The sequence below is a fragment of the Erpetoichthys calabaricus genome, chromosome 14 (genome assembly GCF_900747795.2).
Source record: "Erpetoichthys calabaricus chromosome 14, fErpCal1.3, whole genome shotgun sequence".
NCBI lineage: Eukaryota > Metazoa > Chordata > Cladistia > Polypteriformes > Polypteridae > Erpetoichthys > Erpetoichthys calabaricus.
In genome coordinates, this window is record NC_041407.2 from 54,147,715 (window position 1) to 54,219,803 (window position 72,089).

The following is a 72,089-nucleotide window of genomic DNA, read 5'->3' on the forward strand; positions in this document are numbered from 1 at the left end:
ACATTTTTTAGGCATAAGGAATAAATTGTATGCCTAAAGTATTGCCTCAACAATAAGTAAAAATGTGGGATCGCATGTATAGGTTGCAAGCCCTCTGTAAGGTGAAGGGAGCCACAGTGCTAGATACATTTGTTTCAACTCGTGTTCAGGGAAAATTTGCAAAATATTAAGATGAAAAATAAGGTAATGGTGTTTAAAAGACAATTTAGTTTTTATTCATTAAATGTATGTAAGAGCGCTCAAGAGACAACCCTATAGAAAATGTACTGATTTTCTTGTATCTGGATTTCTTTAATAATGTAAAAATATTATAAAGCACATACTATTGCACTTGATATAAAGGCAAAATTTATTATAGTGACTGAACATTATGGATATCTGGTAAATGGGGCACTCTGATGGTAAATTATAAGGTGACCAGATTTTCAAAGTCCTAAACTGGGACACACGTGTAGCATGTATGCCCACACATAAAGCTCATCCTAGTTTGTTTAATGGCTGCTTTATCTCATCATCATCATTAGAGAGGGATCAGGGTACAGAATAAAAGAATACTTTCACAAATTAACACATATGAAATTATACAGTGCTTGTATTTGAAACAAATAAATGGCAGTGCTGTCTGTCTTTGTCTACTTTTTAGTCATCCTCGCAATGCTGTTCAAATACAAAACAAGTTCTTATCTGTACTTTCCCCCCTTTGAGTTTTTATCGTGTTTTTATTTGTATATTACATGGTGTGGCAATAGAGTTTTGTGCCCTTCAAGTTTCATGAATATATTCTAAATGGACTTCCAATACAACTCGGAGTCCTGCCGCGTGCAAAGGTTCGCTGATGACACTGCTATCGTGTGCTGCATCAGGAGTGGGCAGGAGTAGGAGTATAGGAACCTAATCAAGGACTTTGTTAAATGGTGCGACTCAAACCACTTACACCTGAACACCAGCAAAACCAAAGAGCTGGTGGTGGATTTTAGGAGGCCCAGGCCCCTCCTGGACCCCGTGATTATCAGAGGTGACTGTGGGCAGAGGGTGCAGGCCTATAAATACCTGGGAGTGCAGCTGGATGATAAATTGGACTGGAATGCCAATACTGATGCTTTGTGCATCAGGCACAAAGGCTGGCATCCTTCAACATCTGCAATAAGATGCTGCAGATGTTCTATCAGATGGTTGTGGCAAGTGCCATCTTCTACGTGGTGGTGTGCTGGGGAGGCAGCATAAAGAAGGACGCCTCATGCCTGGACAAACTGGTGAGGAAAGCAAGCTCTGTTGTAGGCATGGAGCTGGAAAGTTTGACATCTGTGGCAGAGCGACGGGAGCTCAGCAGGCTCCTGTCAATTATGGAGAATCCACTGCATCCACTAAACAGTGTCATCTCCAGACAGAGGAGCAGCTTCAGTGACAGACTGCTCTCACTTCCCTGCTCCACTGACAGACTGAGGAGATCGTTCCTCTCCCACACTATGCGACTCTTCAATTCCACCCAGGGTGGTAAATGTTAACATTATACAAAATTATTGTCTGTTATACCTGCATTTTTATCACTCTTTAATTTATTGTTTTTTATCAGTATGCTGCTGCTGGAGTATGTGAATTTCCCCTTGTCTATCTATACAGCGGATGCCTGTATCAGCAGAGCAATGTTTTATTAGATGGGCTGCCTGTTAAATCCAAGACATTTTCATATTATTCAGTTATTTATTAAGACACATTGTCTGAAATTGGGACTGTCTCTGTCATCGGGATGTGTAGTCCCCCTAGTAAATTATAGTGTCAGTGAAATAAGGAATCATTATACCTGTAAACTGCAGATAATGGAACCGTGAGTTTGGTTTAGTATAAGGTAAATGCAAAGTAAATGTTTATTTTCTCTGTGCACTGCAGCTTATGCACCACGGGGTGGGTAGTTCATTCAAATCTGTAATCGTTTGTTTTCCATGCTTGCATCCTATACCTTTATGGTTAGGAAAATTATTTAAATTACCTGTTACAATGTAAAACATCTGCTCAAGAAGACTTCATTAAACAGAAACAACTTGGTGCACTCATTTTGCCTTGCCAATAGTAGATTGCTGGCCCACGCACACACAAGTGACCAATGACAGTGACGTCCTACCTGTGCTATGGTGGTGCAAAAAAGGAAGATATTGAAAACATGCAAGTTGGTCTAACCACAGTCAGAGTAATATTGAAACAGTAAACTAATTTGTAGTTGAATCCACACAGAATGTTTCTCTGTCTTAAGATAGATGAGGTTGTAAATTCATAAATGCACCATCTTTTCACGATATCTCCATGAAATCTGACATGACAAATTTCCTTGAAGTATAAAAGTGTGCCACATTTCAGCAAAATTTGTCCATGCAGTGCTGAGATGTTTTAGACAGACAGTCAGTCAGACAGACAGACAGACATACAGACAGGGGCCATTGCAATAGGTGATTCGTGCAAATATACCTGAAAAAGCCTGCGACTTTGTTGATCTCCATTTAAGCTTTAATTTGTGGCTTTCTTCTTCTTTTTCTCCTTCTTCTTGTCTCGGCTGCTCCCGTTAGGGGTTACCACAGCGGATCATCTTCTTCCATATCTTTCTGTCCTCTGCATCTTGCTCTGTTACATCCATCACCTGCATGTCCTCTCTCACCACATCCATAAACCTTCGCTTAGGCCTTCCTCTTCCCTGACAGCTCTATCCTTATAATCCTTCTCCCAATATACCCAGCATCCTCTGCACATGTCCAAACCAACGCAATCTCGCCTCTCTGACTTTGTCTCCCAACTTGAGCTGACCCTGTAATGTACTCATTTCTAATCCTATCCATTCTCGTTACACCCAGTGTAAATCTTAGCATCTTTAATTCTGCTACTTCCAGCTCTGTCTCTTGCTTTCTGGTCAGTGCCATCGTCTCCAACCCATATAACATAGCTGGTCTCACGACCGTCCTGTAGACCTTCCCATTCACTCTTGCTGATATCCGTCTGTCAAAAATTACTCCTGACACTTTTCTCCTCCCATTCCACCCTGCCTGCACTCTTTTTCACCTCTCTTCCACAATCCCCATTACTCTGTACTGTTGATCCCAAGTATTTAAACTCATCCATCTTCACCACCTCTACTCCCCGCATCCTCACCATTCCACTGACCTCCCTCTCATTTACACACATGTATTCTGTCTGTTCCTACTGACCTTCATTCCTCTGCTCTCTAGAGCATACCTCCACCTCTCCAGGGTCTCCTCAACCTGCTCCCTACTATCGCTACAGATCACAATGTCATCAGCAAACATCATAATCCACGGGGACTCCTGTCTAATCTCGTCTGTCAACCTGTCCATCACCATTGCAAATAAGAAAGGGCTCGGAGCCGATTCCTGATGTAATCCCACTTCCAACTTGAATGCATCCGTCACTCCTACCGCAGACCTCACCACTGTCACACTTCCCTCGTACATATCCTGTACAACTCTTACGTACTTCTCTGCCACTCCCGACTTCCTCATACAATATCACAGCTCCTCTCAAGGCACCCTGTCATATGCTTTCTCCAGGTCCACAAAGACGCATATGCAACTCCTTCTGGCCTTCTTCATCAACATCCTCAGAGTAAACATTTGATCTGTGGTGCTCTTTCTTGGCATGAAACCATACTGCTGCTCACTAGTCATCACCTCACTTCTTAATCTAGCTTCCACTACTCTTTCCCATAACTTCATGCTGTGGCTCATCAATTTTATTCCCCTGTACTTACTGCAGTCTTTCACATCCCCATTATTTTTAAATATCAACACCAGTACACTTCTTCTCTACTTTTCAGGCATCCTCTCACTTTCCAAGATTCCATTAATCAATCTGGTCAAAAACTCCATTGCCATCTCTCCTAAACAACTCCTTCCCGCTTCCATAGGTATGTCATCTGGGCTAATGGCCTTTCCATTTTTCATCCACTTCATAGCTGTCCTTACATGCTCCTTGCTAATCCATTGCACTTCCTGATTCACTATCTCCATATCATCAACCTCTTCTCTCTTGTTCTCTTCATTCATCAGCCTCTCAAAGTACTCTTTCCATCTGCTCAACACACTCTCCTTGCTTGTGAGTACGTTTCCATCTTTATCCTTTTCTCCCTCCTTAGTGTCCAACCTCTCATACAACTCATCATACGCTTTTTCTTTAGCCTTCGCCACCTCTCTCTTCACCTTGCACCTTATCTCCTTGTACTCTTGTCTACTTTCTGCAACTCTGAATATCCCACTTCTTCTTTGCCATCCTCTTCCTCTGTATACTCTCCTGTATTTCCTCATTCCACCACCAGGTTTCCTTTTCCTCCTTCCTCCTTCCTCTTTCCAGATGTCACATCAAGCACCCTTCTTGCTGTCACCCTTACTACATCTGCTGTAGTTTCCCAGCTGTCTGGTAACTCTTCACTGCCACCCAACGCCTGTGTCACCTCCTCCCTAAACTCAACCTTGCAGTCTTCCTTTTTCAACTTCCACCATTTGATCCTCGGCACTGCCCTCACTCTCTTCCTCTTCTTGATCTGCAGCATCATCCTACAGACCACCATCCTATGCTGCTTAACTACACTTTCCCCTGCCGCCACTTTGCAGTCTTCAATCTCCTTCAGATCAACTCTTCTGCATAGGATGTAATCTACCTGTGTGCATCTTCCTCCACTCTTGTTCGTAACCCTATGTTCCTCCCTCTTCTTAAAATACGTATTCACCACAGCCACGTCCATCCTTTTGGCAAACTCCACTATCCTCTGACCTTTTTCAATTCCTCTCCTTGACACCATACCTACCCATCACCTCCTTGTCTCCTCTGTTCCCTTCACCAACATGCCCATTGAAATCCGCTCCAATCACCACTTTCTGTCCCTTGGGCACACTGTTCAGCACTTCATCCAACTCACTCCAGAAATCTTATTTCTCATCCATTGCACACCCAACTTGTGGTGCAAATGCACTAACAATATTCATCATCACACCTCCAATTTCCAGCTTCACAATCATTACTCTGCCTGACACTCTTTTCGCCTCCAAAACACTCTTGACATACTGCTCCTTCAGAATAACTCCTACCCCATTTCTCCTCCTATCCACACCATAATAGAACAATTTGAATCCACCTCCAATCCACCTGCCCTTACTCCCTTTCCATTTAGTCTCTTGCACGCACAATATATCAACCTTCCTTCTCTCCATCATATCGGCTAACTCTCTCCCCTTACCAGTCATACTGCCAACATTCAAAGTTCCAACCCTCAGTTCCACTCTCTTTACTTTCCTCCTCTCCTCCTGCCTCCGGACACGTCTCCCCCCCCCCTTCTCCTTCTTCTTCTTCGGCCAACAGTAGCCCAATTTCCGCCAGCACCCTGTTGGCTTAAAGTACTGGTGGCGGTCGTTGTTAACCCGGGGCTCAACCGATCTGATATGGAAATTTGTAATGTTCTCTGCATATTGATTTGGCAAAATTTTACACCGGATGCCCTTAATGATGTAACCCTCCCCATTTATCCGGGCTTGGGACCGGCACGAACAAACACACTGGTTTGTGCATCCCCTGTGGCTGGGTTTGTGGCTTTCTAATTTAATATATTAAGCAAAGCATGTTTATGTGAAAATAAGTACAGTGACCAGGGGAAAATTCTGGAGTTAATAAATATGTACGCTGTATACAGAGGGCACATGTTGTACTTCATTCATTTAGTAACAAGTAATAACTAGCATATTTTAATTTAAATGGCAATATAATGCAGTTATTTAATTGTCTATTTTTCAGCTCAGTAAAACAGTAAAACATTTATATTACAATACTACAAACTGTCACACAAGGTAACATATGAGACATATGAAAAAGGAAAGTCAAAGAAATTCTAAATATTTGTAATATATTTGTAAGAGAAACTGACTGCAGTAATTATTTACTTTGCATATGACTTTGGAAAAACATTGAGAAGTGACTATTTTCCTGTGAAAAGATGTAATCTTTATATATGAATAATATTATGGTTATTGTTGCCAATGATGTTGAGAAAAAATAGAATATAGTTGTTCTCAAAAAGTAGTAAGATGTTAAGACATTGTCATATCACACTATCGGGCAATGTGAATCATTATGAAAAAGGAAGATAAGAATAATTGTAACTGAATAATACTGCAATGAAACTGTGTTGATAGGTTGAGAAGTCATTGGTGATAAAGTGGAGATTATTTACATTGCTTTCAACGGTGTCATGTACTGTCATTTTCTATCCTGGTCAATGCTGAATACATACCTAAAGCAGAAACTTTTTCCTACGATATACTAATAATGACATGAAATGTATAATGTGTGAAGACTTTAGCCCAAATATCAAATAAACGTGCGCTTTTATTCAAGAATATAACCAAAGGGGAAAAAAAAGCATTCAATTTACATGTGGCTATCAATTAGTTGAAAACTCAAGCTCAAATGTCAATCGACAGGAAGTTTACACGTATTCTTGAATGGTGCAGAGGTAAGAACTGCTACCTTATAACCCGAAGGTCCCGGGTTCAAGATCTTGCATCTCCGTTCATCTTACACTTACCCAGATCATTGTAGACATGGAACACACAATGCATGTATTCCAAATAACAATATACTGTATTGTTTACCCTATACAACTTCAGATCTCACACGCAGATAAGGAGCTGGGAGAACTTTTTACCTAAGCTGAGCTCCATCAAGTCGGGGGATGGGACAGCAGGCTGCTTGTGCTGACTGACACATTTACAAAACAAAAGACACTGATGGATAGGTGCAAAGGGATTTAAGGTGGGACGGAGTTTTTTTTTTTTTTTTTTTGTAGGCTTCAGGAATTCTAGTGTTAATGTCATTTGTTTCCCTCATCAAACAACATTTAATACACCAGAATGACAAAGCAAAAAAGATTTTTGGAAAATTTTTTCAAATTGATTTAAAAAAAAAAATAATGAAATATCAGTTTGACAAGTATTTACACTCTTTACTCAGTACATAGTTGAAGCACTTTTGGGAAGGATTACAGTCTGGAGACTTCTTTGGTATGATGCAACAAGCTTTTTACACATGGATTTTAGAATTTTTTGCTATTCTTTTCTACATATCCTCTCAAGTTTGGTCAGGTTGGATGGAGACTGTCGATGGACAGCTCTTTTCAGGTCTATCCAGAGATGTTCAATTGAGTTCAGGTCTGATTTCTGGCTGGACATCTCAAGGACAGAGTTGTCCCTGTGCCACTCCTGTGTTGTCATAACCTTGTGCTTTGGGCCATTGTCCTATTAGAATCTGACCCTTCAACTCAGTCTGAGGTCCAGAGTGCACTGGAGCAGGTTTTTATTAAGGATATTGCTGTAGTTTGCTCCATTCAACTTTCTCTGAACTATAACTAGTCTCCTAGTCCCTTCCTCTGAAAAACAACCTTACAGCATGATACTGCCACCACCATGCTTCACAGCTGTAATTGAATTATGTAGGTGATGAGCGTTGGTTTCATCAGTCCAGGGAATCTTGTTTCTCCTAGTCTGAATGTCTCTTATTTGGCTTTTTGCAAACTCCAAGCAGGCTTTCATGTAACACCTGGGCACTCTGCTATAAAGTCCACATTAGTGAAGTGTTGCATTGGAAGTTGTAGTTCTGGAAGTTTCTCCCATCTCCACACAATTTCTCTGAAGCTCAGCAAGAATGACCATTGCATTCTTGGTCACCTCTCTTACCAAGGCCCTTCTCTCTCAATTCTACTTAAGAATTACAGGGGCCGCTATGCTCTTGGGAACCTTCAGTGCCATAGATTTTTTACAGTCTTCCTCACATCTGTGCCTGAAGGCAATCCTTTCTGTAAGCTCTGTAGGCAGTTCCGTTGACCTTATGTCTTGGTTTTTGCTCTGATACACGTTAACTTTGGGACCTTCTATAGTCAGGTATACGCATTTCTAATCATGTTCAATCAATTGAATTGCCCACAGACAGACTCCAAGCAAGGTGTAAAAACATATGTGATGATCAATAGAATGGGATACACCTGAGCCAATTTGCAGGGTCTTAGAAAGAGTTTGAATACTTGTTTCAGTGAAATCTTTTTTATTATTTTCAACACTTTCTAAATCCTTTTTTTGCCTTCTCATTCTGGAGAATTGAGTATAGTTTGATAAGGGAAAAATGAGTTTAAGTGATTTTAGCATACGGCTTCAACATAATAAAATGTGAAAAAAGTGAAGGGGTCTAAATACTTTGGGCAGGTGCTCTATGACTTCTCCCTGTTATCCTCTAAAAGGTGTGTCAACCTGTTACACATCAACATTCCTTCACTCAACCCCACTATCCTTCCTACTCCTATTTTTTGGTATTTTGATTTGCCTGTCCTTGAACACCATGTGCCTTGTGACTCAGCTTTGAAAGATTTTGTCACTACAAACAAATACAATAGTGTTACTTAGCATGCTGTCTTTGATAATCAATGTCATGTCACAGCTATACATTTTAGAACTGTGATTGGCTTCTGCGGTGCTTTGGAGTGATACAAGTGGTGCTTTGATTATCATCTCTGAGACTTTGAACATATGTCTGCTGTCAGTGGTTCTGGATGCCAGTCACGGTCAGTAAAATCTTTGACAGCATGCTCTTCTCTCACCTACAGTAAGTTAGACCCATTTCACTGTACAATTAATTAAATGTGCTGCTAAGCACAGAAAAGCTTGCAGCTCTGGGTGTCTGCTATTTACAGTTGTCTGCAGATTTTTGCTGCCAAAATAAAGGTTATACACAAAATATGTGGGTCATTCTGTTATAGTTTTGTCCAAAACAAATGAGCTGTAAGCTTATGACCATTTATATTTATGAAATAAGGGTAACAACATTAATATCAAGACCTGCCAACTTCTTCTACTATTTTCTGAAAAATAAAAAAACCTTTTTTTTCTATAATTTCAACATAGAGCATTGGTAACAAAAATAAAAAAAAAAAAAATAATGATGATAATAATAGTAATTCATTTTATTTATATAGTGCTTTTCCCATTCTCGTGAAAAAGCTGCTCATTTCTTTAGGGAAAATTGGGATTTTTCAGAATGTAATGACCTCTTAGAAAATGTTTAAAAATAAGTAAATTACTGTATGTTGTAGGTCTATTTATTAGAGTCTAGCTTAGGTTCCTGGGAGACTACCAACGTCTACTTACAGTGATGACATAAAATGAGATATTTTGGATTCAGGATTCTCTGATTAGGAATACCCTAATTCTGATTCCAAGAGGAGTCTGGATGAGACAAAACTATTGAATCTGTTATTGTACACTGGCTTGTATTTGACATCACTCAGGGTTCCCCCTCTCCTCCTGAACCAGAAATAGACTAGGCAAGTTTAAGAGTGTTGCTACAAAACAGAACACAGATTCAAGTGACAGGTATTTTTTGCAAGCGTTTATAAACATTAAAGTGCTGACACAACATGATTGCAATAGGACAACTGTAAATACCTCAGGACAACTTAGCCAAACTAGGAAAGATGGCTTTTAACACACCATTTGCTCAGTATGAATGACTACTTGTGCCAAACTGGTTATCCAATACACTAGTAGTTTTCCAGTCATTCATAAATTGCACTTTCTTGTAGGGATGCACCGATATGGGAATTTTGGGCTGATATCCGATAATGTCTATGTACTTATCTGCCGAAGCCGATACCGATTATACATATTTATAAGATACAGAGAAAAATGAGACTTGATCTGTCTGGACAAGAATTACAAAGTGAACATTTATTTGTATAACAATTTTGCACACCACATTCAATCATTAAAAACAAATGATATCTGCCACATTTGGTTGGCTACCTGTTGGTTATATGGGACACAGTTTTGCAGGTTGTTGCTTTAAATAACACTTTTCTTTTTGATGGAACAAATACAACAAATTCAAGAATAATCGAAAAAATTAAATCTGAAAAAAATGGTAAAATGTACAATGACAATGAAATAAGCAATACCACTAAGAATAACAACTTTTGCAGATTTGCAATCATTAAAATGGCTTCTGCTCAACCACATTTGGCTGACTATTTGATCCTTTGTTTTACAGTCTGCAGTATTAAATACTACATAATACTTTTTTTCTTTCTTTGGTTAGATTTATTCCAGCAAAATCTATAATTTTAAAAAACAGTAAAGAAATAACTTTTTTTTTCTGCAGGCTTATCATTTTTTTCTATTTTTTAAGCATGATGGAGAGGTTTTTCTTAATGAACAAGAGCATCTCTTCCTTGCCGCAGGAAATTCTGTCTCTGTTTTCGTTGATCACATTAGAAGCCAAACTGAAGAATCTCTCGCTGTCCACGCTAGTACATGGGGCTGACAGAAACTTCCGTGCTACTTTGGCAATGGTAGGAAACCGACTCCAGTTGTTGTTCCAGTCTTTCAGTGGATTTTCATTCCTTGGAATAAATGCTTCAGAAGGAAATCCCTGCACCATATGTAGCATACATACACATACTGCATTATATTTTGTGTCATCTTTCATATCTAAAAGATAGATCTGCATTTTGGCTTTTACCAGGGCTGTCAGATTAAGATTAGAATCCTTACAATAAAAATAAGTATATGGCATTTGAATTGAATGCATGTCTGCATTCTATTTGCTGTTTTTGAAACATTTCATTATTAATATTTTTGCTTTTTACTCTAGATCATGATCTGCTTACAAGTTGCTCATTATTGCTTAAGAGACTTGGGTGAAAACCGTGGCTTCCATGAATGTGATTGGCTCTCCCACAAAAAGCAACGCAAAGAGAAATAAGACACGCATCACACTAGCACTTTCTAATGACAATGTTCAAAAGAAAAACGAACAAAATTGTCAGTGATTGCTCAAACAAAGTAAATGCAGTCATTTTTTTATTTTTTTCCTAGAGGCCAGCCAAAGGACCTTATATCCCTGTGTCTATTTTTTACAGTAAAAACCTGAAGCATTATGACCCTTTACATGTTTTACAAACGAAACAAGTGTATTAAATGTTACTTTGTGGTGGTCTTAAGTATTTTGTGTATTATAATTAATTATTTAGCAGACAGCATTTTTCAAAGTAACAAAAAATATGTAAAATAAATTTAAGTGCTTATTTACGAAGCTAGTTAACACCCACCGAACAAAAATATGAAGCAAAGAAGCATAGGCTATAGTTGGTTCAGTCGTTTGATGAAAACTAGCGATCTTTAAAATGGGTGTGTTTAACACAGAAGATGCTGACCGTTTAATGACTAATAACAATATGGGTTAACAATTCAGGGACACGTATGGGCTGATCCTAAAAAGTTATGTGCAAAAACAGATCTGTAAAATCCCACAATAGTGTCAGTCATGTCTTAAGTAACATGAAGCCAAAGTTAGTGCGAGGTAAAACCAACAACCGCTCTTTTACATTTGAGTGTCGTTTTTCTTTCTTGCCTTCCAAGATTTTTATACATTTGAATTATGTTAGAATAGTGATATTCAATCCGACAACCCTAGTTATTTAATTAAACCAATGTTGTAAAGATCTCCACAGAGCTTTTTTAATTTTTTTATATAAACTCACCTCTGTTGTCATCTGGCTGTTTTCCCAAGGCATCAATGTGTTCTCTTCAAGAATTTCGTTGTACATTTCGAAAAGCGTGCATGCCACTTCATCATTTATCTTGGCCCTTTTCTGTTGTGGATAACCTATCTGTGATTCACTTGTTTGCATTTTGTTCGATTCAAGTTCCATCTGAGCTTGCAACATTTTGAATGCTAGTGATTTTACATCTGCATCAAAATAGCGGTCTTTGTATCTCGGGTCTACAATAGTGGCAATAGTACATGGGTTCTGTGTAAATCTCAATGAAACAATTATTTACAGCCTCCAAGAGAGCGCTTTTACTGGTTTTGACTCCGAAGTCAGTATGAGCACTTTTAGTCAAGTCGTTTTAAAGCATTAACTGAGGGAATAATATTGGAAGCCAAGGCTTCAGGCTGGCAAATTTCTTTTGTCAGTTGTTCAAATGGAGCAAGGAGTGTGATTATGTTCTTGATCAAACCCCACTGATTAGACGTTAGTTGCAGGTAACTCAAAATCAGAGGCATAAGCCCCAAGGGCTCATTTCTGCTCCAGCAAGCTTTGCAGCATATAGAATGTGCTGTTCCATCTGGTCGAAATGTCGTGTTGAAGCATTTTCAGCTGCATACCAAGTTCAGTTTGTATAGTTTTGAGACACGAGTTGGCTAATTGTGAATGCTTAAAGTGACCGACTATTTTTCTGCTGATCGCTGTTGTATCCGAGACGTTGTGCTGGGATAGTACGCCGTTGTTCGTGGCAAGCTGTAAAGTATGAGCCATTCATGGCAAACTTGGGATCCCGCATTCCTCCATAGCCTTTGCAACACTGTGTGCATTGTCTCGTGATACTACATGAACATTCTCTTTGGGTATTTTCCATGTTTCAAACATTCTTTTAAACACCACAGAGAGTACAGCACCTGTGTGTGATCCAGAGCATTCTTGGGCGTGCAAGACTGCATTCTGCAATTCAAACTTGCAATTAAACTAAGCGTACTAATAGCACTAATATCAGATATCCATATATCAGTGGTAAAGCTTATGGCTGCGACATCTTCAGCAAGGAGTTTGTGCACATGACTTTCCACAATCTTATGTAACTCTGGAAGTGCTATGTCAGAAAAATAATGGCGACTGGGTATCTGGTAAGGGGGCTCAAGATGCTGAAGCAGCCTTTGAAATCCCGTATCTTCTACAACAGAAAATGGCTGATCGTCCAGAGCAATAAATCCCATCACCTTTGCAGTAATTGTTTGAGCTTTAGGATTATATTTATCAAATTTCTTTGATTTTTTTCAAGTAACTGATCAACACATTGAGCAACTGCAGTTTTTGATTTTGTGTGTGGTGACGGAGGATTCTCCTCTTTTGCTCTGAGGAATTCTGTATATTTGTCAGGATGGTGTGTCTTTAAGTGTGTAATTAAGTTGGTGGTATTGAAATATCGCACTTTGGTCCCGCACAAAACATTAGTCAAACAAGTGTTGCAAATGCCATATTTTATGTCGCTCTCACTCACTTTGAAAAACTTCCACACCGCAGACATTTTTGCCCAGTAGCCCAGCGTCGCCTAAACTACTGGCACATCCAGAACACAGTGAATGCGTCATCAACATCGGTTCAAATTATCGGTCAAATTTAGTCATCGGTCCGAGGCCAATAAAATTATTTTAACCCATTTTCTGCCGATACAGATATAAATCCGATATAACCGTGCATCCCTACTTTCTTGGCATTTTAGCAGTATGTTTTTTTCATTTCTGTATACACATCTAGAAAAAAGAAAAAGCTGAGACAACCTCTAAAATTAGTCAATATTTGCTGAAATACTAAATTAATAGGACTACATATGCTAGATGGCAGCAACAGATCAATAGTATGCCTTATTGAAATTGTTCAGAACAAATGGCACTATTTATTTAAATCTGTTTTGTGTGTGTATTTATACAGTATATATAGTCACATGGGTGACAGCTTAAGAGGTTTGAATTTTTAAATACTGTATTTTAATGTTTAAGTGTGTTAAAAAAGAACAGGATTTTTTCTGTTTGACACCCCATAAAATAAGTTAAAAATAAGCTAGAAAATGACACATTTATGATGTAATTGATGCTTGAGCTGAAATAAGTCTTCTAAGGAGGTTGTAGTCAGAGGGGGCAGACACTTTAGGGGGGATCCGGCAGGACTGCTGCTCAGGGAGGTGAGTGCATGTTGCTTGATCCTCGCTTGTCTCTCAGTGATTGCATTGTACATTGTGATGCTCAATAATTCAGTATCATTCCTGAACTATTGACATAATATGTCGAACATCCATCCATCCATTATCCAACCTGCTATATACAAATACAGGGTCACAGGGGGTTTACTGGAGCCAATCCCAGCCAACACAGGGCGCAAGGCAGGAACAAACCCCGGGCAGGGCGCCAGCCCACCGCAAATATGTAGAACAGTATTAATAAATGTTCTTTGATACTAAATCACTCCTATTTATGTGAATGTTGCACTTAAATTTTCAGTAAAATTTTGCAAGGTGTTAAGCTCAGAAGTAGTAGATGCTAAATACTTTTTTTTTTTTTAGTATGTCTTTCTACATAGTGACTAGTTCATAAGTGTCATATCTGATTTTTATTTATTTCATCACTTGTCTGGACAAAGCAAAGTAGAACAGCTAGTACTGAATATATTCTTGTCTTGGCTCCTGATTTACATTCCCATGTATTGCCTGTTAGAAAAGGTGTAAGTTGTTCAGAGAAAACAAACTGGATAAATTATAAAAGTGTAATTTCCATCAATCAATTTTATTTAAAAAAAAACAAAAAACTTTAGTATGGATGTTGTATCGATTTCACACAAAATGATACAATTATTTACTGGCTAGCTTCAAAAGCTGTCAAACAAGTTGAGTGTTTCATGGTTTTGCTAATTATTATAAGCAATTTATTAAAATGTCAGCAAAGTTGTTACAACAGTAATTGGTGAAACTAAAGTTAACAAGTTAGTGTTAACACAACAAACTTTTAATACAGCTTTTGATCATTGGAAGGAGGTTTTCCCTTCATCACCTGTCTATTTGCAACAAGATTTAATATAACTTGAAATACATTTCTAGAAACCTGAAGCAGATGTACTTCCAAATGTTTATAATTTTGCCTGAGATTCTGCCACAGAGAGATACAGGTTGCCCCATGTAGATCACAAAAAACACACTGATGCTCTTATTTAGACAATGTAATCACAATAACAATAGGTCAGTGCTGCAGTCCATCCATCCATCCATTATCCAACCCGCTGAATCCGAACACAGGGTCACGGGGTCAGTGCTGCAGTATAAATATATTACAATGTAGGCTGTTGATTAGCACCAAAGGGGCTCTTTGTAGCTTTAATCCTTGCAGACAACTTCAGTACATAAGTTAACTAATCAACTCACTATGTAATCCTACACATCTTTACAGTTGGAAAGTGAAATGCCCTTCAGTACCAAGAACAATGATTTCAGCAGTGGCAACAATATCAGCTACCCAAAGAATTGTGCAACTCAACTAGAAATGCTGTTTAAGATAGTGTCATCCAAGAAGCAAAATTGCAGGTCTAAATGCTCTTTTGTGGGCAAACATGAACCCATTGAACCATCACAGAAATCAACAAATAATAGAGAAAAACAAACTTGCCATGGGTGTCATTATAACTCTTTGATCTAGTGGTGAGGATGCAAAAAGTAGAGTTGGTGAAGGTGGATGAGTTTAAATACTTGGGATCAACAGTACAGAGTAATGGGGATTGCGGAAGAGAGGTGAAAAAGAGAGTGCAGGCAGGGTGGAATCGGTGGAGAAGAGTGTCAAGAGTAATCTGTGACAAATGGATATCAGCAAGAGTGAAAGGGAAGGTCTACAGGACGGTAGTGAGACCAGCTGTGTTATATGGGTTGGAGACGGCGGCACTGACCAGAAAGCAGGAGACAGAGCTGGAGATAGCAGAGTTAAAGATGCTAAGATCTGCATTGGGTGTGACAAAGATGGACAGGATTAGAAATGAGTACATTATAGCAAAGGTGTCGAACTCCAGTCCTGGAGGGCCGCAGTGGCTGCAGGTTTTCATTCTATCCTTCTTCTTCATTTGTGACATGTTTTTGCTGCTAATTAACTTCTTTTGCCTTAGTTTTAATTAACTTGACTCAGACCCCTTAGTTGTCTCTTTTTCCTTAATTAGCAACCAAACAATAATGGGACACAAACAAGCCGCCACATGACCAGCTCACCTGTGTGCCTGTCACACAATATCGGAAAATAACGAAAGGTGAATGTCTCAGTAAGGCTGATCTCTCAGGTCACCAAAACATTTTGGTGATGTTCTTAGAAAAAACAGAAAATCAACAGTGTTGGAAATGTCTGCCGTGGCAGAATGAGAGCAGCAACAAGCTGTGGAATTAAATAATGAGTTTAATTAATAGCAAGAATCAGCTTTTCATTAAGAGACTGGTTGGAGTGAAAATTGGTTGGAGTTTGAAATCCCAATTTAGCTAGTCATCTGTCGGCTTGTTTCACATCTCATTTCTGTTTGGCTCACATTTAATGAAGAAAGGAATAAATTCAGAGGACTGAATTCTTATAAATAGGGCAATTAAAATGAAGGGAAAATGAGTTAATTAGCAGCGAAAACTGGTCAGTGATTAGGAAAAGGGTTAGAATGAAAACCTGCAGCCACTGCGGCCTTCCAGGCTTGGAGTTCGACACACCTGCATTAGAGGGTCAGCTCAAGTTGGACATGCGATTGCATTGGTTTGGACATGTGCAGAGGAGAGATGCTGAGTATATTGGGAGAAGGATATTAAGGATAGAGCTGCCAGGAAAGAGAAAAAGAGGAAGGCCTAAGAGAGGGTTTATGGATGTGGTGAGAGAGGACATACAGGTGATGGATGCAGAGAACAGAAAGATATGGAAGAAGATGATCCGCTGTGGCAACCCCGAACGGGAGCAGCCAGAAGAAGAAGAAGAATGTCACTTTGCTCTATGCAAATATTTTAAGTCTACTTTTTACTCACAAAGCCAGATTTAGCACACAGGAGTTTATCATATAAAAACTGCTAGGCAAACATTTTAAGACAAGACACGTTAAGGAGAACTGCAAAATGGGCAATGTGCACTATTTCTGTGTGTCAGACTCAGCATGAAATGTCATCCTCTTTACCTTATTTGCAATTGTATTATCTACCTAAGTGGGGGCCTGCACATGGAGAAAGAGTATAAAGCCTTGGAACATTGCCCAGCATACCTTTGAAGCTGACGGCCGGATGGAAGACTCTATACATCGGGCCCCCACTTTGATGAAGGTCTTGTCATGTCCTCCTTCATCTGTAATTCTGCGTAAACCGTCATTAAAGAAAGAAGTTATTTCTTCTAGGCGATTTCTTACCACCGTATCACTAAGGGAGGGGGTATCGCCTTTTTGTATTATATCTATACCAGTAACAGCGCTAACCAGTAACAGTGTGACACTTCTCTGGTCATGGGCGACTTCAATGCAGCCACTGGCACTGATAGGGCTGGCTGTGAAGATTGTCTCGGTCTCCATAGGTCTGGTGACCATGGTGAAAGTGGCTCCATGTTCCTTGACTTTGCAAAAGGTCAGGGGCTGTGAATCGCTGGATCCTGGTTCCAGCGCCCTAAACCGCATCGTTGGACTTCGTACTCCAATACTGGTGGTGCAGTTAAGGAGATCGATCACATCCTTGTGGAGGCTCTTGCAAAACTGCAGGGTCTACAGAAGTGTCCAGTTTGTGAATTCTGACCATAGACTTGTCGTTGCTACTCTTAGGATCTAGCTTAGGTCCAGTAGGTTACCACCTGCTAGGAAAATGAGCCTGGACTTGGCCAGACTCCAAGACCAGGCTGTTTCTAATGAGTTTGCACGTAGTTTGAGTGAGGAACTTTCAGATTTGGGTACGACTGCCGATCCTAATGTGATGTGGGAGACCTTCTGTGACAAGACCCTGAAGGTTGCTGAGGGTTGTGTTGGTGTTACCGGTGTTCCCAGAAGGAGGTGTTTCATCTCGCAGGGCACCCTGGATATCATCGAGAGGAGTCGCAGCACATGGCTCAATGGCAACTCTCATCTGTACCGGGAACTGAGAAGGACGGCTGCGAGGGCTCTGAGGGCAGATAAAGAGGCTTTTGTTAGAGGAATCTGTGAGCAAGTGACACACCATCTGTGGTCTAGCAACACATGTCCTGCTTACAGAGGAATCGAAGCATTATGCACATCAGAATCTGTTCCTCGGAGAGTTGCAGTCAGGGCAGCTGATGGAACGGTCCTTACGGATGACACTGTAGTTGTGACCTGCTGGGCTGGCTACTTTGAGCAGTTGTTCAAAGCTGATCCTCTGGCTAGGACGTTGGATATCTTTGGGTCCACGGTTCTTGAGGCTGATCCTCCAATTAGCTGTGAACCACCCAATCTCACTGAGATTGCACAGGTGGTGAACCAGCTGTTGGGGGAAGGCTGCAGGGATTTGTGGTATCTGGGGTGAACTTCTCCAGGCTGGTGGTAAGGCTGTCCTCCTGGCATTGCAAGCAATCTTTGTCCCAACTGACTGGAAAACGTGACTTGTCGTCCCTATCTGGAATGGGAATGGTGATCGCCTGGATTGCAGCAACTACAGAGGTATAACACTGCTCTCGGTGCTGGGTAAGGTCCTTGCTAGGATCATCCTCAATAGGATCCGTGATCACTTGCTCACATACCAGCAACCGGAACAGTCTGAGTTTACGCCTAAGAAGTCTACCATCAACCGCATCCTGGCACCGAGGGTTCTCATAGAGCGCAAATGCGAATATGGGCAGAGTTTCTTTGCAGCCTTTGTCGATTTTCACAAAGTGTTCGACTCAGTTGATCGAGCTGCCCTGTGGGACATCCTGAGGGTTCGCTGGATCCCCCCGAGGTTGCTGGATATCATGGCTGGCCTGTACACTGGTACTGTGAGTGCTGTGCAGAGTGGAGGCAGGACCTCTGCGTTTTTCCCAGTTGATTCTGGAGTTCATCAGGGGTGTGTTCTTGCTCCTACTCTGTTCAATGCTTGTATAGACTGGATGTTGGGCAAGGTCGTGGGGTCCAGTGGCTGTGGGGCATCTGTTGGTGAAGAAAGATTCACGGATCATGACTTTGATGATGATGCTGTGATCCTCGCGGAGTCAATGGAGGCTCTGATCGGGGTGCTCGAGAGACTATGCGAGGAGTCTGAGTGTCTGGGCTTGTGAGTGTCTTGGACTAAAACCAAGATCCTGGCCTTTAATGACCTCTTGGGCACAGCCATCAGCAGTGTGTCTGTTTGCAGAGAGTGTGTTGACCTTATTGAGAGGTTTACTTACCTTGGCAGTGACATTCATGTCTCTGGTGACTCTTTCTGTGAAGTCAGTAGACTGATTGGGAGAGCATGGGGGGTCAGGAGGTCGCTGGAAAGGGGTGTGTGGTGCTCCCGATATCTATGCAAAAGGACGAAGGTCCAAGTCTTTACAGTCCTGGTGCTTCATGTCTTACTGTATGGTTGTCAGACATGGACGCTATCCAGTGACCTGAGATGAAGACTGGACTTCTTTGGTACTGTGTCTCTCCGGAAAATCCTTGGGTACCATTGGTTTGACTTTGTGTCGAATGAGCAGTTGCTCATGGAGTCCCGAATGAGGCGCATTACCTGCATTGTGAGGGAGGGTCAGTTACGGCACTACGGCCATGTGGCGTGTTTCCCCGAGGGTGATCCGGATCATAAGATCCTCATTGTTAGGGACCCAAGTGGCTGGACCAAGCCAAGGGGTCGCCCACATAACACCTGGCTGCGGCAGATAAAGGGTCATTTCTGGAGGGAAGGACTGGACCGCGTGTCTGCCTGGGGGACTGCTAAGCAGGATCCCGAGCTGTTTCGACGTGTAGTGGGTGCGGCAACGCACTGTACCGGTGCATGCTCCCCAACTTGACTTGAGTAACAGCGCACTGCATGATAACGTGCCGTGAATCCACTTGACTTGAGCATTCCTAGTTTTCATCCTCCTTCTCTGTACATTTACCATTCATTTGCTCAGAGGTTGATACGCTTGCTGCTTCCTGAGCAGCTCTTCTTTTCTAGACCTTAGCGGCCTGCTTCTTCTCTTCTCTCGTCAGCATCTTTTCACATTAAAACTGATTAAGTCAGAGTTTGTGTTGCAATTACTTAGTACATTTTCTTTAATTTTTCACTTAAGCTGGCACTTAAGTCTTCGATCTGCCTCAAGAATGATTTAAGACATGAAGAGGTAGGGAACATGATGGCGGAGGTGGTAGGGATGAGAACGGCGCCCATATGCATGTGCCGCCCTGCTGGCCGCTGCTGAGAGTTGATTCTAAAATAAAATAAAATAAAAAGAGGAATAACCTTGGAGGTCAATCATCACCCCGAAAGCAGACAGTAGACGTAAAGTAGTATATGTGTACCAAATTTCAAGTCAATAGGTCAAACTGTTTGCGAGCTACAGGTGATTTAAAATCTGTGACAGACAAACGAACAGCCACGGTAGCGTATTATATATAAAGATAGTTTCGGGTTATGTAACATGCCGCAATTACAAAAGAACTTATTCCAACAAGGGAGCTAGCGTCCCCTACTGGATACAGCTGTGTATTTCACCATGCAAACACAAAGCCCTGAGGTTGTGTTCAAATCTCACTACTAACACTGTGTGACCTTAAGCAGTCACTTCACCTGCTTGTGCTTTAACTGGAAAAACAAAAGAAATGAAACCAATTTTATCTCAAATGTTGTAATTAAGTAAATGATAATAATAATAAACAATGCTTTGCATGACACTAAAACTGTTTTTCATGTCATTGCAGGAATACCTGGTATTGTAAGTGTGTTGGAAGCAAGGTTATTATAGTTAACGAAAACTAAAATCAAAACTGAAACTATTATTAAAAAAACATTTTCGTAAACTGAAATAAAATAATTAACAAAACCAAAATGAAAAACTAAAACTAAACAAAACTATTAAAGTAGCTGGAAAGACTAACTGAAATAAAATAATAATTTACTAAAATATTTTTAGTTTTCGTTTTTGAATTAATATTCTTGCCGTTAGTCTTTAACCCTTGTAAGTTTTAACTCTAAAACAGAAAGTCATCCACCACGTGCCGCCCGCATATATTCATCCAGTGAACGGCGGCTGGTGACTGAGGGCGGCTGTTCACACAGCATTTGCGGTGACAGAGCAAGCTGAGTGCGGGTGCGTAAAGCGTGAGAAATAGAATGCGATTTCCATGGCGCCTTTCTTTGTGCTTGTTGTATCATCAAGATGTAATTCAAATGGCTGAAATCAGAATGTGCTGGTCAACAAAACGTTTACCATATGGACAGAAAAATCACGAGTGAGTAATGTTTCAGTTTATTTCTCAGGTGTCTGCTTTTTGTTAACAGCAATTCACCTGCCACTTTGCACAGGAGAAATCGTTTTTACTTTCTCATATACGAAGTATGGTAATCATGAAAAAATTCGACTTCGATATTTTGATGAGTCTTGACGTTATAGACTAACCAGTGTCCAACAATACTGTTTTTTGGAATTGTGTGTGTACGCACACGCATGTATGTCTGTGTCTGCCTGTGTGTATAAACACAATAACTCAAAAACTCAACTAGACAGATGGATGAAATTCGGCATGTGGATGTTACACCACAATTATAGATCTGTATTAACTTTTGGGCCAAATCCATCACCCGGAAGTGGTACTTTACCTGAACACAGACTCTGCAGCTGTATGAAAAAAAAAAACGAGTATGATTTTTTCAACTTTACTTTTATAATAATTGTTCAATATATAATTAATTTGATTTGTTGTTGATGGTTCCTTAATGTACATAATATAAAAATAATCATTGTCTTGCGGTTTACCCCTCAAATATCCATCCCCATATCTGAGCATACAAGAAAGCTGAGGGGAGTCCACTCCCGGTTTTTGATAATAAAACGACACTGATCGAGAGACTGACTGGGTCATCGTACAAGATCAGCATATTGTTGCTGACCAATTACTTTTGCTTTAAAAACATTGTTTAACAACGAAGCGATACAAACAAAGGTAGAGAGTCTGACAAGTGATGAAAAACTAAACATACTAATGGGTTTTTGTATTTATTCCATATTTATTAATTTATCTTTTTTAGTTCATATTCACAACTCAAAATACCTGATATTGTGAATCTAATCCATTAGCAGAATTATATTTTAAAATATTTGTCTCCCTTTTTTCAATGTTTTTCTCTCTCAAAATAGATAGTTGAAATATCATATTCTTTTTGTTCTTAACATCAGCCATATCATACATATTGCATACCAGGGATTTATCCTGCCTTCAATCCAAACCTGCTGCAGTAGGCTCCAGATTTCCTGCAATCCTACTCTGGATAAACAGGTTTAGGTAATGTATATGTTGTTCTTAATCTCAGACGCTGTCTCTGTTGCTTTATGCCTGTCCGTACTCCTATTACCTGCTCTTACTCTGCTCATTATCGGTTTACTGTCCTTTATGGTGGTCTGTTCACGACTCGCTGTCCCTAACCTTGACACTAATGCTTGTTGTTCTTTGTTTCCCTCAATACAGCTAGGTGGAGTCTGCACACTCATTCAAGTCTAAGAGCCCTGTTCTTCCTAAGCCCCTGTGATTTTCATGAGAAAATATTTTAAAAATTATAAAATTGTGTAAAATTGTTCATATTCAGTGTCTAGTTTGATTATGCTTGTTTTTATCAGACAAAAACAAAGCCAGATAGTAAACCAGGCAGTGTAGTAAGCTTCCACTAGCATTAAACTCGTATCCAAATCTGTTAAGTGTACAGTTCTGTCTGATTGTGACACAAAACTAACTCCGTAGGCGCTCCATGCCATAATTACTAAAACTAAAACTGAAACTAATATATATAAAAATAAAATAGAAATGTCTTTGTGAAATAAAAACTAAACTAAAACTAAAAATACACGACGAAGGAAAACTAAAACTAAACTGAATTTCCAAGTAAGATCAGAAAAAATATAGAAATAAAAACTAATATAAAAAGGCAAAACTATAATAACCTTGGTTGGAAGGAGCTCTCATTCCTGTTCACCCTCCAACCATTTTGAATCCCATCCACACTTGTCAAAAAGGGTTCTCAGCACTAAATTTTCAGGTGATATACAACCAACCATCAGGAATCGATGTTAATGTTATTGACAGTTGACTGTCTGCCTTTCCAACATGGACGTTGGGGAAGAGCCCAACAAAGAATTATGATAAATGAGCAGTTTTGGGAAACATTCATCAACCTCATTCCTTCTTTAACTATCTCGTTTTTTATCTCATTTGTTATTCATTAAGATCGATTGTGTTTGTGTGCAAAGTCTGCTGCACTTAATTTGAACCTAAGGGTGCTGGATCTAGTGGCAGTGCTCTCCCCTCTGTCACTAGGCCACCCAACTGTGCAGCTGGTTAAGAATAACCATTTTGTTAATTAACGAAAAGTTCAAGATTTTGTAACTTAAAGGTAAATTAAAGTCATCTAAGCACTTAGAATATGCAAAATTTAAACCAAAATCTACAACACATTTAGAATTAAAATGCATAAGCTAGACAAATGCCAGAGGTACGTCTAAATAATGGATTTAAAACAATACAACATCTAAAAGCAACAAATGTTATAGGCACTAAATAATGAACAAAGGGCTTTATTTCACAAAATACTGTACATAAATGGTGCCTGAAAGAGAAAATGATGCAAATCCAGAACCAAGCTGTTTATTCATTACTAAAGGAGCAAGTACTGGCAAAAGTCATGTAATAAAAACAGTTTACTCTGAAGAAACCAAAATCATTTGTTGTACAAAAAAACAACCTGAATAATTTATTTAGTTTATTAACGTTACTTATTGCTGTTACAATTTACAAATGTAATGCTTTACCTAGCATATATTTCATAAAAACAAAATAACCAAAACCGTTGCATTAATAGGTGAAGAATGCATTAAAACATCCCTCCTTGAATATTCTAAATTATAAATACAAATCATATTCATGGTAGATTAAAACAAATTTAAGAAACAATAGACATCAGAGAAATAAAGAAATTCTTCTTAATACCTAAGAGAGCATGTATTTTTTACTTAGAAGATATACATTTTATGAATCAAAGATGCAAAGTCCCCTGGTCAGGCTTGTAGGAAATTGGAACATGAAGATAATGAAATTAATTTGCATCACCTATAGACTAATGTTTACAAATAGAAAGGGTCAAAAGATTTCATCTGTCAAGAACACTACTGCCAAATTTTTAACACATTCAAATGGACAGTCATGTAGTTTTATGTCTTCAAATATCATTAATTTAAGGATGTCTAGGCCATGCTTAATAGTTTCATTGGCATGCTTGGCCTTAAACTGAAGCTAAAGTTATGGAGAAATGTTTGAGGTTGTGCAATTTTTAAAATATTCTTCAAAAATCTTGCCAAAAATGTACATTTTAATGAGCAGAACCAAAGTATGTTTTTCACATTTTATGACACACAGAATGTGAGTCTGAGTCTGTGTTACTTTTTTTGAAGTTTCAGACCGCTGCACATTATTCTGTTTGATAGGCCTTAATCCATGACTTTGTCTTATGTTTTAAGTACTGTACCTCAGTTTATGAAAAGCAGAATTATTAAGTGTGACAATATAAAAAAAGTTTGTTATAAATGCATTGATGTAATGATAATGTTAAAAGTAAAGTGCATTCTCCCACAGTGCCATCTTGTAGAAAACTGCCAACTTAAGACTTTCTGTTGACTGCTGCTATGTCACTGCTAGGTGAAGTTAACCAAAAGTGCGCAGCACAAGACATCATCAGGTCAAGGATATAAATATCAGCATCATGCACTCTTGGTTGTAAATATTTAATTACAACTTGAATCCCTTTCCTAATTTTCTTTGAGTTTAATGTTGATTTTTGTATACAGAGTTTTTCTGTCTTCTGACTACTGTACTTCATTCGGTTTACATCTTGACTCTTCTCGTGAAAATTTTTTTTTTTTTTTTTGACGCTAGTGTAATGCCCCTTAGAAGTAATTTTGGTTTCTCATTCTGAGTTTGTTTCCTTAAATAACAATCTCGTGGTTTTGACATTGGCTAACATATATTAGCAAATCCTGTCTCCTGATTACATTCTTATTTCATACTGCTGTTAATGCAATATCTAATTCTTAAGAAGCAAAGATCTTGAAGCCTTCTCAGATTTGCATCTTGATCCTTGCTTTCTAACATTTTATCCATTGTGCTTTTCTATCTTGTTAGTCTGTCACGCTTCTGCTCTCTGTCTTGTCTGCCAGTCATCTTTTTCTCTTCACTAGCTCCTCGTGCATTTTCTGATACTTGTGGTTTAGAATCTGCAACTTTAAATGGCCATCTAATATATTTTTATTGTGCAAATTTTTAGAAGAGGTTTGTTTCTATTAAATTTGTCATTGACATTTATGTGGCTCCTTTACTCCAAAACTTTCTATAGAGTAGTTATAAAGTGTATGTAGGGTAATTCAGGTTTCCTACAAATAAATGTTGGGGAACCAACCTGGTGTAACTGATTAATTCAGTCATAAAAAATAACAAAAAAGGGCCACTATGCGCACCAGTGCAGTCAACAAAAATAAAGCCAAAATTATGAATGCTGCCTAGCTGAGTTAATGAGATTAGTCTCTCTCTCTCTCTGTCTCTCTCTCTCTCTGTCTCTCTCTCTCCCTCTCTCTCCCTCTCTCTCCCTCTCCCTCTATTCCCCCAAAGCAAAAGAGAACTCCATTCTACAGTGTGCAGTCTGTTTACAACTACAACTGACCACTTCCTTCTGCCAGGGGTGGCCGCCTTGCTACTGCAGAGGGAAGAAAAGAGAAGGTTAACCCGGGCTCCCCCTCTTGACCCAGGGTAGTAGTTACCTGATATACAGATGCACATGCATGACAAGTGTTACAATTTAATTTTACAAATTAGATGTACTAAAAGCAGTTTTGTAACTTTAAAACTGAATTATAACTCTTTCATAAAAGGCCCATTGACTTCTGCAGATATCAGGTCAGATACTGGTAGTCACTGAAAGTCAATGAAAGGCTTGATCTGTTTGTATACTTTGTGGAATATGACCCGGACACAGACAGACATTTTAAAGTCCACCACACATTTATTATACACTACTATTTACACTTATCGTGAGCACAACCCAGTGCCTCGGCACCAATCTCCCCTTCAGTCCTTGGCCACACAACACAATGCCTTCAGTCTCTCAGGTCCACCTCCACTCCTCTCCTCCGAACTTTGTCCTACTCCTCCCGACTCTTGCCAATGAATGGAGGGAGGTGACCCCTTTTATACACCCCGGAAGGACTCCAGGTGCACCCCGAGTGAGCGTCTGTAGCCACACCCCTGTGTGGCGGAAGCTCTGGCTGTGTATCCGGAAGTCCTCCGGGTGTCCCCAATCCTCTTCCCCCCCAGCACTTCCGGGTGTGACGGAAGTGTTGAGGTCCAGGGCTCCCAAGGCATCAGGGCGCCCCCTGGCGGAGACCACAGGCCCATACAGGGTACAGCTTCCATGCTCTGTACCCGTGGCCCCCAAAGCAACCAGGGCGGATGCCCCCTCGTGTTTTGGAGGAGGCACAAGCCCTCCTCTGGTCCTCCTGGGCCTCCCGGCCGGGTATGAACCCCAGCAAGGTGCCACAACTTCTAAATGATAAGAATTAAAAATGAGATCACTGGGAAGCAGTCAAAATGGAAATCCTGCTCAAGTGTACAGTTCAAACTGTACTGTGACAAAGTGAGGGACTACTCTTGATCTGCAGTGAAAGCAGACATTTAAGTTGCCCTAAGCATTTACTAAGGATTTTCAACATGCCCTCCAAGGCTCTGCTGGACAAACACCATAGATGATGGAGAAATTGCTTTTACTGGCTGGACCCAGAATTCTCCAGGAGAAAGTAAAGACTTTTTCATGGAAACAGGGAATTGTGGTCTGCAGTCTTCAAGCACCTCATTCTTGTTATTCCAAAAATGAAGTATGATGAAATAAATATACTCCTGATTAGCATTTCCAAATTCATTTACATCTCAATAGAACTACCTCATGATTATTAAAGTAATCATAAAATGCCAGTGGAGATGGAGGTTGCATAAGTCAAGCTGAATATGATTCAGTACATTGTTTCTAGTATATCCCAATTATCTTGGAAAATATTTCACTTTAAGAATAAAGGTTTGCCAGCACAACATACCATGGCAGAATGACTTACAGGTTATTAAATAAAGTACTGAACAATACTTTGATAAAACTCTCCAGAATGTTAATTTGCAGAAGTTTAAAATTTAAACTGTGGAAGTTGAGACCCAGAACCCCTGTTTTGGACACCTCAGATGCCAGGCAGGAGGAAGCTTCATCACAGAAATCTTTATTACTCTTCCTTCTAAAATTTTTCTAGAAGTTCCACGTTACATAGCAAAGTATTGGCATTTAAGATGAATGGTTCTTTAATACAGTGGTGTACAAGAACATTACACAACATAGCTTCCAGCATGCTGGGCGTTATTCCTTAACAGTCGGCTTGTTATCTGATAACAGGCTGTCAGCTTTGCTCAATTCATTGCTAAAGAGCAGCTGCAGTTATCAGGAAATTACCAAGCAGCTTAAAAACCTCAATGCTTTATACTCACAATTCAGACTCTAAAAAACATAGCTTAATACAATAGTGTTATCTTCTATATAAAGGGAAATGGTGAAAGTTTAATTTTGACATAGTAATTATTTCTATCTTTATTTTTAAAATTTAAAAATATCTCATTTTTAAAGGTAGTAAGTGTATTGTGTTTATTGAAAAATTGACTTGCGTTTTCTATAACTTCTAAACAGTGTTGTCTTTTATATGATAAATGTTAATTTACTTTTAAAATGTGTTTTACACATAGTAAAGTAGGTAAATTAGTCCATTTTGCTCCTGGATCTTTGAGGGGTTTGATCCAAATCTAGCTAATGCTGTTTATGTTGGATATTTTCATGTACAATACTGCAAACTGTTGTATTTTTATGTACCAGTTTCATAACACTGATTAACAGTTATTCTGAATTAATACATATTTCAAAATTCTGTCTTGCAGACTGTCATTATTGGCCTAAAAACCTTTTTCTTATGATCACCTAGGAAGTGGTAGGTACTCAGAAGTATTATTTTTAGTGGTGAAAAGGGAGATGGAAAAATGTAAGAGGAAAAACAAATGTAGTTAAAAATACTAGCCTGTCTGAAACCAAATAGTAAAAATAAACTAGAAAACTGAACACAGAATTAGCATTACAAAATTCTTAACACAAACATGAATTCCTTAATCTTCACTAACTCTAAAGACTCTTGTTCAGAAAGATACAACATAACAGTAACAGACTACAGCACACCACTAACGTAAGAGGAGCCTAGCAACAACTAAATAAGTAACCTGCCTATAGCCATACAAGGATAGCCACAAAATATTGGTGATTGCAGATAAACACAAAAGATGATATAGCAAGAGCAGCAATAAGACTAATAAATTAGCTGAAATGAACATACAAAAATTACAATAGAAATAAAATCACTCCAGGGAAACCAAAACAAAGATTATATCTTTAGCTAACAGATCTTTTTTTAGTCAACGCAATCCATGAAGTTATCTATAATCTGAAGATAGAGTTCTAGAAAGTTGATTCTGTTCATTTGGACATAGTGTTTTTTTTTTTTTTCCCCGAGGGAGATACGTTTCATCAGTCATCCAAGTGACTTCCTCAGTCTCAGTTGACTGCAGGTTTCTCCAGCCTTATAATCAGTACCTTTGCATAATGACCGAAACTAGCACCATTGACTAACAATGGGCCGTGTGATCAATGATATGCAAATTATCCATTGATCAATGGCCATGAGTACCATTCACAGAGAGTTTGGGAATGGCTGCAATCACAGCATTGTAAGATGGTGATAGATGTACCCTTAGGCCCCCTCCTCAGTTCAGAGATGGTCGTTCCTTTTTCACGTAAATGGCCTCCTTGACTCCTCGCTCAAACCAGCGTTCCTCCCTGTGCAGGATGTGCACATCTTCATCACTGAAAGAGTGACCACTGTCCTGTAGATGTAAATAGACTGCGGAGTCCTGGCCTGACGAGGTAGCTCTTCTGTGTTGTACCATCCACTTCACCAGTGGTTGTTTGGTTTCCCCGATTTATAATTCATGGCAATCCTCTTGGCATTTAACTGCATAAACTATAATATTCTGTCTGCGCTGGGGCACCCAATCCTTGGGGTGGACCAATTTTTGCCGTAGCGTGTTTTGGGGTTTGAAAGCCACAGAGACCGGGGGCTCATGTATAAACGGTGCGTACGCACAGAAATGTTGCATACGAACGTTTCCACGTTCAAATCGCGATGTATAAAACCTAAACTTGGCAAAAAGCCACGCACATTTCCACGGTACCTCATACCCTGGTGTACGCAAGTTCTCCACTCCGTTTTGCAGACTGGCGGCACCCAGTGTCAAAGCAGTGCTATTGTTCCTGTGTGGTTACCCTTTCTTTCTTAGATGCACATTCCTGACGCGGCTTTATAAATACACTGAAACTAACTGCATATTGTTTATTAGTGTAATGCATCTGATTGTAATTAACCTGTAACAATATAATGGTCCAGGGAATAGCCATAGTATTCCAAATACCATAACTGCTTTAGCGTTGTTGCTCTCACTGCACCTTCTTTTTCTTCTTTTAGCTGCTCCCGTTAAGGGTTGTCACAGTGGATCATCTTTTTCCATATTACTCTCACTGCACCACTCTGAGTATTTATATCACTGTATCTGAGTTTGGAATCACAGCAGCAGCTGATCGGAAAGAGAATTATCGGTATACAGCATCAAGCACATGCTGCCTCAGCCACAGCAAAATGCTTCAGAGCCTTTCCTGTACGGACCTCGCTCCTTGTAGAACTGTTTGTACTTATAAGTACAGTTACCTCACTGTAAACTTGCACTACAGCTATAATATTGCACAACCTGCGCCACTTTATAAAGCACGTATTTACATATGATGACAATATAATTTTTAAGATGAAATGCAGCAAATTATGTTGATTATATTATACAGATAAAACTTTAACTTAATTTAAATAATGTATATTGTTAATAATTAAATGTGAGGACACAGTGCCGCAGAGCTAGCTAGTTCACGGATTATTCCTACCTCATGCTGTATTCTTGCTGGGCTGGCACGACACTGGAAGGATAGATGGATAGAATAATTATACACGTACTACGAAGATATTTCAAAGTTCCTTAAACATTTTGAAGAATCAGCATTCTAAGCTTACAGATGGCTTAACGTCTATTACAGAGCTGATTGTGTGGCGATTGGGTATTTGGAGAAAGAAAAGGAAGGACAGGAATTGGAGGTTAGTACGTTTGAAAGAGACAGTACTGCTGCAATAAATTATTTCATCGATGGTGCAGCAAGCATCTTGCGTGAGACATGAACAATCACTGCGCCACCATGTTCCCATGTTTAATAACATGCTTTCATCCCTATCATCATGAAAGTTATCACATATACATCTCAGTATTTTAATTATTCAGAGAGCTGTAATATTATGAATGTAATGGATTTTGTGTCCTGTCGGAGGAAGAGAAAGCCCGGAAGCACGTAGTGTTTCACACACACAGAGCACATAGAAAATCAAATACAAAACAAAGAATTTAACCTGCTTCTTTAGTTACGATGGGATTTGAGAAACTACTAAATTAAACGATTTTAAGATGTTTATGATGTTCTACTTTAATGATAAAATAATCTACGTGATTAAAGTGGAAATTCCGAGATTAAAGTTGACATTTCGAGCTTTTTTCCCCACTGTGTACCAATTTTTTTTTCTCTGTACCCTAATAAGCTTTCACATGACACTCAGACGGTGGGCTAAGACTCGCCTTTTCACGGTGACTTTGATATGTGACAACTTCTTTTTTTATATTGGGCACTGTGTGACTTTCTGAACTTCAGCTTTCCAGTTTCTCCAACACGCTATGTCACTCGGTCAACTTCCTTTTGTTGATTATATCACTGTTTAAACCAACGAATAGTAAGTTTTTCTTTGCCTCCACTTGGTATTCGCTGAAATTCTTCTATTTTCCCCCATGCTTTTCCCATTGTTTTTTCATAGAATGCTGAGCTTAAGGGCTATTTATATTAATTTGCATATTCAAAGAGGTGTAATTCTGGGAGGAGTTGGGGTGGGGCAGCAGGCGCGTGCATGTGTGTTACTTTTCACACTGATCGGGATTTATGTAGTGGAAGAACGTGGAAGTTGGCGAATGCACAGATTTATGCATCTGGATTTTTCTGTGCGTACGCAAATTTCCGCTTTTGTGCTTATTTCATGTTATAGTGTGAGTTCTACGCATGGCGTTATACATGAGGCCCCAGGTGTTTTGAAAAAATGTCTTGGCTGTTCCAATACTCCTGATACATAAGGGATCAGCAAAGGTTTTCACTTGGGCAGCAGTTGTCCTTCCTCTCTTCTGGATTACTTAGAGCATTCTTTAGGTGTCTTCCCTGGTTTGAACAAAAGTCCAGCAGGGATAACCACATTTACTCAGGGCTTTTTTGATATGCTGTTCTTCTGCTTTCCTGGCCATTGTGTCTGTGGGTATGGTGTTTGCTCTGTGTTGCAGAGTCCTGATGACACCTATTTTGTGCTCTAGTAGATGGTGACAGTCAGACCTTAAATACTGATCCGTATGCGTTGGTTTATATTACACATCAAATTTCAAATGTCCCCCATTGCTGATGGCAATTTCACAAACTAAGAAAGCTAGCCTGTCACGTTTCATGTCCTCCATGGAGAACTGGATGTGTTTGTCCACTGAGTTGATGTGGTCAGTGAATTGTGGTACCTCCTTAGATTTGATTTTCACCCAGGTATCATCCACATACCTGAAACAGGATGTTCCATCCATCCATTATCCAACCCGCTATATCCTAACTACAGGGTCACAGGGGTCTGCTGGAGCCAATCCCAGCTAACACAGGGCAGGGAGCGCGCGCACACCCACCCACACACCAAGCACACACTAGGGACTAGTGCTGGGAGGTATACCGTTTTTTATTTTTGTTATGATACAGATTTTCCTTATACTGCAATACCGGTTTAAATAGCCTATTAAACAATGTTTGGAACATGGCACAGCGGGAAACTGTTTAAGGGGGGGACCTTTTTCACTGCTACACTGCTAAACACACATGCAACGGAGTACATGCGTTAGTGGAGCTTTTGAGCGGTGAAAATGGACAGAGAACATTCCAAAACTTAAGCTGTAGCAGACTATACAGTTGAACATGCCGACACAGAAGAACTTTTGCTGAAAAAAGGAGCCGTGTCTGTTGTCTGGAGATACTTTGGTTTTAAAAGGTCGGATGTGGACCAAACAACTATTTACTGCAAATGCTGTAGAGCTAAAGTTGTCGCGGCAACACAAGCAATTTGCTGCACCACCTTAGCCGCACACATGCTTTGGAGTACCATGAATGTATGGAACTAAGATAGGCACCCTTCACGTCCTCAGGTAAAACTGAAAAAGCTAGAGGACACTTGAATCAGACGTCACTTGTAGACGCGTTTGCTAGAGGTACTGCCTACGACAAAAAAAGCAAGCGATGGATCAAGATAACCAACGCCATTACAATCCATATAGCTAATGTGTCAGTGGACAGAGATTGTTAACATTAACAGAAAGTGCAGATGGTTTACAAAAAATATTTACTCTTTATTCCTTTTCTAAGACATGTTCAGTGCAATACAACTCTGGATATTTTATTAAAGTCTAAATGCCTCTTTGGATGGTTGAAAATATGTTGTCAAAATTATAGTTTAAGTTGTTTGCAAAATTTGTTCAATAAAAAGTCTCTATATTTTGACTGCATCTGTCATGCAATGTGATTCCTTCTCTTCATTAGTGCCACCCCCTTGAAAAGTATCACTTTATGGGGTCATGCAAACCTGTATTAATACTTGTGTGCACATTAAATATTTTATTGTACAAGGTACAATTCTCATGACAGTGGAATAGGTTATTCTTAGCCAGTCTACTGCAGTAATTGCAGTGAAAAATGTGTTTAACATCCACTCATGCATGGGAAAAAAATACCGTAGATTACTGTGAAATGGTATAAGTTTGAAAAATACAGTGATACAGAATTTTGGTCATACTGCCCAGCACTACTAGGGACAATTTAGAATCGCCAGTGCACCTAACCTACATGTCTTTGGACTGTGGGAGGAAACCAGAGCACCCGGAGGAAACCCACGCAGACACGGGGAGAACATGCAAACTCGGTGGTGTTCCAAGATAGGATAATAGTGCCCTGTTTTCCACTTCTTCCATATACAGATTGGCCACAATAGGTGAAACTGGGGAACCCATGGCACACCCATGTTCCTGCCTGTAGTACTGGCCTTTGTATATGAAATTTGTGGATTGAAGACACAGTTCCAAGAGCAGACACACTTGGTCAGTGCTGAGAGTGGTCCTTTTTACTGAGTGTGGGATCATCCTGTAATCTCTTACGGACCAACCTCCACTGGTTCCATAACTGGAACACAAGTGAAAAGAGATGTAACATCATATGAGACCATAGTTTTATCTGCCTCCATACTGACATCTCTCACCTTCTCCACAAAATCCAAAGTGTTCTGAATATGGTGTTTTGAGCTGCCTACCAACGGGTTGAGGACAGCGGCCAGGAACTTTGAGATGTTATATGTAACTGAATTGATCATGCAGACAATGGGTCTTAATAGTGCATCCTGTTTATGTATCTTCGGTAAACCATACAGACTTGGTGTAGCTTTCCCTGGGTACAGTATAATCTGTGGTATGAGGTCCGGTCAATAGCGTTGTCATGCATTAACTGCTTGAGACAATCTATCACCTTTTTCCTGTAACCACTACCTGGATCTCGTTTTAGGGGTTCATAAGTGTTTTAGTCACTAAGCAGAGACAAAATTTTCTCATGATAGTCCGTCTGGTTTAGCAACACTGTGCACCTCCCCTTGTCTGCCGGAAGGATGATGATGATGATGTTGTCGTCCTTACTGAGTGCCATGAGAGCCTTCCTCTCCTTGATTTTGATATTGGGTGCAGGGGGCTTAGCATTGCTGAGACATGCCGAAACTTTTATCTGCAGTTGCTCCGCTTCCACCACTGCAATGTTATTTCTGATTGCTGACTCTGTGGCTGTGATCAGTTCCACTAGTGAGATTTGTTTCGGTGTGACAGCAAAGTTTAACCCTTTAGCAAGGACGTTTTTCTCTGCTTGGGTGAGTCGGTTTGTGTCTGGCATCTTTCTCTCTGTTGGCTGTAGAGAACACTCCCTATCGTATGCTGATGTTTCTGGCACACCATAAGTAAATCAAACTTCCTCTGCTGCCTGGTCTTAGACTTTTTGTGCTGTGCTAGACATAACTTCTCAGTGAATTCAATCGCCAGTTGAAGCGTTTTCTCATCTAAAAGCGATGAAAGCCTTTGTCGGATCTGTTCCTCTTTAGATTTCAAAACAACAATAGTAAAGTTAGTTTGTCTCACCCATTCATTTAGCAGCTGGCTCTGTGCCTTCTGTAGGATTGTTGTAGCTCAGAGACCCTTTACTGACGATTTCATCTGTAGACTTTTAGGTGTAATTCCGCTCTGTCTACATCTGAGGCTGAATCTCAGGTGGTTCCTGTAGTCTGCCATCTTACGTGCTGTTTGCTCATACTCATGTACAAGCTTTAGGTAGTTCTTACCAAAGTGTGTCAAAATGTCTCGATGCATGCTCAATAATCCAGGTAAGGAAATTCTAGAAAGTTGATTCTGTTCATCTGGACATAGTGTGTTTTTTATATATATACTGTATATATAGAGAGATTTTTTTACAGTATCTAGTGGTTGAGTTCTCTGACATCTACCATAACAAACATGCCTTACAATACTTTGAGACTTATGAGAAATGGATGACAATTTTGTAAAGAACCCCTAGCGGTTAATCTTCTTCTGAAATACTGAGCACAAATGCAGATTACAAAATGAATGAATGAAATGAATCAGTGGACTTCAGTACTGTAATACTGGAGGGCATACATTTTTTCCCCTCTTCATTTAACTTAGTTTGTATATTGGTAGTAAGTAAATGACACTACGTAAAAAAGAGTCTCGAAGCTACCGGCATGGGTTTCCTACACTGAGATCTTTGCACTGTTTGAGGCCTTTTATACTTGCCATATATGTCTGTGATTCAAAAATTGTTTAGGAGAAATTTACCAAGTGGAAAGTGCCTAGAAAAAGCATTCACACCATTACCAACATAGGCACCATGTGGACATGCTGGCTGCACCCCCACATAAAACCCATGCGCTGCAACTGTGTTTACCCACAAGGTTTCCCTCTTGTGACCCATCTGGTATCCATTATTATTCCATATGGGCATCCACATGTGGGACCCATCTGGAACCTGCAGACAAAAGTTGTTAGGGCCTAGTTTGGCTGCCCAGATGGGTCCCACTTTCAAGCCCATATGAGACCAATGTAGGCCCCAGGTGGACATGCTGGCCGGTTTGGAAAGTTTCACATTTTAACGTTCTACAACATTTAATTACATTGGCTGCAATCTGTCTTTTTTGAAGTTGATCAATAGAAAAGGACTCCTTTTATGTGCAAGGAAAACAGATCTTTGTGATATAAAGTGATATGAATTAGTTACAAATATAAAACACAAAATAACCGACGCGCATAAGTATTCACTTCTTTTATATAAATTGTCAAAGGTTCAGCATGTTGGTTTTAAAAGTCACGTAATTCAATAAATATCACCTTTCTGGGGTTTCCATTAATGGTGGTATCAATGTACCTTATATGGAAGTGTCTAAGTTGTGATTAGTCAGTATAATGGCCTAACCTACGCAATGACAATCAAAATAACACTCCAAGCAACTCTGTGAAAAGGTGACTGAAAAGCACAAGTTAGGAAATGGATACAAGAACATTTCCAAGTCACAAAATATCTGCTGGAGTCCAGATAAATCAACCATTAAGAAATGGAAAGAGTATAACACCGCTATAAATGTGCCTAAAACGGGCTGTCCACAAAAACTGAGTAATCGTGAAGGAAGAAGACGAATAATGGAGGCCACCAAGAGACCTTTGATAACTCTGAAGGAGTTGCAAGGTACAGTGGTTAAGATTGGTGAAAATGTGCATACAACAGTTGCGTGGATGCTTCGCCAGCCATACTTTAGATGAGAGTGGCAATAACAAAGCTGTTGTTTTTTTTTTGTTTTTTTTAAAAAAGGCACATGACCTTTCAGCTAAAGTTTGCCAAAAGATACATGGGAGACTTTACAGTAAGTTGAAAGAAGATTCAGTGGTCTGATGAGATCAAAATTGAGCTTTGTGACCATCAGACTAAACTACATGTTTGAACACTGCGAATTATCAGAAACCCAGTATCCCTGTCCTGATCCATGGTATTGGTAGCATCATGCTGTGAGGATGCTTCTCTGCAGCAGGCCCTGAAAGGCTTGTGAGGGTGATAATAATAAAACTAATTTTTACATTTATATTCCAAGTTTTCTCATTACTCAAATTGCTTCACTCATTGGGGAGCCACTCCAGCCACCACTAATGTGTAGTATCCACCTAGCCATGGTAGCAGCCATTTTTGCACTGATATGCTCACTACACATTAACTGTTAGGTGGTGAAGTGGTTAGAGAGATTCAATTAGAGACTGGATGATAAGCAGGTCGGAATGACTAAGCTGTGGTGGGCAATTTCGCCTGGACATCGGGATACACCCTTCTCTTGACGAAGGGTAGAGGGTAAAATGAATGTAGTAAAATACAGGAAAATGCTGGAAGAATTCCTGATATAGCCTGCAAGAAACCAAAGCCTTTGGAGAAGATTTGTATTTTCGCAAGAGAACTGCAAGCACAATGGTAAAATTACACTGGAAACGCTTAATACTAGAATCCCTGGAGCCTACGAATAATCCCAGGCCATCTTAAATTCCTTCTCACCTCTCCATTAGTGTCTTTTGTTTTGCAAGTGTGTCGATCAGCACAAGCAGCAAGCAGCCTGCTATACCTAAAACCCAAACCCCCAACCCCACAACCCCCATACACCATACCTCAAGTCTGACAAAAGGTTCTTCCAGCTCAAGTCTGTTCATCTTTGTGTGAGGTGCCTGGAGTTTAGGGTAATTAATATACCATTATTTGGAACACATGCATTTTCATGTGTGTTCTCTGTCTACAATGATCTGGATAAATGTAGGATGACAAAAAATGTGAGGCAAGTAATGTTGAACACATAGCTAAAACAGAAACTTTTTTCATGTTATAGTATTAATGACAAAATTTTGACATGAAGTGTATAATGTATGAAGACTGAAGTCCAGATATCAAATAAACACACCATCAGCAATAAGAGCAGCTCACTACTCAAAATGGTAAATCTAGGAAGGGCCCGGAATCGAACCCACAACCTCCTGATTATGAGTCAGCAGATTTTACCTCTGCACCACCCAAGTGGTTGTGTCAGCATTGTAGCCTAACCCAATTTCTTTTTCTTTGGTTATATTCTTAAATAAAAGCGCACTTGTTTTGTTATACTTGTACCTTTTGTGAAAGTGTTTATTTGATATTTGGACTTAGGTCTTCACACATTATACACTTCATGTCAAAATTTTGTCATTAGTATTATAATATGAAAGAAGTTTCTGTTTTAGCGATGTGTTCAACATTTCTTGCCCCGCATTTCCTGTCATCCTACATTTACCCAGATCATTGTAGACACGGAACACACATGAAATGCATGTGTTCCAAATAATGATATACCTGTATTATTTACCCTATCCAACTCCAGGCACCTCTCACCCAGATGAGCAGACTTGAGCTGGGAGAACTTGTCGGACTTGAGGGGTGGCGGTGGGGGGATGGGATAGCAGCCTGCTTGCTGCTTGTACTGATCGACTCATTTGTAAAACAAAAGACACTAAAAAAAGAAACAGTACAACAGTTTGTTAAAAACAACAGTATTCATGTCCAGGAGTAGCTGAGTCAGATTCTGTTTTCACACTCATTTTGAGATGTATAAAAACTAAACCTGGTGTAAAGCCATGCACATTTTCACAGCAGCCTCACAGCTTGTGTGTACAGTTTTCTGCTCAGTTTTTTAAACCGGTAGCAGCCAGCGTCAAAGCAGTGCTACTGTTTGTGTCGTGTCCCTTTCTTTTTCATATTTGCAACCATGGCGTGGGAGTTATCAACTATGTCGAAGTTAATTGCATATTGTTTACAAATTTAATTCACTTGATTGTAATCATTCTTTAGTAATATATAGTGCACAGAATGGCCAAACTATTCTAACTACCATGGCTGTTTTAGCGTTGTTAGAAGACACCGTAAATGGAAGAATTAGAAGAAAGCACATATTTAGCGATGATGGATGATGATGAGTGGCTTGCAAGTTGATTTTCAAGAGCCATTCTCTTGGAACTGTGTGCTGAACTGGCACCGGCTTTATAAAAGCAGACTTTGAGGAGTTGTGCTCCTCTACCTGCTCCTTTGCAAGTTCTGTCCACTCTCAGGCTTCAGCCACAGGAACCTTTCAACGTGAACTTGCTGACAGTTTGGGTATGTCATAATCATCACCGAGTTACACCATGCCAATTGTATGGGATGGTATTATCCGCTTGTCATCCAGATATATAAAATTTCCTTACACTTTTGTTGAACCTGGAAAAATCAAATTGCAATTCGCATCAACATTTGGTTTTCCAAATATAATCATAACAATCAACTGCATGCACATTGCTATTTCAATGGTGCTGGACAAATGACTTCCACCAGGGATAAATCACCAAAAGAATGAGCTGGCATTACATCATCTATAGTGGGAGAGCCTATAAAAATGGCAACTCTGCACAGTTGCAGGTGCTTTTTCCAACTAGTGAGGGAAAGGCACACAATACTTTTAAGGACAGCGAGTCACCTCACGGAGCCAAATAAGAAGCAGAGATTCAATCAGTTGTGGCAACTGACACCGACGCTACACTATAAAACCGCCTTCAGAGAATGAATCTGCTCTATAATGCACAAAAAGTGAGTCACATTGTGCAAGCATGTAGCGTGCTGCATAATGTGGCACACGATTGTGGCTTACCTGTACCTGAAAAGGTGCAATATGTTCAACATGACCCTGACCCATGAAATAATTAGCCAAATCGCACAGCGTTAGAACGTCATGTGAATATACTGTAAGTTAGCAGAATGTAAAAACAGGTAATTAGATGCAGCATTTTTTTTTTAACCAATTCATTTAGTTTGTGGTCAGTATCACATAATACACCCTTATATTCCTTAGTTCATTGGCCACATCTTTTAAGCATTCATTGTTGCATTTTATGACTCCAGAACAGCATCTGTCAGCACATAGCCAGATGGTCATTCAGCATTAGATGTGCTGGGCACAGCAACACCTGGAGTCACATCCTTGGCACAGGGGCCAGCTTTTGTAATATTGCCTTAAACCAAATAAACATGTTGGGCTGCGGCTTGCCTTTCAAGTTGACGTTAATATCTATCCACTACTTTTTTGTTTTGGGCACTGTGCAACTTTCTGAACTCGAACGTTCGAGTGTCTCTGCCTTCCTTTTGTAGCTTATACCACTGCTTAAGCCAACAAATGGTATGTTTTTCTTTGCTTCCACTTACATTTGCTGAAATTCATCTGTTTTCCATGTGCTTTTGTCATTGTCTTTTAACAAAACACTGAAAGGAAGGGGCTATTTATATTGATTGTATATTCAAATATGAGAAACTCTGGGAGGAGTTGGGGTGGAGCTGTAGGTGCATGCATGTGCGTTAAATTTCACATTTATTGGACTTTATAAAGAGGAAGTTCATGGAACTTGGCATATGCAGTTTTATGCTTCTGGATTATTTTGTGTGTATGCACATTTCCAGTTTTGCCCGTACACCATGTTTTAGTGTGAATTCTATGCACGGCATTATACATGAGGCCCAAGATCTCAATCTAATTGAAAATCTCTTACTGGACTTGGAAAAGGCTGTTCTCTTACAATCCCCATGCAACCTGACTGAGATTGAGCAGTTTTGCAAAGACGATTGGGGAGAAATTGCAGTGTCCAAATGTGCAAAGCTGATAGAGACCTGTCCACACGGATGGCTGCTAAAGGTGCATTCTACTACATACTGACTTGAAGCGGGTGCATAGTTATGAGATCAATTATTTTGTGTTTTACATTTGTAATTAATTTAGACCACTTTACAAAGATCTGTTTTCACTTGGACATTAATGACTTTTTCTGTTGATCAGTGTTAGGTATGCAGGTGACACTACGGTGGTAGTGTCTATCTGGAAAGAAAGAAAGCCATTATTGAATCAACTCACTAAACAGTCCTCTTAATTTAAGTAAGATTTCTTTTCAGAACATCACAAAATCAAAGGAAATGCCTTTTGCCTTTTAGAGGCAAGTTTGTTTGCCTAGAGCTAGAAATAGTGACTGAATATATTGTACACTGAGGCACTAACATTGATAATAAACTAAATTAAAATATGATAATGAGTTCCCAAGTAAATTCAAGCAATGATTGTTTATTCTCTGAAAAAATCATTCTATTCAAAGTGGACAGTGACCTCATGCAGCCTTTTTGTCACAATGTGATCCAACCTGTCATTACTTTCAGTTCTATTGCCTGGTTCAGTGACCTGATAAACCAAGATTTAAAAAACCCCAGCAGGTTACCAGGCAAGCAGCCAAATTTATTGGAGCTGATGTGGATGACCTGATAAGTGTGAGCCAGAGGGTGATGATAAAAAACTGGGAATGGGCTCAGACGATGAAAGCCACTCGTAGCATGCTGCCCTGACCTTCAGTAAGTAGGTAGGATATTTGTCTTAAACACCCACACAGACTGCTCTAGGAATTATTTTCTCCCTTGTGCCATAAGACTTTTTTCAACAAGAACATTTCAGATAATAGAATATTAGGAATAGAGAGAGTGACTTTACAAATTCTGTGAATGTGCTATTGCTCATGTTTTAAGTAGTTAAGATTTCTTTTTAAATGATCTTAAAATTTCTGGATTGTATAAAATTTGAAATTGTTGGCTTTATGTATTTTTTCTTGGACATTTTCTCTAGGAGCAAGAGAAAAGAAATTTCATGTTATCCAGAGAAACATGACTAAGCCAAAAAAAAAAAAAAAAAGGCATGCACATATGCGATTTGTAGTTTTTTATTTTGTATTCTTGGTTGTAAGCTAGCCATATGTCTTCTCTTAGCTTGATTGCTTTAATATTCCTTCATTTATTAAGATTGTAATCCATCCTTTTGGGAGCTCTTAGTATCATTTTTTGCATTAGTCTGCTGCCTTAATTTTACATTGATATATATGCAAATGTTGCATGGGTTTGCTTGTTGCTTTTTATATTTGTAAATCTGTATAAGCACCTCAATCATGTCTTCTAAAGAAGAATACTAAATACAAATAAAAAATTTAAAATGAAGCCTACACTGATTCTGATTAAAAGAGGAAATTTTATCTTAAACTAGTTTCATTTGTTTAGATTTCATTGTTTGCAGTTTTATAGCTAATTCATATTTCACTATATTTCATGTTGTGTTTGGATGAAGAAGAAAAGCCATTTGGAGGAGAGAAATGGAGTGGGAGTGCAGGCTGAGGAAAGAAAGAATCATAAAATCAGTAAATAAGCCTTACTGGCCAGCATGAGTGCGACAAAGACTCCTAAATGTTTATGGGAGCTGTAGAAAAGTGTCCTGTTCAGTGACCATCTCAGCTGTGTTTTGCTGTCCCGTCTTCTGCTCATGATTTTCAATTAAGAGTGACATGCATGAGTGGGCAGTGAGCTGACTAGCTGGAATTTGTTATGAAGCCGTAAAATTTTCTATCTCTGTCAGAACCAAAGCATGAACCTGAAATTTGAGTTTTTCAATGCTTGACTTGACATCTGACACCAGTAAAGGCTTTTGGCCTTTACTTAAAAAAGGTACTTCTACTGTTTAATTGTTTTAAATTACTACCACTTACTGTATCTAATGCAATTTTATCTTGGAATAAATGCATTTGTGAAAAGGCAGTTGTGTCCAGAAGCAATACTTTTCAGAATGCATAGTACTAGGTTATACAGTATGATGAAATTAAAAGTGAAGGGAGAGAGGTTTGAACCTGAAATATCTTTACATTTTTCAGCTAGGTAAATCCAAGAAATTAATTAAACTTCAATCCATAAAGTGTTATATGAACTTACCTGTACATATCACAGAATACCATTTCAATCTGAGCAAAAATCCAGCCTGCAAATTAGAATCTCATTGCTGCAGTTTCACCAATGAAATACTGTAACTTAAGATCAAAAAGGTGGATTGATTTGTTTCATTATGAGTTACATCTACATGTTCATAAATTTACATTTAAAAATTACACCTGATATTTCAGATGTATGTTGCTTGGCATTTAATCACATACCAGTTTTGATTTTGCATTTTGAGAAATCTGCATGCTGAATTTCCATAATTTGAGAGTAATGTGTCATTAAAGTGTTGTAGTTTTCAGGTGCAGAAAAAAATCTGAAAGGATTAGAAAACTATGCTTTTTTTATCACATTTTTTACTTGCCATGACCTGAACTAATTTCCAAAATATATATACATGCGTTATAACCTCAGAGATTCATTAATGGCTTACTTCTATATTCAAGACTGCAGGCTGAAACTAAAAATAGCTAATCAAATATTCTTTTTTTTTACATCAGTTCAAATTCATACAAGAAAGTTTATTTAGTGATTAAGTGTTTGGATGAATAAATAAAATATAAATATCTCAATTCACTTGACACACAAAATGAAATAAAATTCCAAGTACAAAACATTCACTTCACTCACCTTGATTTAAAGAGTGACATGAATAACGAAAAATAAGGAAACAGCTTCTGGTGCTAGAAAACGAAACAATGCTAAGCACTATCCTGAAAATTGAAAGTAAACATGAAACATCATAAAAATACACTGAACCTACTGTGGAGCCTCATAACTACAGGGCTAGTCAACCTTCTCGGCTCGATTTCCATATCCCTCTCTTTTTCTCTTCTCAAACTATTTTTGCACAGGTCACTGCACAAACTTCTACTGACACATAGTCCATACTAACACAAATATGAACTGTTTTCATATTAAAAGCTTTTGGTCCACACTGGCCTTTTAAATTTCTAAAAAATTTTCATCCACACTGAAATGCCAGAGATTCATATATTTTTTTTTATTGGGCATGAACAGCTTATCAATCGAGAGTTCTGATTGCTTAAAGAGAAAATCCAAAGTAAATTAAAATGCTGAAAGAACAAAAAGAAAACAAATTGGACTTCTTTGTGAGGACAGTCAATGAAGTATAATTTCTTTTACAGGTTACAAATGAATATAAGATTGCTAAAACCTTGCAAAATACAGATTGTGAGTCCTCCTAAAATAAATAGTGTTTGAAGGTGTGCAGTACCTTTACCTGTACCACAGTAAAGATGACATCACAGGCGACAAAAACTAGTCACTGTCTGATCACATGGCAGTAAGTATTTTTGAAAAGCTTAAAGTTCTGTTTACGCTATCTGCACTGCTACACAAGACCCTGCATTTTCAAATGTACAATTTTTGGATAGTGTTTTCATAATGGTATGTTTTCAGTGGTCGAAAGCACCATTTCAGTGTGGATGAAGGACCAAAACCAATAGAAAAAGATGTTTTCTAAAATATCTGTGATATTACAGACTAGGTCAATTCCAATTTTAGTATGTGATCATAAACTTCTCCCAAAGTTACAACTGACATATATTTTTTGATCCATACTCCAGCACTGTAACACTTACTAGGTAAATTTATGAGTTAGTTGAAGAAACCCAAGTTACCCTGTGCTCCTGCTACCTGAAAATAAAACGCAAGGCACCCAAAATGTTTTCTCAGGTAAGCACCCAAATATAGGCTCTAACATATCCTGATGTATTTCAATATTAAGACTTTTTGAGTTATACTATATATAGAAAAGGATAAAGTATAGATGTTTTGCTGTGTGCCCACGAAGAAGCACCAAAATATACTGCGTTTATGGTAAAACAGTACACACCATCTGGGCTTTCTTTTATTATCGTCATCTTCAATAAGAAGACTTCCCAAGCATCAGTCCACATAAGAACATCAATGGTCAGTATTAGTGCTTCAGTAACACAATTATTCACAGAAACCTAAATTCTAAAATGCCATGAAAACCCTTATTCATATTAGAGAAATCAGGTTATTGGCCTCTGAAAAACCTGATACAGAGGTAGATTGCTCCACAAATAAACCGATATTATGCGGCCATGTAAACCCATAACTGGGTTACTGTTAAGGATTTTGTAGTCGGTGCATGTCTATTGCATTCTGTCACTCTTTGCATGTGTTTGCTTTACACAAGCAATCCATGGGTAGAAGTGTCCACAAAAAACATTTCCAAAGGCTATTATTTGGGTGATTGCATTATTCCTTCCCCTGCTTGAAATAATCTCTTAATATTTCATAAATCAATAAATTTATGGTAATGAGCTGAACATACAGCTTAGAAACACAATCTCCTAACTCGTATCTTACTTAGGTAAAAATACCTGCATTATTATTATTCCATCAGCGCTGGGTGTAAGGCAAAAGGCAAATGTATCTGGTTCTTTTCAGGGCACAATTGCACAGACAAGCAGAAAAGAGTTTGCTGCATGCAATCCAATAACAGAAGCCTACAAATAAAGCTTCAGTTTGACTAAATACATTTATAAAACAGAAAAAAATTATCACAGGTTTCATTCTCATTTTCAGATTCACGGTGGGCGAAGATGATGTTTAGCTATTTTTTGCACAGTTTAATGATGCTGAAATGTTTTGCTAAAGGAAAACTCCAAAAGATTACTATCTCATGTACTTGTATTATTAATAAACAAGGTTCATGCCTTAACCTTGTTATTCACCTTAAACAGATTATCTGTTGTTAGTAAATGTAGTTTATGTGGTGTCCTAATTCAATGAACCTCATTTAAGCCTAAACTCTGTTCAACCCCATAACTGTCGAGATACCTATTTAATTTTTTTTGCTATTTTCTCGCTCGTAAACATTTTTTGAGAGCAGCTTTTATATTAATGATTTCCACCCTTAACATAAATAATTTTTACTGGTATATGTATCAGTATCCATTCTGTGGGCAAAAAAGCTCTGAGGTAAAACAATAACCTCTCAGGCCAGGTTAATAAATTTGTTTTTTGCTCACTAGAAACTGTTAGAGAAATCCAATTAACTTTATGCTAATACTGCACTGAAGATCTCTTTTTTTCAAAATAATGGTTTTCATTTTCTAATTATCAAGTAAAGTTTGCCTGTGCAACATTCAAACCACCTTTAAGCAGTGGCTCCTTGCAGCCCCAGTTACAACTGATATCCAGGATCGACTTTGAATCTGTTACACACCTTCGCTGATAAGTAGTGACCCAGCTTAATTCTAAATGTCATCTAATAACTGGCTTGCTGTTCATGGCAGAAAGAAGGATAGACCAGCACCATGACCAGAAATCTCTAAAGTCATTTACTTTTTCTCCTGAGTTGCACTGACTGAATTACAATTTCCTCTGACCTGCTGTCTCTCTTAACCTAGGTACGACAACGTATTGGGTAAACTGCAGCTTTGGAGAGGCAACGTACTTCTTGTTATTCACCATCATTGCACTGTAGTCTGTGACTAATCTGCTGGCCTAAGTTGCCAGACCATTTGCATTTCTTTGGCAGCTGTCTTAAAAACCTCTAAATGTCTCCTTAACCTTTGCTGAATGCCTCTGAACTCTTTGGTTATGCAAACTCTGAGAAATGAGCAATCATACGTGGTTAACTCCTGAATCATGGAGTGTGAGAGTTGGATAACTTTGGCTGTTAGTATTACATGCTGTTATTTTTGCTTTAACCTGTGGGTTGTGATTTGTGACTCTGGAGACTGTCAGCGTGTTGCCAATCTAAATAATTAATAATTAAGTAGGTAATGTGAAATTAAGTTGCAAATTATTTAATTCTACTGTGTACATGTAACAATAAATTTGAACTCACCAGATTACAGTATAATACAGTTACACATTTTCATGGCATGGTGTGCACACAATAAGAAAAATACTGCAGAAACAAAGTGAAGTGCCAGAAACAATTCAGAATTTTTTTTGAAGTACAGCCTCAGTTGGTCTTGATTGATAAGAGTAGAGAGAAAAGAGAAAGAGAACAACCAACTGAACATTGTGTGTTTGAGCAAGTAGTTCTAATTAGTAAGTTAAACTCCTTCTTATCAGTAGCTATTTATTCAAGTCCATAACATGATGAGGCAGGTTTGCTTTGATGCCAGTACATAGTTGGGGTTTGTAGCAATTTTAAACAAACAGCTATTTGAACTGTTTTAAGTTACTTTGTACAGTCTTTAATGCCAGATTTATTTTTCATGGACACCACAATTTGTTGTTTTTTTGTGTGACATCATCCTTGCATCTCATCACTATGCTAAACTGCGGATATACTAAAGACATTGCTTTCGTTTCCATTACTTTTCTGATTATCTGGTTAAATAACTTTAAGGTATGTTTTTCTGACTTTAAATTTTGTTTTCAACTTGATTTTGACAGCAGCTTAATTGTGTCCCCTGCTTTCATGCTTTGCTTTCCTTTTGTCTGCATCTTCTTGTCCCTTATTCCTTTTCCAATGCCTCCTACCTTTGAAAGAATATTTATTTTTATTCATTTTTATATTTATTTATGTATTGTGGTCATTTAAATTATACTATTTTTTTGTTTACAAGAAAGAATAAAAATGTACTATTATTACAGTTTAACATTTGAAAGCTTTATATTTTTTAAAATTGTTTTCATATTCTTTTGGTATGATGTTCGTCATGATGAGAAATATCATTCCTGTTACTATGACAAAGTTCCTATCATCCATCAGAAGATCATAACCGTGGACATCATCAGCATGATGGTATTTAGACTATCATGTGAAATTCTATTTTTCTCAAAATCTGGACTCAAAAAAGCATTGTGTGTGATTATTTTTTTAGGTGCTTCTTGGTTACTGAATCCCTGTTTATTTAAAAAGAACTTTGATGTTTTATTTAATGATTAGAATTGGTGAAAGATCAGTTAGACGTTTTGGTTTTTGATTCTGGCATGTTATTTTGACAATGTCTCACTCTCCCAACTGAAATTTTGCGTATCTTGTTGAATCAGGACAATTACATGGCTCTGATTACTTATTATACTGAGTAGACGGGATAATATGAATTCTGATATATTGACATATGCCAAATAACCAATTATTATTATAAACACTTTATAAAAACGATAATAAAATATCTTTACTGTACATCTTCTTCTTCTAGCTCAGCTGCTCATACATTTTATAATAGCAAATAAATAGGCTTTCAGTTTTTTGTTGAAAAATGAGGCCCATGAAGTCACCCAAAGAGTGATATATAAATTATTACCTCTTTAGGCATATTTTATAGATCAAAATTGCCCTCTGCATATTCATATAAAGAAATGTCTGTCAGCTTGAGTTTTTGATGCTGAGCGCTTCAGTAAAGCACTAGAATGCCACACCTTGAAATGTTTCAAAATGTACAATGCCAGGGCTTGTTTACAAGCAGAAGTGCATCTGCTAACACTGTGCACATCAATGTAATTACTTCATATCAGTCTCTCATCTGCCTTGTCAACCTCTGACCAGAGGCATCCATTATGTTACCGTATAACAGAAAAGCAGCTTAAGGCTCTCTGATTCTCAGTGGCAGTTCTCCTAACAGCACAGGGTACATATACATTTTCTCCTAATAATAAGAAACAAGTTCACTGATGGTGACTTGACTTTGCTGCAAGCATCATTGCAAATACTATATATGTACTGAATGAGAAGTTTTATAAGCTCCAAAATCAGAAAGAAATAACATTATCAGACCTACATAATCCAATTCACAGTCACAGAGGAACAGAGCTTATCTTAGAAGCATTAGACAGAAGGCAGTAACTAAACCTGGATGGGACACTAGTCAGAAAAAGTACCCCCAGATGATTTGAAACAGGGAATGAGAACTTTCAAACAGAATTTCAGATAAAGAATGAAGCAATTCCACTGATGAGATATACCCCTTGTAAACTTGTGCAAAACAGTCTAATTCAAGTAGATATCTTACACTGCACGCACTTACCTCAACTAAAGATTTTTAACATATACCCAATTCAACACCTTGTGAGAAAAATTGCCAGACATTCTGGTTATTCTGTCATGTTTTCATAATATTCCATGCTCAGATCATAGCAATATATACATTTTTTTGTCATTTGACAGATGGTATTGGAACCAGGCCTCTCTTCTTCAGTTCATCCATCCATTTTCCTAATCTGCTCGCCCAGGGCAGGGTCATGTGGCAGCAGAAGCCTGTGGATTGGTACCTTGTCCAAGTGTTGTTCCTGCCCTGCACATCTATTCTTGTGTAATGAAAAATCTGTTATGATGTTGCATACTGCCCTATTCAATCGTCACCTTCTTTAGATGGGAGAACCCTGATTGACCCACTGTTACACAGTGGGGAAAAGGTACAACATTTTATCTAAAATTTAGAAAAAAAAATGTTTGCATCAGAGAAGCTGTATAAAACCTATAACTGTTAAGCACATGCAAGAAATGGCAGCACATGCAGAAAAGCCCCAGAGAACTATAAGTTAAGTAATTCATCAGAGTTGCCACCAATTAATTTAAAAAAGAAAGTATAAAACCACAGGGGGAAAAGAAAAAAAATACGGTAGAAAAAGAATGCTAGATAAAACAGTTATATCAATCTCAACCTAGCAAGAGTTTGCACTATAAATGGAGCGAAGGGAAATATACACATTTTATCATCTGAAGGACATTTAATCAAATACAGTGTAGGCAGTAGCATTTGTGCTTAAAAATGAAAAAGAGATCAAAAAGACAGCTGGCATTAGAAGAAACAGTCAGATAGGGAAGCGAAACAGGAGAGATATTAAGTGGAGAGAAAATATTAGGAAAGTAGGGAAAGACCTAGATGTATCTGAAAGTTCACTCTTTGGCAGTCAGTCACTCAAGAGGTTGTAAATGTGTGTAAGTAGCTGTGGGACAAAGGCAAAGACATATGATAGTATTATTAACAGTCATCAAAGTCAAATTAAAAGAGTAAAACAGTTTCTCCCAAACAAATTGATGCTAATGCAATGCTAGTCTTCTGTGATGTTGGACATTTTTAGAAGTTTGCTTCCAGAAGACTTACATCTGCGAGAGATATCTCAAGACCTCAAGTTCATGGCTGATTAACTTGAGGAAGAGATACCTAGACTGCATTGTAACAGAGCTTTGGTTGAGCTTGCAATTGTGTCCTTTAGACAAACAGACGGAAAGAGAGAGTGTGCACCCCCCAGGGTTGCATAGGAAAGTACAACTGAGTCACAGTTAGACACAAATTGCATAGTAAGAGGCACACACTATTCCACCTGCATTATCTCCAGAGTTCCAGCTGTATCAGCCCAAGAGTTAAAGGTGTTCAACCATTTCTAGGACGTTGAACCGCCAGATGGTGTTAGGGAAATACTCTGTAAATAAAGAATAGTCTTGAGTCACCGTCACAAATTAATCCAAAGATGGGCATCCTTTATTTACACCAGGCTGGTGGAGCCACCATGTGCTCTTGTTTAGTGTACCATGACAGACTGCTTAATCTTAACAGAACAGTCTCTTTTATCAAGAAAGTTTCATTTACATAACAAAGTTTAAAAAGCATTTCTCATCAATAAGCACACTGATAAATGGTATAGATAGATAGATAGATAGATAGATAGATAGATAGATAGATAGATAGATAGATAGATAGATAGATAGATAGATAGATAGATAGATAGATAGATAGACACTTTATTAATCCAAAGGGGAAATTCACATACTCCAGCAGCAGCATACTGATACAAAAAAAACAAAACAAAAAAAAAAAATTAAATTAAAGAGTAATAAAAATGTAGGTAAAAACAGACAATAACTTTGAATAATGTTAACGTTTACCCCCCCCCCCCCCCGTGTGGAATTGAAGAGTCGCATAGTTTGGGGGAGGAACAATCTCCTCAGTCTGTCAGTGGAGCAGGACAGTGACAGCAGTCTGTCGCTGAAGCTGCTCCTCTGTCTGGAGATAACACTGTTTAGTGGATGCAGTGGATTCTCCATAATTGATAGGAGCCTGCTGAGCGCCTGTCGCTCTGCCACGGATGTCAAACTGTCCAGCTCCATGCCTACAATAGAGCCTGCTTTCCTCACCAGTTTGTCCAGGCGTGAGGCGTCCTTCTTCTTAATGCTGCCTCCCCAGCACACCACCGCGCAGAAGAGGGCGCTCGCCACAACCGTCTGATAGAACATCTGCAGCATCTTATTGCAGATGTTGAAGGACGCCAGTCTTCTAAGGAAGTATAGCCGGCTCTGTCCTCTCTTGCACAGAGAATCAGTATTGGTAGTCCAGTCCAATTTATCATCCAACTGCACTCCCAGGTATTTATAGGTCTGTACCCTCTGCACACAGTCACCTCTGATGATCACGGGGTCCAGGAGGGGCCTGGGCCTCCTAAAATCCACCACCAGCTCCTTGGTTTTGCTGTATTCAGGTGTAAGTGGTTTGAGTCGCACTATTTAACAAAGTCCTTGATGAGGTTCCTATACTCCTCCTCCTGCCCACTCCTGATGCAGCCCATGATAGCAGTGTCATCAGCAAACTTTTGCACATGGCAGGACTCCGAGTTATATTGTAAGTCCAATGTATATAGGCTTAACAGGACTGGAGAAAGTACAGTCCCCTGCGGCACTCCTGTGTTGCTGACCACAATGTCAGACCTGCAGTTCCCAAGACGCACATACTGAGGTCTGTCTGTAAGATAGTCCACGATCCATACCACTAGGTGTGAATCTACACCCATCTTTGTCAGCTTGTCCCTAAGGAGCAGAGGTTGGATGGTGTTGAAGGCGCTAGAGAAGTCTAGAAACATAATTCTTACAGCACCACTGCCTCTGTTCAAGTGGGAGAGGGATCAGTGTAGCATATAGATGATGGCATCCTCCGCTCCCACCTTCTCCTGGTATGTGAACTGCACAGGGTCGAGGGTGTGGTGTACCTGTGGCCTCAGGTAGTGAAGCAGCAGCTGCTCATATTATATATTTGATGGTCGTATATTATAATAACATCCCTATGTATTAATATCTTCTAAAGTTCAAAGATAGTTAACATATTAGAACTCTTTTACAAGCACGGTGGCCTCTAAAGGGAAGCATTTTATTTTTAAATTAATTACATTTTATTTTTAAATGGTTTTGGGTACAACAATTGCAGTGTGTCTCAGTTAAACAGGCAGACACATTCTGAGGCATTTTAATTAGTGCATAAAATTTTTTTCCCCCTTTCAACAGTACAGCAGCAGCTCTGATCATTTTAAGGTGGTGGGTATGAAATGCCCCCTGGAAAGAGGGGAATAGTGGTTGTTGGGTGTTCAGTTTTTTGATGGCTTAACACACAGTTTTGCTCATGCAACAGATAGTTTCATCCATTGTGATGCCTTCCTTTTACAGGTGACCCCTCTGGATGTGTAAATAGGTTCCTAGACAGTGCTACGGGGGTTGGTGTGCGGGGACTATTGTCTACATCTGAAAAAATGACATGGGTAAGGTTGGGTTGTTAGTTCTGCAAGGTACATTTAAAGAGCTGCAGTATGTGTTCCATTGGGGAATAGAACTGACAAGGTTGTAGTTGGGCTACATAAATTCAATATTATATTTTTAATATCCAATGGCTGAATGTTGTTTATAATGTCCCTTTTACATACATTTATAGAAGTGTTGGTGTAAACGTTTTCTCATTGTCATAAGGTGGAATGGAATGGCAGTGATAGACAACATTTGCACTTTTTGGTAGTGGAACTGTCATTTTTTTTCTTTTATGTGTTCTAGGTAATTTGGAGTTACTCGCCATCTAGCAAAGCATGGGGTTTTCTTGATTTTCAGTGTACTGATAGTTTCAGATATGCAACTTCAACCCTGTGAGATGACAGGTTTTTGCACCTGATCGGATTACGCTTCTGCAGTCACTAAGTTGGCCAACTGATAACATTATTTCAGAGAGCACTCCCATGGCTTGCTTCTGTAATACCACAATGCATGCTGAGATCTTTCTGTGTTTTTTCCTTGGAGACTGTGCCATCTGCCACTCAGTTTTACATTCAATTATATCAACCTCAGTTACAGCTAGGTTTTTATGTAGGCAACACAACTTTATTAGAAATCATGTCACTCATTAACCCATAAGGAATTTGTGGGCTCCATCTTTGTGCTTTGTTTTATATGTGTGTGTTGTGGGGTTTTAGGTGAGTAATAAGGTTTGTTATGTTGTCTTTATATTCCTTTGTATATGTGTTTATTAATAATATTTGTATATGTATTTATGTATGCGTGTGCTTTGTTGTAGTAGTTTTTCTCAATCAGTATATTCACTCATTATTTTTTCATTCAGTTAGAAGTTGTTTTTCTTTACTACTTGAGACCTTGAGAGAGCTGATTTTTTTTCTGAATTTCTGCTTGTGCCATTTGCCAGTCTATGTAAGCTTGAAAAGATCAGAACATTTAGCCATGGCTTAAATCTTGGGAAGTTTATGACAAGCTAGGTTTAAAAGTTCATGTAAGGAAACAAAAGTGAATATTAATAAAAGTATAAATTATAAGTTTGAAATGTCTAGCCTACAGGTCCTAGGCCAGAATAAAATTAGACTGGGAATTGATTAAAAAATTAACTAATTAATCTCATAAATGTAACGTTAAAACATGTAATTATAAAATTTAATACATAAATCATGAAGTAAATACACACTAAATCACAAAATTAATGTAGATTGAACGCAGAGGCATTAAGAAGAGGCATAGTTTAAACCTAAGCAATGATCTTAAACCTGAACTTTTAACTAAATACCACTTGAGCAGGAACAACCTGAATTTGAATGCCCTTTAGGAAGGAGTTTCAAATTCAGGAAGTTGAAAACAAGGCCAATGTATTAATTGTCAAATTGGCATTGCATAACAGACACAGACATGTCAAAGAAAAAAAAATAAATGATCGAAGCGACTGCTGATTTTGAATGCACAGTTGAAGACTGATTTAATTGAAAGAATACATATTCTTAAAAGGACATACATTAAAACCTGTGTTAAAACTCCATAAATACTATCCTCAATTGTTTATCAACATTAATGACATGATAATTACACTCTACACAAGTATAGTGCGCTGTAGAAATAACAGTCCTCAGATGGTCGAGACCTGTCCGACGCGACTACCTGGAGAAGCCGAAATAAAAGCAGCTCAGTGATTGCCATTTTGCAGGCCCAGCACTTAGAGAGCACTTTAGCAGCCAGGAGATGTGTTGGGAGTCCATCTGCCTTGGTGTGTGTTTGCCATCGACTCTTCCAGAGTCTAGTTGCCTCTGACCCAGGTCAATGGACTGAGGCAGAGAGTGGACTAACTGTACTAGTGGACAAAGGGACAAAGCAGCTGAGAAATGAGTTCAAAGTGCTGTGTTTGCGAATGGCATTCTCCAAGTTGCTTTTTTTGCAGCCCCCGTCTTGCCCACTCAGACATTTTATAACATGTATAGATTTTATGTTTTTGTGGTTGGTAGAACTGTGGTGTGCCTTGGGATTTTCTAGGTTACAAAAAGAATGTCCCTGCCACTCTAACAAAAGATTTCTGTAGCTCCTATCTTGATTAAAAAATGACACAGTGCATTACTTGGATGATTATGTTACATTGCTTTCATAAATTATGCAATATACTGCAAAGTGGAATAATCGGTATGGATAATACTTATATTTCATAGAATTTTGTCATCATATTAGGACAGTCAACATTGTAAGCTACCTGTCAGACCAGGTATAATTCTTTAGGTACACACTTATATGTATTGTAACCCACAATCAGTCAGGGAGGAACAACACCAGTACACATTTCAGGAGTTTGAAACTGATGAGCTTTGAGTGATCAATTCCCAGCTAAACTCCCACCGTGGGAGATACCTCAAGTTTTCTTTTCGGAATTGGACTTGTTCGACTTTTACATTGCTCATCTTCTTCGTCAGTGTTAACGGCCCCAAACCAAGCAGACCTATGACTGTCGTTCCCCTCTACTTGACTGTTCACTCTACGCTGTTCCAACAAACCATGCTGCTCTATCTCATCCCCGTCCCTACACATACTATGGTATTATTGGGACATAATGTTAAAATAAATTAAATAAATAAATTTACTTTAAAATGCTTCCCTGACTAAAGCACCGCCTGTGGTGTTTGTCTCGTTGCCAGCCCTGGATTCTACAATATTTTTTAATGTGTTAAACAGACCACATCAATCACAAAAATTAATACATTAACTTTTTCCCAGGCCTAAAAATTAGTAATTCACTAAACATTGATTACCTCAACACAAGATTTACAAAATAAAATAATGTAGTTATATGTAGCTGCACATAAATATGATGATATAGCAGTAACAGAGTTCTGGGTAAATCCTAGAGGTGTGGATTAAAGTAATATAACTGAGTACATTCTATCTAGAAAAGACAGACAAAGTTAAAAAGGTGGCCATTTATATAAGTGAGGCTTTAAATATGAGTCTGCCTAAGGATTCCACTAGAAACCAGCAAGAACAGGGGCCCTGGCTTTGAGGATATTTTATAGACAACCCCCCCATCCCCACTATGATATAAATATACAACTTTTTAATAATATCAAAAAGAAACTTTACATAGGGACAATGTAGTAGCCGCAAATGCAAATTACCAAAATATTATCAGAGGAAGCCCTCTACATGGTGACAAAAAGGAACATGAATTCACAGATGTGTAATCAGTGAAGTTTTTTAACTCTGTATGTTAAAACAGCAAGAGAAAAGAAAGCCTGTCGCGATTTATTACTTTGTAATTATCAGGACAGAATTCAGGGGTAGAAGTAATCAAACCATTACAATCTAATGATCATAATTATAAGTTTCACACTGTTGTGGGAGAGCTTAATATAAAAACTGTAATTGCTAAATTAAGACTGCACCTCAATGGCAGTGTGTCCCCCAGTGGTGATGGTTATGGCCTCACAGTAGTTTTGAAATAAGGTAGTTTTACTCAATAATCATGGCACCGATGAGTCACATAGAGTGAGCAGAATGGGCAGCATCAAAGACAGACATCCTGGGACAGCCAAGGGGGCTTAAAAGAGTATGACATATAATAATGCCTGCATCCCGAAATTTAGAAATATTAGAAAATTTAAGTGAGCTCTACAATGGATAATAAAGGAGAAAAGAACGCCATTGAAAAAGAAAAAGAAGCTGTTTGACACATGCAAGACAACTAACTTTAGCATTTCTCATAGGGCCTATAAGGACATGATTGTAAAGTTCAAAAATATTCTAAATGCTAAATAGCATTTAAAGAGGAATACTGCAGAAAATATGTAAGCTGACCTTTCCTAAGGTAGTAAAGGAAAGGTCAAGAAGAAGGTTAAGTTGTATTAGTGCAGTAAGGGTGACATTAAATATATAGAAGCTTGAACAGCGAATTCTCTAAATTCCTATTTTTTGGAAATATTCACATTAAAAAGTCACTAACCTTTCATTAGCTAAAGGGATTCTTAAGGATATACACAGTAATTGGGAGACAGCAGAAAAAGAAAGTGGTCAAAAATTAAAATGGCTGAAACAATTAATTCACTACAACCAGATTAATTTTTTATCGAACAGTAATTAGAGCACTCACAGTTTGATACTCAGTTTCCCAGTTGTTACTCGGTTTCGTAAAGGGTGTACTTGCTCCTACTCTCTTTAAAGCTTGCATGGACTGGGTGTTGGGCAGGATTGTGGGTCCAGCGGCTGTGGGGCATCTGTTGGTGAAGAAAGATTCACTGATCTTGACTTTGCCGATGATACTGTGATTTTTCACAGAGACAATGGAGGCTCTGATCAGGGCTCTCAAGAAACTGAGCGACAAGTGTAAGTGCCTGAGCTTGTGAGTATCTTCGATGAAAGATATATCTAGCTCCAATTTCTCCTGGATCTCCTTTAGTTTAGCTACCCATGAGTGATCACCCTCTCAATATAAGTTAGAAATGTTTACAGTTATTACAGGGGTTCGTACAGTGGATTCCAGTTGTTGAATGAGCTCACTAGCAAAAACAGGTAAAGTCACTTGCAGAAATTCTCAGATAACCCTACACTTATGGAGTATATTGATAAGAAGCATAAAATAATATATAGGAGTCAGGTTTGTTTTTTGGTACAAAGAGAATTATCTGCACCTTAACATAAGCAAAACCAAGGAACTGGTTACTGACTTTGACCATGCCAAAGAACCTCTATGTCTGGTCACTATTCAGAGAGTGGATGTAGAGGTGGTGCACTCCTACAAGTACTTGGGAGGTCCACATTAATGACAGGTTAGACTAGTCTTGGAACACAGAGGAACTAAATAAGAACAGGCATAGCAGGGTCTTCTTCTTTAGGACACTGCATTCCTTTAATGTGTTAAGTGACATCCTTTACATCTCATAGAACTCTGTGGTGGCCAGTTAAATTTTCTGCACTGGTGTGCTGGTCTGGTAACATCACTTCGAAAGAGGCCCCCCAAAATAACAAGCTAATTTAAAGGGCAGGCTTGCACTCTGGATCCTCTGTAGATAGCAGCAAAGGAGAGAATTAAAACAAAACTGATCTCCATTATGACCAATGCTACATATCCTCTCTCTGACACACCAACACTGAGTACATTTGGCCAACAAATTATTCAGCAGAAGTGTGTCAAGAAACAGAACCTGGGACCTCATGTATAAACGTTGCGTACACACAAAAATGTTGCGTACGAAGGTTTCCACACTCAAATCGCGATGTATAACACCTAAACTTGGCGCAAAGCCACGCATATTTTCACGGTAGCTCCAACCTTGGCGTACACAAGTTCTTTGCTCGGTTTTGCAAACTGGCAGCACCCAGCGTCAAAGCAGTGCTACTGTTCCTGTGTGGTTACCCTTTCTTATCCACATCCCTGATGCGACTTTATAAATACACTGAAATTAACCGCGTATTGTTTATTAGTTTAATGCATCTGATTGTAATTAACCTGTAACAATATAATGGTCCACAGAATGATCAAACAATTTCAAATACCATAGCTGCTTTAGCGTTGTTACTCTCACTGCACCTTCTTCTTCTCCTTTCAGCTGCTCCCGTTTGTGGTTGCCACAGTGGACCATCTTTTTCCATATTACTCTCACTGCACCACTGAGTATTTATATCACTGTATCTGAGTGGAGAATCACAGCTGTACAGCAGCTGATCGGAAAGAGAATTATCGGTATACAGCATCAAGCACGCGCTGCCTCAGCCATGCTGTCTATTGAACTGCTCTCATATGGCAAATGCTTCAGAGCCTTCCCGCACGGTTCAGAAACAGTTTCATCACAAGATCTATAAATGCACTCAATCAGTCCATCAAGTGCTCCTTGTAGAACTGTTTGTACTTATAAGTACAATTACCTCACTGTAAACTTGCGATACAGTTATAATATTGCACAACCTGAGCTACTTTATAAAGCGCATATTTACATATGATGATAATTTCATTTTTAAGATGAAATGCAGCAAAATATGTTTATTATATTATACAGATAAAACTTTAACTTAATTTAAATAATCTATATTGCTAATGAATAAACATGTAAGGACACGGTGCCACATCGCTAGCAAGGAGCTGGTGCTCCGTTCACGGATATTTCAATGTTCCTTAAAAGTTTTGAAGAATCGGCGTTCTAAGCTAACAGATGGCTTAACGTCTATTACAGAGCTGATTGTGTGGTGATTGGCTATTTGGAGAAAGAAAAGTAAGGACAGGAATTGGGGATTAGTACGTTTGAAAGAGACAGTACTGCTACAATAAATTATTTCATCGAAGGTCGCACAGCAAGCATCCTGCGTGAGGCATGAACAATCACTGCGCCAACGTGTTCCCATGTTTAATAACATGCTTTAACTCCTATCATCACGAAAATTATATCAAGTATACATCTCAGTATTTTAATTATTTAGAGAGCTGTGATATCATGAATGTAATGGATTCTGTGTCCTGTCGGAGGTAGAGAAAGCCGGTTTAAGAAGCACTTAGTGATTCACACACACAGAGCACATAGAAGATCAAATACAAAACAAAGCATTTAACGTGCTACTTTAGTTTTGAGAAACTAGCAAATTGAATGATTTTAAGATGAAGTTTATGATGTTCTACTTTAATGACGAAATAAACTACGTGATTAATGTGGAAATTTAGAGATTAAAGTTGACATTTCGTGCTTTTTTCCCACGGTGTGCCTATTTTTTTTCTCTGTACCCTAATAACCTTTCATATGACACTCAGATAGTGGGCTATGACTCACCTTTTCACAGCAACATTGATATCTGACAACTTCTTTTTTGTTTCGGGCACTGTGCGACTTTGTGAACTTGAGCTTTCGAGTTTCTCCGACACTCTGTCACACGAACAAATTCCTTTTGTTGTTTATACCACTGTTTCTTCTTCTTCTTTCACAGGGTTTGCCACAGTGGATCATCTCCTTCCATATCTTTCTGTCCTCTTCATCTTGTTCTGTTACACCCATCACCTGCATGTCCTCTCTCACCACTTTCATAAACCTTTGGTTAGGCCTTCATCTTTTCCACTTCCATGGCAGCTCTATCCTTAGCATCCTTCTCCCAATGTACCCAGCATCTCTCCTCTGCACATGTCCAAACCAACACAATCTCTCCTCTCTGACTTTGTCTCTCAACCGTCCAACTTGAGCTGACCCTCTAATGTACTCATTTCTAATCCTATTCATCCTCGTCACACCCAGTGCAAATCTTTAACTCTGCCACCTCCAGCTCTGTCTCCTGCTTTCTCGTCAGTGGCACCGTCTCCAACCAATATAACATAGCTGGTCTCACTACCATCCTGTAGACCTTCCCTTTCACTCTTGCTGATACCTGTCTGTCACAAATTACTCCTGTCACTCTTCTCCACCCATTCCACCCTGCTTGCACCCTCTTTTTCACCTCTCTTCCACAATCCCCATTACTCTGTACTGTTGATCCCAAGTATTTAAACTCATCCACCTTCGCCAACTCTACTCCCTGCATCCTCACTATTCCACTGACCTCTCTCTCATTTACACACATGTATTCTGTCTTGTTCCTACTGACCTTCATTCCTCTCCTCTCTAGAGCATATCTCCACCTCTCCAGGGTCTCCTCAACCTGCTCCCTACTATCGCTACAGATCACAATGTCATCAGCAAACATCATAGTCCACGGGGACACCCGTCTAATCTCATCTGTCAACCTGTCCATCACTATTGCAAATACTGTAAGAAAGGGCTCAGAGCCGATACCCGATGTAATCCCACCTCCACTTTGAATGCATCCGTCGCTTCTACCGCAGACCTCACCCCAGTCATACTTCCCTCGTACATATCCTGTACAACTCTTACGTACTTTTCTGCCACTCCCGACTTCCTCATACAATACCACAGCTCCTCTTGAGGCACCCTGTCATATGCTTTCTCCCGGTCCACAAAGACGCAATGCAACTCCTTCTGGCCTTCTCTAAATTTCTCCATCAACATCCTCAGAGTAAACATTGCATCTGTGGTGCTCTTTCTTGGCATGAAACCATACTGCTGCTCACTAATCATCTCCTCACTTCTTAACCTAGCTTCCACTACTCTTTCCCATAACTTCATGCTGTGGTTCATCAATTTTATTCCCCTGTAGTTACTGCAGTCCTGCATATCCCTTAATTCTTAAATATTGGCACCAGTACACTTCTTCCCCATTCCTCAGGCATCCTCTCATTTTCCAAGATTCCATTAAACAATCTGGTTAAAAACTCCACTGCCATCTCTCCTAAACACCTCCATGCTTCCATAGGTATGTCATCTGGACCAACGGCCTTTCCATTTTTCATCCTCTTCATAGCCTTACTTCCTCCTTGCTAATCCGTTGCACTTCCTGATTAACTATCTTCACATCATCCAACCTCTTCTCTCTCTCGTTCTCTTCATTCATCGGCCTCTCAAAGTACTGTTTCCATTTTCTCAACACACTCTCCTCGCTTGTGAGTACATTTCCATCTTTATCCTTTATCACCCTAACCTGCTGCACATCTTCCCAGCTCGGTCCCTCTGTCTAGCCAATCGGTACAGGTCCTTTTCTCCCTCCTTAGTGTCCAACCTCTCATACAACTCCTTACATTCCTTTAGCCTTCGCCACCTCTCTCTTCACTTTGCTCCTTATCACCTTGTACTCTTGTCTACTTTATGCATTTCTCTGTCTATCCCACTTCTTCTTTGCCATCCTCTTCCTCTGTATACTCTCCTGTATTTCCTCATTCCACCACCAGGTTTCCTTTTCCTCTTTCCTCCTTCCAGATGTCACACCAAGCACCCTTCTTGCTGTCACCCTTACTACATCTGCTGTAGTTTCCCAGCTGTCTGGTAACTCTTCACTGCCACCCAGTGCTTCTCTCACCTCCTCCCTAAACTCAACCTTGCAGTTTTCCTTTTTCAACTTCCACCATTTGATCCTCGGCTCTGCCATCACTCTCTTCCTCTTTCTGATCTCCAGCATCATCCTACAGACCACTGTCCTATGCTGCTTAACTACATATACTTTCCCCTGCCACCACTTTTCAGCCTTCAATCTCCTTCAGATCAACTCTTCTGCATAGGATGTAATCTATCTGTGTGCATCTTCCTCTACTCTTGTATGTAACCCTATGTTCTTCCCTCTTCTTAAAATACGTATTCACCACAGCCATGTCCAACCTTTTGGCAAAATCCACTATCCTCTGACCTTCTTCATTCCTCACCTTGACACCATACTTACCCATCACCTCCTTGTCTCCACTGTTCCCTTCACCAACATGTCCATTGAAATCCGCTCCAATCACCATTTTCTGTCCCTTGGGTACACTGTTCATCACTTCATCCAACTCACTCCAAAAATCTTCTTTCTCACCCATCGCACACCCAACTTGCGGGGCATATGCACTAACAACATTCATCATCACACCTCCAATTTCCAGCTTCATAATCATTACTCTGTCTGACACTCTTTTTACCTCCAAAACACTCTTGACATACTGTTCCTTCAGAAAACCCCTATTCGATTTCTCCTCCTATCCACACCATAATAGAACAATCTGAATCAACCTCCGATCCACCTGGCCTTTCTCCCCTTCCATTTAGTCTCTTGCACGCACAATATATCAACCTTCCTTCTCTCCATCATATCTGCTAACTTTCTCCCCTTACCAGTCATACAACATTCAAAGTTCCTACCCTCAGTTCCACTCTCTTTACTTTCCTCCTGTCCTCCTGCCTCCAGACACATCTCCCTCCTCTTCTTCCTTGGCTTCTTCTTTGGCCAACGGTATCCCAATTTCCAGCACCCTGTTGGCTAACAGTACCAGTGTAGAAATTTGTATTGTTCTCTGCATATTGATTTGGCAAAATTTTACACCGGATGCCCTTCCTGACGTAACCCTCCCCATTTATCCGGGCTTGGGACCGGCACAAAGAAACACACTAGTTTGTGCATCCCCTGTGGCTGGGTTTTTATACCACTTTTTAAACCAACAAATAGCACATTTTTCCTTGCCTCCACTTGGTATTTGATGAAATTCTTCTATTTCCCCCCATGCTTTTGCCATTGCCTTTTCACTGAACGCTGAGCTTAAGTGCTATTTATATTGATGGGATTAATAAAGTATCTATCTATCTATTCAAAGAGGCATAATTCTGGGAGGAGTTGGAGCGGTACAGCAGGCACGTGCACGTGCGTTACTTTTCACGCTGACCAGGATTTATGTAGCGGAAGAATGTGGAAGTTGGCGTTCACACGGATTTATGCATCTGGATTTGTTTGTCCGTACGAACATTTCCGCTTTTGTGCTTATGCCATGCTATAGTGTGAGTTCTACGCACGGCATTATACATGAGGCCCTAGGGCTCCTTTATGCCAACAGCAATATGTCTGCATAATTTGACTGTCAGAACTTTGCTTTCTTTTTAATTTACTTGCTTTTTAGTCACTCTGGTGTGTATTCGAACCAGTGTGTGAGTATATTTGTTTATCTATCTGATTATGTATTTATTTAAAGAGCATCAGTAAAAAGCAGAATTTGCCCTTGGGTATAAAGTTCTATTTATCTAATGGCTACTTCATATTGATTTATCCAATTTCTTAGCTCTAAAAAAGGGTTGGAGTCAATGTTGATATTAGATATGATATAAATTATTTTATGCTAAACTGTTTTGAATAATATTTACTGTAATGCAATTTTACAAAGTAAAATTCAAAAGGATTGATTAGCATTCTTATTATTTTTTATTTCTTTTTTTTATCAGCTAATCTCTCTTACTAGTACAGCAGTTACCACTGCCTGTCTTACACTTCCAAGGTCCCGTTTCCAGATCATAAGCAAAATGTGCACATTTTACTTATGCGCTCACATAATTTTCACCAAACTGGCACAGCATGTGTGTCCATGCACATTGATGCCAGTGCCGATAGTGGCTGCGTAATTCCTGATGCCACCAGTCTTCTATCATCCTTGTTTTGAAATGAGGGATTTGGACACTTGATGGAAAAATTAAAATTTGTTTTGTTTAATATCCCTCCCTGTGATGCTGCTGGGACAGGCTATAGTCATATACTCAGATTTGCATTGGACCCGTCATTTTTAAAAAAATAAGTGTGTGTTTTGTGACATCTCCTCTCAGTTATCTTTCAACTAAAAAGAAATGGTTCTATCTTGGATATATTGATTGGTTGTTTGTGAGTGGCAGACATTAATTAAAGTGTATTACAAACAGCTGAAGAACAATGATTAAAGGCTGGAAATTAATGAGATGATTTCAGGCCACCCGGTTTATTAATTCTTCTTGCATTTTTCCCTGAAAGCAAAATGAAGACAAAAAGAAAGTCAAGAGAGCAGCTAATATGGTCTGTCATGCCCTTCTTTTATTATTCTTGCTTTTCAGATTTTTGCCTACTTTTCTTGATTAATCTGAAAAGCCATGTTGATGTATGATAGTGCCCTAGATAAAGCACAGCTTGCCACCACATATAATTAAATGAAGCCAAAGCCAATTTCTTACTACAGCTTTTGCAGGTAAATGCCTGTAGCGACCGAACATTGTTGTAAACATATCAATCTCCAGGCTGTGCTAGTTTGGTTATTTCAGAGTGGAAGCTGACACTCTTTTACTACATTTTTCTCCTATTATCAGCATATTTATTTAAACAGAACATTATTGTTATGTCTCTAACTGTGATACATTTCCCTGAGTGATTAATTGTCCTGCAGATAAAAATGCTGTTTTAGAAAAAACATAAAAATCTAATTTTAAGGACTCTTATTTTATTGCCCAATTTTTATCCTTTATTTACTGCCAGTGATGTTTTAATAATAATAATAATTCCTTACTGGCCAACCCGTGGCGTAGCATACGCCGCATAATTATGTATTGATGGGTGAACACTTCCTGAACAACACAGTTTTCCAAATGGGGTGGGTTTGAGGATACGACTGTGAGTGAATGAAAAGATAGACCTCTGGAGAGAGCAACATACATTTGTCTGTGACTGAAAGCGGGATCGTCTGTGACGATGGAGGCCACGCTGGTGAAAGTTACTTCGTTGGTAGGGATAAGTGTCAGTACTTGTTCATTAAGGTGTAGCGAGTCTTCATTGTTGACGCTTAATATAGTTTGCGTACTGAGTTGTTCCGGAGTCACAGTTGAGAAACACTTTTTTAATGTCTTTTAAGCACAGGGAAAAAAATGAACATGTGAAACATCCGTAATGTAATAAGCCACCAAGAAAATTAACATTGCAACAATGCACGTTACGACCCGATCGCTGTAAACAGAAGTGAAAACAAAATCGAGCCCGGTGCATTCTTTAACTGCCTTCTCTGCCTTGTGGGACAGTGGTAGTGCTGCTGCTTTGCAGTAAGGAGACTGTGTAAGATTGTGGGTTTGCTTCCCGGTTCCTCCCTGTGTGGATAGCGCTTTGAATACTGAGAACACCGCTATATCAATGTAATGATGTATTATTATTCTTATGTGTCCAGCCCTCTCTCTCTCGCACGCCTGTTTTTTTTGTACCACTCTCTCTCTCTCTCTCTGGCTCGCTCGCACGTGTTCCTGCAGTACAAAGGGCAGGGACGTAAGCAGTGTGAGCGTATGACCTGCACTTACTGGGTATTCCTCTTTCGTGGGGAACAATTGCAAGCCCCGGTCCCCATTACGAATGGGTTTCAATGGCTTACCCGCGCCTGTCGGCGCCGGGTAGACACACGTTGATCCATTCAGTGTAGCGCGCGTGCAGTACCGGACATCCAAGGGCATCACATACCTGTTAATGCTCAATCTCACTTGTCTCACTTGTCCCTCTAAGAAGTTGGACGCCAACCGCTTGGCAATCGCGTAACTATTTAGCAGTAGGGAGTCTCATTTGTTTTCGGAATTAACCAGACTAATTGCTCCACCAACTAAGTACGGCCATGCAACACCACGCACAGAATCGAGAAAGAGCTATCAATCTGTCAATCCTCTCCATGTCCGGGCAGGGTGAGGTTTCCCGTGTTGAGTCAAATTAAGCAAAATTTGTGTGTGGTGAGTTGTTGCGTCCGGGCACATGAGCAGACATGAATGCCTTGAGAGCGTGGGTGGACGCGTGCCGGGGAACAATAAGTATCTATATACAATATCTTCTTAGATATAGACAGCGTCTGATAGTTGTGATGGTTTTACACTCCAGTACATTGCGGTGAACTCTGGTAACAGTCAGGCAGGCAGGCGGGCAGGCGTTCTCGTCCCATGCTCTTAGAGTTGGTGGGCGTGTCTCTCTATCGGTTCGAGTTGTTGGGCGGTGCTCTGTCGTTTGTATCCCATGGTCGGACGACTTGGTAGATTATATATGGAAATACAGCCGAAACCGGAAAGAATAATGAAAAGTCAACGTGGCTCAGTGGTGCATGTGTACTGCAGCAGACACGAAAGCGAGTTGGTGAGTTGTTGCATCCGGGCACATGAGCAGGCACTGTGAATGCCTTGAGAGCGTGGGTAGACGCATGCTCGAGTTTGTGTGTGTGAGTTGGTGGGCTGGGCTTTGTGAGTTGACTGACATGGCTATTTTTTGCTTATCCCATGGTTGTCTTCTGGCAGTGTGAATGCCTCGAGAGACAGGGCGTCCTTGTTTGGTGAGTTGTTGCAGTTTGTGAGTTAAAAGCTGCGATGGTTTCACACGTTTGGTGAGTTGTTGCAGTGTGTGAGTTAAAAGCTGCAATGGTTTTACAAACTGATAACAGTCAGGCGGGTGGGCAGGCGTTCTCGTCCCAAGGTCTTAGAGTTGGTGGGCGTGGCTCTGTGAGTTGTCAGCGTATCCCATCGTCTTAGCGTTGGCGGCCGTGGCTATATCGTGCGTATCCCATGTTTAACACGCTGCATACAGCGATTCACATCCACGACAAACATGCCTCTTCTAGATGGTCCTGCCGCGTCCACCCTCGTTCTCGAGTCATACACACCGCCTGGTCATGCACCCGCTCGCAAGAGCAACTCACAGAGACTTGCCCACCAACTCTAAGACCATGGCGTGTAAAACAGTTTGCGATGGTGGACGCGGTTGTGCGTCGTAACCGAAAAGAATAATGAAAAGTCAATGTGGCTCAGAGGTGCATGTGGACTGTAGCAGAGACAAACAGGAATGACGCCGTGTTTTGTGAGTTGCTGCGTCCGAGTTGGTGGGCGTGGCTCTGCGAGTTTTCGTCGTATCCAATGGTCTTAGAGTTGGTGGGCGTGGCTCCGTCCTGCATGCTCCATGGGTGTCTTGCTCGCTGGTGGCTTAGTGAATTATATATATAGCTGTTTATATATCCCTCTTCTGAATACTCAACTACTTTACATTAGAGAGTAGGGAGCCACTTCAACCATCATCAATATGCAGCATCCACATGGATGATGCGACAGCAGCCATTTTGCACCTGAGAAAGAAAATTTAGAATTAAGGTGCGTCAGGCTTTCCAAATAACAAAAGTATGATGCTAATAGAACTATAAGAAGCGTGACACTTACGTATTAAATAAGAATGTGCTAAAGCTAACTGAACAAATGTAATCTAATGCAGATACTAAAGCTATAAGAATATAATTTTTTTTATAACTAATGTAATGTACTGAACTAACCTTTATGTAACCCTTGATATTTTATGAGCAATATGCGTGAAAAAAAGAATGAGGAAGTGAGCATTGTTTAAAACTGCTGAGTTGCATACACCCTATAACCGTTAGGACAAAACTTGCTATAACTGGTCTTATGTACATGTAAGTTAGCAGAAGTGTATTTATTAAAATTGTGAAAATACTGACCACTCTTTATCTGTAAAAAACAATGTTTGCTCCTGCATGTTGCAATCCAGGATGTGACCACAAGCTATAACGATCTATGTATGACCTCAAAATGAACTGCCGCGTTTTTTCTTTTTTCTTCTTGTCAACGAACTTGAGTATTAAAAGAAGTCTCGGCTTCCTACTAGCAGGCTGACGGTTTGTAGCACACTGGAATGTGACAGGGTCTGCAGCCTGCCTCCTCTCACCAAGAATAATGAAATTGATTTTTATTTTATATTGGTGTCCGTTTTCTTGTCATTCCTGAATTTTCAGCATCCACACACCATTATGCTCCCCACACATTAGCTATTAGGTGGTGAAGGGGTGAGAGAGAGGGAGCTAATAAGAAATGAGAGATGATTAGAGGGCCAGAATGACGAGGCCATAAGGGCAATTTAGACTGAACATCGGGATACACCTTACTCATCACAAAGGATGCCCAGAGATCTTTAATGACGTACTGTTGGGATAGGCTTCAGCTCTCCATGACCCTGAACTGGATTAAGTGGGCAGAGTCAATAAAGGAATATAATTTCTCTTATTATTTTATTATTTCTTTTGGATTTTATACCTATTATAGCTGCAGCTTACATATTCAAAGGAGTCAGGCAGTTTATGTGAATATTGTTAACACAGTGAAATCTAGCCCTCATACCTCAAACCAGAGAATGGTTCCAAAAATCACAAAATGTGAGTGCACTCAATTCAGTTTTCACAGTTAGTGTGGGTCTTTTGAGGGATTGAATTTAATCTTGTAACTCAAACAGGTGTTACATATTAACAGGTGGATTTATTTAGTAAATCTTTGTGAACATTTACACCCATTATGTTCGTCCCATTATGGCCTTTCTGAAAAATGCTAGAAACAGAAAAACAGAACAGGGCTAAAGGAATTATTTTTTTACCTATTGCCTCTGGATATCTGGAGTATAGTATTGCTGTAGCAAACATTTCAAGGTGAAGGAAGTTACTAAAATGGAAAAAAATGAATTTGACATTTTCTTATTGGAGAAAAACGAGAAGCAGGCTTTTCTTGGTTAGTTATCTTATGTATTACAATATCTATTCAGTTTTCTTCAGACTTTCAGAGAATGCCTTAAAAGTTGACCTAGTTACCTTTAAACTACATATTTATGTAATACACAGCAGGCAAGGTTCTTCAGGAATTATTTCGAAAATAAATCCGAAAGGAAAAGAAATCAGAAAAGACAAATAAAACATACAAGCTGCAAAAAGTATAGTCTGTAAAACAGCACGAAATATTGTCATTTACAGACCTGGAATCACAGCTTTATAACAATAGTACTTTATAGATTTCATTTCTGAAGCAAATTCACTTTGGAATTACATTTTGGCCCTCATAAAAGAAGATTATTTTCCCAAATGTTAAAATTCACATTTAGCTACTATTTACATAATAAATTCTTACTATGAAAACCTACTGTCAGTGTTTGATTAGAAACATTTGTTGGATTCTCTTTCTCATTAACCTCAAAATGGACTTGTAAACACTTTCTGCTTCTACTGAAAATACTTACTTTGTACTGCATGTCACACTTATTGCTAAATCAATGTCTTAAGTATCATAATTCCTGCATTCAAGTATGCCTCAGCAATGTCAAAAATATGGCTGAGAAGACAACTCAAAAGGCAGTGAAGTGAAATATTTCATACTGTCTGCGTCAGTTAGGACGTCATTCAATAAAGGATATAATATTAGAAATGAATTTGCAGCAAATATTTAAAAAAGCAAAAACTATTTTATTTGAAGAAGGCTTATGTGCTGTATATATTCTGTGATTAACGGAGACATGGCAAAAACCAAACGAATTTACGTCTCTCACAGAGGCGACTCCAAATGGTTTCACTTTCCACACAGAGCCTCGCAGCTCAAGGCAAGGCGGCGGGCTGGCAGTAATTGTCAGAGCAGACTTAAACATCAAATGAATCCCAATTGACTGTCCATTGTCTTTTGAGTGCCTGGCTCTTAAACTAATAACGGAATCAGGTCCTGTCTCACTCATTGTTCTTTATTGTCCCCCAAAATACAATGCATCCTTCTTATCCGATCTGATTGAACTTTTGACCCACCTAAGCTCTTACTCTCAGAGAATTATCCTTCTTGGTGATTTCAACATCCATATTGACATTACTACATCTAAACTGAGAAATGACTTCCTATTCTTACTGGACTGTTTTGACTTGACACAACATGTTGATATTCCCACCCACTCTGGCGGTCATATACTGGACCTGACCTGCACTTCTGGACTATCTGTTGCCAACATTTACAGCACTGATTTGGAACTCTCTGACCATAAAGCAGTATTTTTCACCGTCTCACTGCCTTTCCCTCCTCTTACCTGTAAACGACAAATTTCTTACAGAAACCTTAAAAATATCTGTCCCTCTATCCTTTCTGGATCCATTTCTGATCTTTTACTGTCTGCACCTATTCCATCAACACTAGATAGTCTTGTTGACCACTATAACTCAGCCCTTCATTCAGCATTAGATAAAAACAGCTCCTTTAAAACATAAGGGGGTTTCCTTTAAACGTTCAGCTCCTTGTTATAATTAAGAATTGCGATCTATGAAAGCAGTTGGCCGACGCCTTGAGAGAATGTCATGTAAGACTGGCCTCACCGTGCACATCCAGGCTTTCTCTGACCACCAAAGAGCTTACAGAGAAGCACTAACTGCTGCCAAGAACACCCACTATGATAGAATAATAGAAAGTGGCCACGATAACCCAAGGGTTTTGTTCTCTGTAGTTAATAAACTACTCCAACCCGCATCTGGCCCAACTACCTCTTCTACTGAAGTCTGTGGGGAATTCCTCCATTTTTTTCATAACAAAATTAAAGATCTAAATAATTCAACTAACATAAATACAGTATATCATCTGTTTATATCTCTCCCTGTTTTCCCATTCCATCCAGCTCCTTCTCTAAGTTCTCACCAGTCACATCTGCGTTTGTTAATAACCTGCTTTGTAAAATAAAGCCGACTACTTGTGTACTGGACCCCATCCCCACCACACTACTTAAATCCTGCCTTCATGCCATAATCCCGACTGTTACAATAATAATAAACTCATCCCTTGACACTGGCTCTGTGCTGCTCACTTTTAAAATTGCTTCTGTAACCCCAATGTTAAAAAAGTCTGGTCTTGATGCTGACAATCTTAACAATTTTCGGCCTTTTTCCCACTTACCTTTCCTGTCAAAAGTTCTTGAGCGTATTGTAGCTTCTCAACTCACCAATTACTTAACCTCTAATAACTTGATGGAACCTTTTCAGTCTGGTTTCAGGGCGCGGCACAGCTGTGAAACTGCTCTGCTACGGGTAACCAATGATTTGCTTATGGCCCTCCAGTGGTTCAAGTCCTATCTGACTGATAGGCAAGAGTTTGTTAGGCTTGGCAACAGCAGATCCAGCTCAGTGCCAGTCACACAAGGAGTTCCTCAAGGCTCTGTCCTCGGCCCTCTTCTCTTCTGTATTTACATGCTTCCCCTTGGCCATATTATCCGTAGCTATGGACTGGGTTATCATTTTTATGCAGATGATACTCAACTCTATTTCAATGTTAAAAGTGGAACTTCATCAGAGCTTTCTCAGCTCACAACCTGCCTTAGTGAAATTAAAACCTGGATGGAGCAGAACTCTTTAAAATTAAATTGCAATAAAACTGAACTCCTGCAAATTGGGACTAAAATGCAGCTTAATAAAATGAGCTCCTTCCCAGTCCATCTTGGCGGTGATCTCATCAGACCTGCCTCTACTGTAAAGAATCTTGGTGTCATTTTTGATTCCTCCCTCTCTTATTCCACCCACATAAATCACATTAAGAAACTTTCTTACTTTCACCTCCGTAACATATCCCATGTTCGCTCCTTCCTCTCCTTCTCTAATGCTGAGAAACTTGTCCATGCTTTTATCACATCCGACATCGATTATTGTAATTCCCTACTGGCAGGTGCCCCTTCTAATCTTATATCACAGCTCCAGCTTATTCAAAACTCAGCTGCAAGAGTCCTTACTCGAACCAGCAGCAGTGAGCACATCACACCCATCATGCTCCATCTTCACTGGCTCCCTGTGTCTTACAGAATCGAATATAAAATCCTACTAATAACTTACAAAGCCTTAAATAACCTCGTGCCAAACTACATCAGTGACCTTCTCCATCACTATGTGCCTGCCTGCCCACTAAGGTCCTCTGATTCTGGCAATCTTGTTGTACCCCACATTAATCTACACTCCATGGGTGACAGGGCCTTCAGCTGTTTAGCGTCCAGACTCTGGAATGACCTACCGAAATTAATCAGGTCAGTTGACTCCATGAATTCTTTTAAAAAACAACTCAAAATTCATCTGTTCAGGATGGCTTATAGCTCTACTTGACTTTATTACCCTTCTCTCAGTTTACCTCTCTGTCAAGATGCTCATGTAACCTGTATGTGTGTGTGCGAGACCATCAATTATGTTGTCTGTTAGGCTTTTTCTCTGAATTTACTGTTGTAATCGTCTTTATTTATTTATCTGGTTTGTACAATGCTATATACTGTATACCCTGCCGTTCTTTCTTATATTCTGTAAGTACCTTGAGCATGGGAAAGGTAATATATAAATAAAATGTATTATTATTATTATTATATTTTCTTTCATTTTAATGCTCAGTATTTTCTTGCTTAAGTATCCAAGTCTTCAACTAAAGAAAATCTCAGAGAGAGAGCTCACGTGGATGCCTGTGTGAAACGTGGCACACACCAGCACGCTCAACAGTTTACATCTGACTAAATCATGGTGCCATCAATTTAATGTGAATTTTAGTATGATTTATTAGAAATTAGAGGTCACCACCTCCATCTTGTGGTGTCCTTTCAAAATACACCGCTAATGCAATGGCAAGGAGAAATACAGAAAATATAGTAACAGTACAAATACTTATCAAAAAGCATGACAAAGTAGTAAAAAGTTAAATTTTGGAAAATTTTAAATGAGTAGGCCCATGTCCAAATGAATAGGTCTATGACATGGTGCCACTGGTTAGGCCATATGTAAACATACTAACATTTCCAACCTTTAACTTGCAATAACAGTCATGAAAAAGCAATATAAAAATTGGCAACTGCAGGAAATTTTTCAGAGAGGTATTGATAAAGACAATGTTACCAAGACAAAAAACAGCACTATAACAACCCGAGGTACAGTATAGTGGAGAAAGGGCTGGCACAGTCACAAGCCACAGTTAATAACAATTGGATGGAGAGTTTATCAAGTTTTGCATGATTTGTGTTTGCCTTCCCCCATTTCCCATGTGCACAGCTCAGTCACAAACACAGTCCAAAACACACTTTCTCTCTTTTCCTCCACTCCTAATATAAAATAGTTGTCAAGCATGAAACAAGGTTTGAACTTTGTGACTGATACACATGGAAAACACTTTGGCTGGAGGATGAGGCAATGATTACATTTTAGTAATGGCTGGAGCTGTGCCTTTAGAACCTTATTAAAGTAATTGACAGTTTTGTGTATTCATGAAGAATAGAATGATCGTGGTTGGGATTGGGAAGAGCCCTTGGATGTAGCAAAGACTGAACTGGAACCATGGTTGGCATAATGCATGAGGAAGCTACCCAATATTAAATGATTCCTATGTCCATTGAAGTTGTATTGACAAGTTCCTATTAGACCAGAGTCGTCTTTCAGGTCTCTCCTTAAACTGTAAACAATCTGCCCTATTCCTGTTTTAATTATTGATTTTATTTTATGTGATTTT

The 72,089-nt window shown here is 39.3% G+C and overlaps 1 pseudogene; it reads right to left on the minus strand.

Moving 5' to 3' along the window:
* Window positions 1–28,491: 28,491 nt before the first annotated feature.
* Window positions 28,492–33,977, minus strand: LOC127530136 (uncharacterized; annotated as a pseudogene).
* Between the last annotated feature and the right edge of the window lie 38,112 nt (window positions 33,978–72,089).